This window comes from Puma concolor, chromosome A1 (assembly GCF_028749965.1).
Source record: "Puma concolor isolate L17-30 chromosome A1, mPumCon1.1.hap2, whole genome shotgun sequence".
In the NCBI taxonomy this organism is placed as follows: Eukaryota; Metazoa; Chordata; class Mammalia; order Carnivora; family Felidae; genus Puma; species Puma concolor.
Window position 1 is genome coordinate 51809680 of NC_141667.1, and position 68232 is coordinate 51877911.

The 68232-nt window shown below is 45.6% G+C and overlaps 1 protein-coding gene across 1 annotated transcript; it reads left to right on the forward strand.

Annotated features, from left to right (window-relative positions):
• The first annotated feature begins 7229 nt into the window (after positions 1–7229).
• Positions 7230–59808, forward strand: ADRA1B (adrenoceptor alpha 1B). Its single transcript, XM_025923803.2, has 2 exons — positions 7230–8628; positions 59168–59808. Exons 1-2 carry the CDS (start codon positions 7680–7682, stop codon positions 59773–59775), a joined length of 1557 nt encoding a protein of 518 aa, XP_025779588.2. The 5' UTR covers positions 7230–7679; the 3' UTR covers positions 59776–59808.
• The last annotated feature ends 8424 nt before the right edge of the window (positions 59809–68232 follow it).

Consider the following 68232-nt stretch of genomic DNA (forward strand, 5'->3'; position numbering starts at 1 on the left):
GAGTGAAAGAAGTTACAGTGAGATTGAGTGGGAGAGAGGCTCAGCAAACAAAAGTAAGAAGTAACAGTGTGGAGATCAATTGGAAAAGGGCCCTGTCAGGAGCTCGGCGCTGAGAACGCTCCTATAAGGGATTCAGGAAAAGTGTGGAGTAAAGCAACATGTCCACAGCTCTCAGGAGATCCTCAACAAGGTCTAGGGCCCGAGACGTTAAAGAACCAGTGGTAAGGGGTAGCCCTTTTCTTTATGAAATTTGGCAGGGGAGGTGACGGGGATAAGATTAATACATCTAAAATCACAGAGGACATCAGTAATAATAGCAGATGTTTTTGGTTGTGTTTTTTATGAGCAGGTCCCATCCTAAACTTTACAGACCATAGTTCCTTTAAGTCTCAAACCATCTAATATGTGCATTATCTCAAGAAATAGGAAGCAATATCCCCAGGTCTCAGATGAAAAAAATGGAGGCTGCAAGAGGTTACATGCTTGCCCAAGATCACACTCTTTTCAACTAAAGCCGAGATTCAAGCTCAGAGCCTGTGTCAGGCTGCAGAAACAGTCACACACAAAAAAAAAAAGAAAGAAAAGAGAACAGTCATGGGAATGGAGTAAAATCTCTGGGCTACTAAACCTGGCTCTGTCTTAGTAAATCCCTTCCTCTTTCTGGGACTTCATGCTCCCACGTGTAAAATAACAGTGTTGAAGTAGATCAAGGGCCAGCAAACATTTTCTATAAAGGGTCAGAGAGCAAATATTTTACCTGTTGCAGCTATTCAATTCTGTCATTGTAACATGAAAGTACCCACAGACAAAACATAAGGGAATGAATGTGGCTGTGTTCCAATAAAACTTTATTTACAAAACAGGCAGGCTGGATTTGTTCCACCGGCTGTAGTTTGCTGACCCCCGAACTAGATGATCTTTAGGGTCCTTTTGAATCTGACATTTCAGAAGTTGGTGATCCTAACTTCTGTTGTAGAAGAGCCCAGAGGGGCCAGTGACTTGAAAAGTCAGCGGTAAGGAGCCTATTGCCATAAATTTTGTTTTGTGATATTTTGCGTTAACCTTTGATGGTTTTAACAAATGTGGTTAGAAAGTAAATCCTGGCAGAGGCAATACAGAGGCAGCTTGGGAGAGCGTTAGCGCCAGTAAAACCTCCATCAACTCCCTGCCCTCGGTCTTTGTTGTGGACAATGGCATCAGTCTTGTGGACAGCACAGCACAAACACAGCCGCCACCCACCTTCAAATCAGATTGCAACATAAAGCCTCTTTCTGGAGAAATTCTGGGACCACCACAGATTCCTGGGCAAAAGGATGGGCAAAGCCCAAAGCCATGAAGAGACAGGCAGAGTCGTTTGAGAAAACAGCACACATGCTCCCTCACCTTCAAGTCTGCAGCACCTGTTTACCTTATCCCACCAGAGGAGTTGCTGGGGCATAAGAAAGAAGGGTTCCCTGGTTCCAGAGTCAGCAGGTGGTCACATTCCACCTTCTGGCACCCCCTGTGCCCTCACGCCCCAGCCCCCAACTCAGGGTTCCTGGGCTCTCCTGGAGCACGTGATGTGAATACAGCCCCTGGATATGACTTGGCAACTAACCTTCACCAGCCTGCTGCAAAGGGCTGCTGCTGAGCTCTCTCTACCTTCCCAGGAAATGCTGTGCCATGAGAATTTCTGGGCTAGGGGAACCCACACCAAAGACTGACAAACTGTAATTACCAGAGAGGACAGGTGTGCCCGGGAGGGCCAGGGCAGGAGCTGAAATCTCTCCCTCCTGGGAGCCTCTGACCCGTTGCCTTTGGAGGCAGAGGAAGTGCTTCTGCTACAGCAAGTGTCCCCTGCCCAGAACAAATGGTGCTTCTCATTTCTCCCATCTGGGCCACAGCAGGGGCAAAACTTCTCCTCCAAGTCCTGGAGACCCAAGTCAACCTCACTCCTCCAATTCTTTTTCATTTTTAGCCAGGGCTAAAAACGGGTGCGTTGTATTAACCTGCTAGCCCTGCGGCCTGGGGCGGCTATTCTGAGACTCAATTTCCTCGTCTATTAAATGTCAATAGTAATAGCGTCCACCTCATAATATTATTATCAGGATTAAATCAGATGATGTATAGAAGGCATTTGGGTCACCATGGCTAGAACCTAGAAAGCCCTTAATAATCTTGGCTGATATTACTCTTACTAAGTGCTAGGCACTTTACACCCATTATCACATTTAATCCTCACCTCAGCCCTGTCTGAATTAGGGACTATCATGACCTTCATTTCACAGATGAGGAAACTAGGGCTCAGAGTGATTAAGTGACTTGCCCGAGGACACACAGCTAATAAATTATGGGAACTGGGACATACCCCGGGTCTATCTGATGCTAGAGTTCACTTTATTATCTTGCCCAAGGTCATATTAATAGCTGTTATATGAGGGAAGCAGGGTTAGAATCCAAGTCGGCTCTCAAATCCTCAGCAGACCAAGTGCTGGCCTTGGAGACCAGGAAGCCTGAACTAAGGAGTCCCTCCGCAGAGCCCTCTGCCCTGGAGAGCTCTGCCTTGCCATCCCTTCCCTGACCTCTGCTTTGCTCAGGACCCTGATCACATTCTGTTTTCTGTTGTAATGTCCTTCAGGGCTAACACTGAGCCTTCTGCCACTTTTTCTTTTTCTTTTCTTTTTTTTTTAATCAGTCTGGTGTAGAGAGAAGGATGCAAGCTTTGGAGCCAGACAACAGTGCTTCGAATACCAATGCTGCTTACTCAGTGAATGAACCTCTCTGAACTTCAGTTTCCTGGCTTGAAAAATGGGTACAATTCTTGCCTTGCATTGTTGTGAAGATTTGAGTAAATGCACGTGGAGTGCCTTGCACAGTGCCTGGCACACAGCAGGTACTCTCTGAGGGGTGCTTTACCAAATCATCCTCTCTCACAGCACCTAGCTCAGTGCTAGGTTATCGCTTGCTTGATTTAATTCATCTTTGATTTGCGCACAGCACCTAGCATGGTGCCCTACACAGAGCAGATGTTCCCATACGTGGATGGTTGAGTTGAAAACTACAGAGAGAGGGGTGCCTGGGTGGCTCAGTTGGTTAAGCATTCGACTTTGGCTCAGGACATGATCTCACATCTCGTGGGTTTGAGCCCCACATCTGGCTCTGTGCTGACAGCTTGGAGCCTGAAGCTTGCTTCAGATTCTGTCTCCCTCTCTCTATGCTCCTCCCCTGCTTGCACTTTGTCTCTCTCTCTCAAAAAATAAACAAACATTTAAAATTTAAAAAAAAGAAGAAAAGAAAAGAAAACTGTAGAGAATTAGAGAGGGAGTACCATGTAAAACTGCCTGGTCACAGGTGAGAGGTCTCCTCCCATAGAGCCTCCAAGCTGATCTCAGAACCTTGCATAGCCTTTGTCTCCCCACAGGTCAAACTCAATGGCAGCTTCTCCTAGAGGGCTCACAAAAATGGGAGCTTGCAACATCAGAGGTTTGTAATGTAATCAGATGGATAATGAAAAGGTTCTTCTTCCCCAAGCCTCGAGTGAGTCAGAGCTCTATGCTTGGCTTTGCCCCAGAGAGTACCGAGAAAATGAAATATAGCCTGTATCCTCATGACACCTAAACAAATGGTCAATTCCATGGGTCAGATATCAGCCAGAGGGGTTAAGAGGTATCTCCTGTGAAGGGAGGGGAGGAGCAGCAAGGAAAGGACCATTAGCAAAGGTTACTTAGTGGGGTCCTGGTACATGGCTGCTTTTAAGACTAATACCTACCTACCTGTTTGCATTTGGGTGGGATGTTTGTTTTGACCTCGTGAAAGACACCGGTAAATGACATCATGTCTGAAATATGCACAGATTTTGAACCTTTTGATCTGGCTCAATAATCTCTTCCACATTCTGATACCTGAACCAAGTCATGAGTGGATATCATGTGTGGCTTCCCTTTGGGGCAGAGGAAGGAACACCGTTCTGTGGGCTGGGGAACTAGAGTTTGATAACCAGCTCGGCACATGACTATCTACGGGAGTTTACCGATTCCCTCTGCCTCCTAGACCACCACAATGGGAAGATGGGCAAGGGCAAGTTCTGATAGCTCTTGAAGAGCTAAATCACCTTAAACCTGTGTTTCTCAGATTTTTAGAATCTTCAGATACCCACTTCAGCAAATTTAATTGAAATGGGGGGGGGGGGGAATCTGTTTTCAGGGTTGCCCCTACCACACATTTCTTAATTTCAGGGAACCTCTTGAAACCGTGTATTTTGTGCATGTGAGAATCTCTGCATTTTGGTGGGAGGAGACGATTAAAGCCTTAGATTAAAACCTTGGATAGGTGTGCGTTAACCCCCTGATCCCCAAATACATACATATATGTATTTATATATTTATTATTACATGTTTATAAAATAAAAAAAGAGGTTAAGATGCTACCTCTAGGTTGAGGACTTAAATGTAAATCACCCTGAGCATTCTTCTGGCTCCCCACCCCTGAATATCAGGTTTTAGTAATTATCAAAGGTAGACAGTGGGAAGCCCTAGGTTCAAGCTTCTGGACTAGAGTAAACAATGGCATCAAACTTTACTTTTCAATCTATGGCTGTCACTACTTTGCTCTGCCACATGTCTACTAGCCACATGACCTCAGGAATGCACCAAATCTCTTGGAACCACAGTTTTCTTATCTCTCAATGGACAATGGTTACGCAGTCTCAAAGGATTGTTGTGAAGAATAAACAAAAACAAGTAAATGCTTGGCTCTCAGTAGGAGCTCAATAAATGTGAGTACCCTTATAGTACTAGTCACTCAGGTCTCAAAATTTTCTACTTGGGAGATAGCTCTCTCTACAACAATCAATCCACTCCCTTCCTCAAATGTAAATTGATAGAGTCACTTTGAAAAACAATAGGGAGGTTCCCCCCCAAATTAAAAATAGAACTACCACATGATCCAGCAATTTCACTTCTGGATATATATCCACAGCAAATGAAAATAGGATCTTGGGGTACCTGGGTGGCTCAGGCAGTTAAGCATCCGACTTCAGGTCATGATCTCACAGTTTGTGAGTTTGAGTCCCACGTTGGTGTCTGTGCCAACAGCCCAGAGCCTGCTTCAGATCCTCTGTCTCCCTCTCTCTCTGCCCCTCCTCAGCTCACACTCTCTCTTTCACTCAAAAATAAATAAACATGGAAGAAGAAGAGGAAGAAGAGGAAGAAGAAGAAGAAGAAGAAGGAGAAGGAGAAGGAGAAGGAGAAGGAGAAGGAGAAGGAGAAGGAGAAGGAGAAGGAGAAGAGGAGGAGGAGGAAAATAGGACCTCAAAGAGCTACCTGCACCTCCATGTTCATGCAGCATTATTCACATTAGCCAAGGATGGAAACCATCTAAGTGTCCATCAACTGGTGGATGAATAAAAAATACAGAGTACACATGCACAATGGAATATTATTTCAGTCAAGAGAAAGAAGGAAATCCTGCCATTGCTACAACATGGATGAAACTTGAGGCATTATGCTAAGTGAAGTAAGATAGACAGAGAGAGACAAAAACTATGATATCACTTATATGTGGAATCTAAAAGCCAAACTGATAGAAACAGAGTTGAGTGGTGATTGTCAGGGGTTGGGGATAGCAGAATGGGAAGATGTTGATCAAAGGGTATGAACTTCCAGTTATAAGATGAGTAAGTTCGGGGGATCTAAGGTACACCATGGTAATTATAGCTAATAATGCTATATTATATATTTGAAAGTTGCTATGAAAGTAGATCTTAAATGTCCTCATTGCAAGAAAGAAATGGTATTTATGCAAGAAAGAAAGACATGATGAAGATCTTTGCTAATGCTATGATGATAATCATTTTGCAATATCTAAATACATCAATTCAACACATTGGATACCTTAAACTCACACAATGTTATGTCAATTATTTCGCAATAAATCTAGGGAAATAAATCCACCCCCTACAGTGCTTTCAGGGGAAAAGGGTGACACAGCTGCTAAACGCTCAACTCGCAACAGACCTGTAGAGTTGAGTTCAATTCCTAGCTCCTCTCCATGATGGCTATGTGGACTTGGGCAGAGCTGAACTTCACTGTACCTTGTCCCTTCCACAAAATGGAAATGATGATGAGAACAGCCATTCTTTCTTATGATTATCAGAAAATGCAAAATGTACTTAGCATACTGTCTGGGACATAACAAGTGTCGAAAAAATGTTAACCAACGTAAGGCTCTCTCTCAGCACATTTCTTCTCTCCTAAGCACCATATGCCCACCTTTGGAAGTGTATCCCTATAACTGTCCAACATGGATATCAGACAGAAAAGGAAAAAAATCAATAAATAATCTGGATTTCCCAAGTCCCTTCCTCAGATGTCTGGAGGTCTCTTAATGCTGCCACCACCACCATCACCCTCACCCCCAAATAGCCCATTGGCTTGTTCCTCATTTCTTTCAGGTCTTGACTCCAACATCACTTCAGTGACATCCAGGGAACCCATTTATAATTCCAAATACCTGCCCCCACAACACACACACACACACACACACACACACACACACACACACACCATTCCATTTCCCCTCCTTGCTTTATCTTCTGTTACACTTGTCAACATAGGACACACCTCGCAATTTGCTTACTTATTTGTTTATTGTCTGTCTCCTCCCAGTAGAATGAAGCTCTTAGAGGGCAGGGGTCTTTGTCCACTTGCTTCAATTGCTATGTCCCCAGCGCAGGCAGTGGGTACCCGGTTAACAATTAGTTGAATGAACAAGTGAGTGAGTGAGTGAGTGAGTGAACAAACGAATGAACGAAGAGAAGCCTCTGGGCTTACCAGGGAGGTAAAGGCTGGGGGTTGGTCTCCGATCCCACTCAAGTCCCTCTCACCTGGTGCTTAACCTGGCAATTCTTCTTTCAGGCTCCACACAAGTTGCCTATCCCCCTAAATCTGGGTGCTGATTCCAGACGCCCCCTCCCCCAGGAGCGGTAAGCACCCCACGCCACTTTTGAGACCCAAGGGTGAACAGGAGGGGCAAGAATCCCAGCGGGCCACCTCAGGATGGGGGACGGGGCTCCCCAAGTTCAGGTCACCCTTCCTCCCCCTCCCATCCCTTGGCTCGCGTAGGTCGGTGGGGGAGGGTGGCGGGGAGCGCGGCCGGCCCAGGGCTGCCCAGGGTGGCGGCGTCGGGGCTGCGGGCGCCTTCGCCGGACCCGCATTGCCCCCTAGTGCCGCGCGGAGTCAGGGCGCCGGGCTCCCCCGCCTGATGTCACCGCCGTGCAGTCAGCCCAGAGGCGGCTGGCTGCGAGCAGACCCTCCTCGGCGCTGGCTGCGCTGGGCGCCGCTGCCCGCACACCCGCCGCCGGCCGGGCCGAGCCGAGCCGGGCGCCCCCCTGCCCGCCGCCCCTCCCGCGCCGCTCCCCGCCTGGCCGGCCCGGCGCGCCTGACGTGGACCATTAAACTTGGAGCTGCCGCCTCGGCCCCTCTCTCCTCCGCCTCCCTCTGACAGCCGGGCGAGCGGGCGGCTCGGTGCAGGCAGGAGACGCGCCGCCGGGGCTGGGCTGCCCGGGGGGGAGATGAGTCCTCGCCGGGAGGGCGCCTCTGGGAAGAAGACCGCGGGCGAAGCAAAGTTGCAGGGCAGCTGAGGAGCTCGGCCGCAGCCCTTCCAGCCCCGCTCACCCCAGGCTATGGAGGGCCGACTCTAAAATGAATCCCGATCTGGACACCGGCCACAACACATCAGCACCTGCCCACTGGGGAGAGTTGAAAAATGCCAACTTCACTGGCCCCAACCAGACCTCGAGCAACTCCACACTGCCCCAGCTGGACATCACCAGGGCCATCTCCGTGGGCCTGGTGCTGGGCGCCTTCATCCTCTTTGCCATCGTGGGCAACATCGTGGTCATCCTGTCGGTGGCCTGCAACCGTCACCTGCGGACGCCCACCAACTACTTCATCGTCAACCTGGCCATTGCCGACCTGCTGCTGAGTTTCACCGTGCTGCCCTTCTCGGCGGCCCTGGAAGTGCTCGGCTACTGGGTGCTGGGACGGGTCTTCTGTGACATCTGGGCCGCCGTGGACGTCCTGTGCTGCACGGCCTCCATTCTGAGCCTGTGCGCCATCTCTATCGATCGCTACATTGGGGTGCGCTACTCTCTGCAGTACCCCACGCTGGTCACCCGGAGGAAGGCCATCTTGGCGCTCCTCAGCGTCTGGGTCTTGTCCACAGTCATCTCCATCGGGCCTCTCCTTGGGTGGAAGGAGCCCGCGCCCAATGATGACAAAGAATGTGGGGTCACTGAAGAACCTTTCTACGCCCTCTTCTCCTCCCTGGGCTCCTTCTACATCCCTCTGGCAGTCATTCTGGTCATGTACTGTCGCGTGTACATCGTTGCCAAGAGGACCACCAAGAACCTGGAGGCCGGAGTCATGAAGGAGATGTCCAACTCCAAGGAGCTGACCCTGAGGATCCACTCCAAGAACTTTCATGAGGACACCCTCAGCAGTACCAAGGCCAAGGGCCACAACCCCAGGAGTTCCATAGCTGTCAAACTTTTTAAGTTCTCCAGGGAAAAGAAAGCAGCCAAGACCTTGGGCATTGTGGTCGGTATGTTCATCTTGTGCTGGCTACCCTTCTTCATCGCTCTGCCACTTGGTAAGTTGGGGACTGGCGGACGGGGAACAGGGCGTTTTCAGATCTGGGGTTTACTGACGAGCTTACTGTAAAGTTTTTCGTGGGGTTTGTTTTTTATGCAGCCTGTGTGTGTTTGGAGCCTGGGGAATACTGTTTGTTCTGCAAAGGCTTTGCAGATTGGGTAGCTGGCTAAGAACCAACTCAGGTGTTAGTGGAACACACTAAGTAAGGCGCTAGTCTCTTGAAATAGAACCACAGGAGGAAAATCTGGTATGTGGAATGACTCATTCAACAGCATCGGTTTAATAATTAAAAAGGACACTGGACTTGAACATCACACCAGCGTTATCTCAGTAGTAATGATGTGCGGGCTAAGGCAGCGTCACTAATGCAGCATACAAAATAGTTTGTAGTTACCGCAGACGCGGCATTTGGGAAGCAGGCAGGCGGCTCGTACGCAGAAAGGCAGTTTTCATTCAGCATTTCCAGGGCTCTTGCAGAGACCCACGCTCCCCATGAGCTTTGCAGAGGTTGCGTTCTCCCCCCCTCCCTTTACCGCTTGCTATCACCTCAATGCACTCCCTTCATTATGAGTTAATAAGGGCCTTTTAACAGCTGCACGGCCCCATCCAGCCTTTGAGTTACTAAAGCTTGAGATTTGAAAGAGAAGGAAGACACCCGGAGGGTCACATGTTTTCAGTTTTTACCCAGAAATGTTCTAACTCTGGTGATTCATGGAATACCCAGATTTAAATTAGAGTGGTCCCTCACCTTCAGCTACCAGACACCAAATCCTGCTAGGATGAAACTGAGTTCTTCCTCTCCTATAAAAATATGTCCATCTTCTTTTGTTTAATGGTCTGACTAAGTTGTTCAAAAAGCTTCCTGATTTTTTCCCAAGAAGACAAGGTCTGGTTAGGAGGTAAATCTACAGGAAGGTACTGTGACATGCTGTCCACATGGCTTGGGAAACACTTGTCCCTTCTCTAAGGCACTGACCTGCTTTGGGTTCCTCTCCTGTCCCTGGGAGACACTCCGGAAAATGAATGGAGGGAGGTGATCATTGCAAAGTCATGTGCCATGATATCAGAAGAGGTAACGGCTGCTACGTGCCACAACCATATATATGCCTGCAATCACACCCAGGGCTCAGTTAGAACTGAACATAATCCCTCAAACAACTAAAATTCTGAAGGCACACTGCTTTTAAGAGAAAGGGGCAAATGGAAAGAAAGCAAATTGAGATTAGGAGTTTCCATTTTTCAAAGATGAAGAAAAAAACCTGTTTAACCTACTCTCCATGTTGTCATTTCCAAGGCAGGCTTGCAAGTTAATGCCTTTCAGAACAAATTTTAGTGCATTACGTGGAAAGCGTTTGAAGCTGTACTCCACCCCACCCCCCTCCCAGGAGTGGTCACATCTCACTGCAGAGAAGCTTTTTTTTTTCCCCCAAGGTCTTGGGGTCCTTTTGCAGGCTTGTTGGGTTAAAGTGAGTAATAGTTCACACTGCTTTGGATCATGGTTGTACACGGAAGTGATTTGGTCATGTATTAGCTATGTGACCTTGGGCAAATGAACACTCACCTGTGAGTCTCAGTTTCTCCATCTGCAAAATAGGGCTAATTACTATTTGCTCCATGGGGTTTGCACTAATGCATGGAAAGGACTTAACACAGTGTCTGGTGCACAGCAAAATCTCAGTGAAAGTCAGCTTAGTACTACAAACCAGATCCCAGTCGTCCCTCAGCTACAGCTGTGTTTTCTCTTTCTCTACTCATTTGACCATCCCACACCTGTGACTAAAGGCTCAGAAGAGAACTGAGTCCTTCTCCTTTCTTCTTTCTGCCTCTGCCCCCCAACCTATAGAGACTAGGACCAGAGCATCCTCAGGAAGGAGAAGGCCCCAGCAGGATGCAGGGAATGGATCAAAGGTGCAAACTTTCACTTTAGGGGGCAAGAGAAACAGGTCCAAATAGGTGAAGAGGCTGCCCACATGCTGAAATGGAAAGAGCACTGCCCTGGGGTTCAAGACCAATAGATTTCTAATGTGAGCTTTGCCATCAATCAGCTCTGTTATCCTAGGCTTGTTTTACATCTCTGGGCTTCAGATCTCACTTTCAGGGAACAAGAGGGCTGGACTAAATCAAGGGCTCTCAAACTTTAATAAAGATCACAATCATCTGTGGAACTTGATAAGCATTCAGCTTCTTAGATATAACCCACAGAGAATTTGATTCAGTACATCAGATAGGTCTCGGGAATCCTCATGTTTAACCAGCCCACCAGGTGATTCTGAAGAGGCGGTCCACAGACCAGGCTTTGAGAATCGCTGGCCAGGGGATCAATCAGTTCCCTTCAGGCTCCAGCATCCTAGACACCAAGGTTTAAACTCAACAAAGCTTAGCCCTTCCCCAGACACGTGGTGGTGCAGGATGATGTGACTTCTCTGTGGGTCCTGCTCTTCAAACTCATCCTCGGTTTCATGTCATTCACACTATCCCCACCTGTCCTCCCTTTCTGTTTATGACCTTCTGAGGCCTTAACCCTGGATTCCATGGCTTGCCCTCAGAGCTTGTTTCTCCTCTCCTTGCCATGAAACCTTTCTGCACATCCCTGCCACTATCTCCTGGAGATCTCCTGGTGTGCAGTCCCTAAGCTACTTCACCCACCTCCTCTCCCCTGGCTGCCCAACACTTGGCAGGTAAGAAATATGGACTCCAGGCCTTGGTTGGGATGGACTCTGAAAAGTACTCAAGAGCTTCAAACAGAAAAGGTGCTTTATCAGCATGTTTTTAATAATTTAAGAAGAGCATCCCAGCAACATGAAGATGTGGGTTTCTACTTCCCCTGAGTTCAAATAACACCCAAACAAAATAAGCATGATGTAGAACAATAACTCTTTTGGAATCTGAAGAAGGTTCCAAATTCGAAATTTTCCATGAAATGCTTTTCACTCACAAGGGGAGAAAGCAGATCTAGGGGAAGACAATCATTGGCAAACAGAGAAGTGCAGGTAGGAGTAACTTGCAATTAGCAACAGACTTCCAGGTGCCTGGATGGCATGAGATTTCCATAGCTGTGTTTGTCTTCTCTGTGGGTGAGAAGGGTTGGGATCCCTCCTGGGAAGGAGGGAAAATAGTCATGCCCTCTGCAGGGTCCTGGTCAGGGGCCCCATTTGTTTTCCTTCCTCACTTATTTTTATTTTTGGGAGCAGGACTGGGCTGCCCGCAGGGCTGGGTCTCTCGTCTCCTGTGTAGTTCTCCCCACCTGTAACACCCTCCCTACCTCTTCCCCACCCTTCCCCTGTGGCCTCAGGCCAACTTGGGCCAGGGACCAGCTTTTCCTTACTAGGGAGCAGAGATGGACACCACCAGACAAGGACCTCTTTATTCAGGCCCTGGAATCGGGCCTTGGAGGGACAGGAAATAATTGGAATATAATATAGTAGCATTTCTACGCAGTAGGCCATGTGCAAGATGTCCAAGGAATCTTTGGCTCCCAGGCATTATAATGAAGGCTAGCTCCCACCTACCTAGGGAAGACCTGGCCAGGGTCTTGAGAAGTGGCTGGGCTACTGAGGGATGTGCATTGCCTTGTGGGGATACATTGGGGGGGTGGGGGGTAGGCGAGCAGGAAGTACTGGGCAGCCAACTGGTAGCTGGGCTTAGTGCGTTGTTTAGAAAACACTGGAACCTTGCCTCGCTCCAAATCTTTCTTCCGTCTTTTAAAATGCTGAAAGGCACCAGGAAGCCATTATTGAACTAACTGCTTTCCCCTCCAAATAAATGAAGGTCAATTTCAAAGAAACAGTTGTGTTCTCATAGTACTGGGACCAAATAGGAATCTCTCTGCACTGATTTGTTTCTGTACTCCTCTCATTCAAATTGGGGCTGATGAATTCCTGCCTCCCACAAGAACACTGGGGAGGGTGAGGGTCTCAGAGATGACTCAGGACGGGGCCACCACCACAAATATACACACTAACCCTCCAGCTCTGAGGTTTCAAAACACAGGGATTTGAGTTGCTCACAAAGAAAGCAATTGGTTTAAGTGAGGGAGAAATTTTTACACGCAGGGAATCCTTTCTGGAAAAGGAAAATACATTCGACCATTTATGAAATCATCAATAAAGACTTCCTAATGCATCTACTCTGTGCTACATGGCCCCTGCCTGCAGGATGTTTACCACCTCGTGAGATCTTATTTTTATGAAGCATCTACTATATGCCAGACATTCTGCTAGGCCCTCTACAGACATTATCTCATTAATCCCCGCAGCTACCCTGACAGGGGAGAGTAATTGCTCCCTCTCTACAGATGAATAGGCGGGAGGAGCTCAGAGCTGGAGCTGAGCTCAGAGAGGTTAGCCTTCTTGCCCCAGGTCATATAGCAAGTAAACAATAGAGCCAAGGGGTGAATCCCAGTCTGTCAGGACAGGCACATACCTGTTCCACTGCACCTAGGAGATATCTGGCCTTCTTGCTTCCCAGTCCAAATCTGCTCTCATGGCAAATGTGCTCCAAAACTCCAGAGCTGCCATGTCAAAAGCTGGGTATTATACTTCTGTTACAAAACTCTGCCTTTCTTCCACTCCCCACTCGCCTCTGCAAAAAAGACACCCAGAAAATGTTAGGGAAGGGCATCCACACCCTAGCTCAGGGCTAGACTTGCTCTGTACCTACCGCACCGTGTAGGATGTTGGTCTCCCAACGCTGGACCGTCCATCGCTCCAGCCAGAGGAAAATGTGGGACCTTGCCCTTTATCTGAGAATCTAGCTCTATGTCTTTAGTCATTCATTCGTTTGCTGAATAAGTATATATTTATTGGATGTCTACTGGGTATTGTGCTGGAGGTACAGTGGTGAGCAAAACAGCTATGTTCCATGTTCTCATAGAATTTAGTTCTACAGAGGAACGCAGACCATTTGAAAAACACATGCACACAAATAACACAACACAAATTGCAACAAGTGACTTAAGTAAAGGGATGAGATGCTATTAGAAGTAAATAATAGGAGTCAGCATATCACAGGGGTCCCTGAGTGACATTTAGGTGGAACCTGAAAAGTGTGGAGGAGCTAACTCAGTACAGGCAGCAGATAGAAGAAGAGGGTCCGGGCAGAAGGAAGAGCATGTCCAAGAGTCCTAAGGCAGGAAGTGGTGGGGAAGTAGCAAGCTTAGAGAGTAGGGGGACCAGGTACAAGTCAGGGCTGGAGGTGTGGGCAGAGGGCAGGCCACGCAGGGATTTCAGGCCACATCAAGGACTTTAGATTTTATCTTAAGGCCACTACTGAAGGGTTTGAAGCAGACAAGAGATACCATCTGAGTTATGTCTTGAAAAGATGACTCAGGCCTCCATATGGAGCACAAATGAGAGGTGGGGCAGGTAGGAGGCCACAATCCCAGTGAGAGCTGATGGTAATTTAGACCAGGCTGGGGGCAGTGAAGGTGGAGAGAAATGGACAGATTCAAGGACTTGGGGATGGGTTGTTATGTGATTTAGGAGGCTAGTGAGAACAAGAAGTATGTCTAGAATAACTCTGATGTTTCTGGGTGATGGAGGTTATCATTTGTTGAGATGCCAGCAAAACACCGTCAAGGGGATTCCTCCTAGGATCTTCCTCAGACGCCATTCATCAAGGTTCATAGGACAGCATGCTGGGTGTGATCTGCCAGACACTCTTATGTATTGAATAGACAAAATGTCCCAACCCAAAAGCAGGGAGCTGTGACCAACAGCTAACCAACTATTCATCAGAAACATCTGACGGGGGCTCTTTCCGAAAGCCTAGATTCTTGAGCTCCACCACAGATCTATTGTATCAGAATTTCTCATGATGGGGCAGAGAATTTCAATTTTTAACAAGTTCCCAGGTGATTTCTATGCAGCCAACATAGCACCAGTTCCCCCCAACCCATGCCTGGGAACCCCTGGAATGAACACCCTGTGAAGAGCCAGGAAAATTTGGTTATGCTTCCCCCAGTGCAGTCAGAAGCATCTCCAATCCTGCCCAGTCCCTTGGGCTAGTCCACATGGAGAAAGGCAGAAGGCTGATGAGAAGGAAAGTGAATTCTTTAAACTAGAGCCTCCCTGGAGAAGAGGAAGAGAATGAGCACTGTAGAAGCAGCTCTTCAACGTATTGGGTACACTGCCCAACACTGAATGCTCTGTGTTGTTCATAATTCTCACAAACCCCTCTGCAGAGCAAGCATCATCATCCCTGTGTTTATAGGTTAGGGAACAAGAGTTCAGAGGGGTTTGGTAATTTGCCCAAGGTCACACAGCTAGTAAATGGTAGAGTCTATCAGACTCCACATTTGGCACTCAATAAGCATTTATTATATTATCCCTGTTGTTACTACAGTGCTTCCTGAACATTTGTCTGGGGTCTGGTGCCGAAGGGTATAAAATTTTTACTGGCTCATGACAAGATGAGAAAAAAATTAGAAAAATTATGTGTTTTTCCAAATGTATTCAAAATAAATGACTGTCCTTTTATTCTAAAGACTATGTCCTTTCTATTTTGGGACACTGAAATAGCATTTCTTTGATGGAATGATGGTAGTAAGTAGTAATGATGATGATGATGATGTGTGTGTGTGTGTGTGTGTATGTGTAATGACCTACTTGGCAAAATAACAAGTTGGTAGCCCTATGTCTGTCCCCACCAAAAATTTTTTTGAAATTTTACTGTGAGGGTCCTAAAGTCTTGGAATCACGGAAGATACCACGGTGGTTAGACACAAGACGTATTTGTGGGAGAAATCAAGCAGTAAAGGAGGGAAGGAGGGCAGAAGGGAAGGAGGGGGTAGATAATGAGTTAGCCTCACCTTTGCAGTGGCATTCAAAGGACTGGCAGAAGGGCAGACAGGGGGGAAGAATTATGTGTGAAGGGTCATGCTTATCAGGTAACTACAGGATGGGGGGCCATTTGTGGAGGCACGGAATCCTGCTGGGGCAAAACAGGCCACAGAAATGCCAGCAGGTGCACATGTAGCTGCATTGCCATCACAGCTGGGCCTATTCAGGTCTGTAATGCAGGAAATGCCTTTACCTGAGTGTGTGTGTGGCTCATAAAAATAACTGATGGCAGCTGGGCCCACTGGGAAATTGCTTTCTCTGATATCTCCAGGATGTTTCCACAGTCACTGTGCTCCAGACCATGTCTGATAATAATACTACTAATACATCCCATTTATTGGATCTTGCCATGTGCCACACTCCCTGAGCTACACTGGGCTAGGGGTACTTCTGTGCATTCTCTAATGGATTCCTCTCCAAAGTCTTACAAAGTGAGCACTGCTTTGTCCCCATTTTACAGATAAGGAAACTGAAGGCCAGAGAAGTTGAGTGATTTGCCTCAGGCCACGCAGCTGATGAGGGATGGAACCTGGATTCACAAGGAGGCAATCAGATAATGCTAAGGAGTTATCACAGGGGTACCCTAAGTGTGGAGCTCTGAGCTTTGATTTATGGAACTTCACAAAGGAGTTGGGGAAACCAAAGTCTATTCAGAGAAGGAGGAAAGGAAGCAAGTAGCTGCCTATCATTCAGCAACTGAGAGGCATCGTGTCCTAGAGAGAAAAGTAAAGAAATCTAAAAATAATTGGGTCTTTCCCCTAGCAAGATGTCAAAATTTCTCTTTTATTATGGGTACTTCAGACATTGTGCAGTCTCACAGCTTATGACTGGTAATTTCACATACTTTTTCTTTCTTTCTTTTTTTTTTTTTTTTTGAGAGAAAGAGAGAGCACGAGCTGGGAAGAGGGACAGAGAAAGAATCTTTTTTTTCAATCTTAATTTATTTTTGAGAGAGAAAGACAGAGCACGAGCAGGGGAGGGGCAGAGAGAGAGGAAGACACAGAATCCGAAGCAGGCTCCAGGTTCTGATCTGTCAGCACAGAGCCCGACACAGGGGTCAAACTCATGAAATGCGAGTTCATGACCTGAGCCAAAGTCAGACGCTTAACCGACTGAGCCACCCAGTTGCCCCAGAAAGAGAGAATCTTAAGCAAGCTCCCGACTCAGTGCGGAGCCTGACACAGGACCCAATCCCACAACCCTGAGATCATGACTTGAGCCAAAATCAAGAGTTGGATGCTCAACTGACTGAGCCACCAGACAGCCCAGTAATTTCACATACTTTTTTAAGATTTTTGTCAAATTGGGGAAAACAAAATTTGGAAGATTTTCTTTCATAGTTTAGTTTCTGGCTTGGATATATTTCAGAACGTAATTCGCCTCTGCCACTCACATACATGAGGTCCCACACTGTAGGACTTCTCATATCATGGCTCAGACTCTGGCCCTACCTCTTGATGTCACATATCCAGGTGAGTCAGCATCGTGAACAAGAGAGTATTTCTAGGAGCTGTTTTTCCACCTTGCAGTAAGTGGCTAGTGATGACCAAGCTATCCAGAAAAAAAAGTCTGCAAGCCACATATATTTATTCACTATATACATTCAACCCAAATGAATGGGTTGCTTAGTAGCTCCCCAAAATGCTCATGGCCCCTATACTCCATGGCCTCCCCGTGCAAGGGGAAATATGATAGAGGGAAGTGAAAGCGGAAACAGACAGCAGTCCTAATCAATTGCAGTTAATAGATCTTACTTTTGAAAACTTTACAAAATCGTACAATATAAGGAAAATTCCTGGGGTGTCTCCCAGGGCCTTGAAGAGTCCCATAAAGAGAGGACTCCTGAGGCTAAGCAAGTGCTGTTCATCCACCCCAAGCACCGCAGGCATGGCTCTCCCTAGCAACCTGGTGACTGATCGACTTCTCTCTCCTCTACAAACTGTACACAAGAGTAAGCAGTGACCACATCTTTCCTCTCCGCCTAACACAGGTGCTCACAAACAGGTGCTCACAAAGCTAAGTGAATGAGTAGATAGCAGCACTATGAGTTTAGCAGGAGAATTAGGAGAGTCCTATAACTCAGATAGAATTAGTTGCCATTTCCCAGGCTCAGTCAGCTAAGCGTCCGACTTCGGCTCAGGTCATGATCTCGCAGTCTGTGAGTTCAAGCCCCGCATCGGGCTCTGTGCTGACAGCTCAGAGCCTGGAGCCTGCTTTGGATGCTATGACTCCCTCTCTCTGCCCTTCCCTGCTTGCGCTCTCTCTCTCTCTCTCTCTCTCTCTCAAAAATAAATAAAACATAAAAAAATTTTTTTATAAAAAGAATTAGTTGTCATTTCCCAAAAACACCTTGCATCTTCCTCCTCCTGTGCATTTGCTCAGACTGTTTCCCTCTACTAGAAATGCTCTTCCCATACCCTCTGAATATCCAAATCCTGCCCACCCAAACCCTAGTTCTGTGGACACCTCTCACAGAATCTTTCTTGGTCCCCATGCCTTTCCTGGCAGTGATCTCTCCCTCCCTCCCTCCCTCCCTCCCTCGTTTATGATGCCTGCCACATCTGTCCATGGGGATCAGCACTGATGTGCACATCTTTGGCAGTGCTATCAGGCTACAAACCCCTGGAGGACAGGGTCCAGGTCTGACGCATCTCATCCTCCATACCTAAAGACAGGTACCTAGTAGACTCTGTAAAATAGCAATTGCAGGGGCGTCTGGGTGGCTCAGTCGGTTGGGCGTCCGGCTTTGGCTTAGGTCATGATCTCATGGTCTGTGGGTTCGAGCCCCACGTCAGGCTCTGTGCTGACAGCTTGGAGCCTGGAGCCTGCTTCAGATTCTGTGTCTCCCTCTCTCTCTCTGCCCTACCCCTACTCATGCTCTGTCTCTTTCTGTCTCAAAAATCAAAATAAACATTAAAATTTAAAAAATAAAATAAAATAAAATAAAATAAAATAAAATAAAATAGCGATTGCAGCCATGATTCACACAGTGCTTTCTAGACTTGATCCACCATTTTCCCGTCAGACAGGTGTTAGGGTTTTGCCCATTTTATAAATAAGAAAATGGGCCTAAAGGGGTTAAGTGACTTATCTCATTCCTAGAAACTATTAGAGGCACATTGAAAGGAGATTGTAGTGACTGCTCTTGTAAAACCAAAATACCAATATGGGCCTGGTGCTGGTGTCAATGGGGAAAGATTGGATATGTGAAGGCTAGAGTGGACACAGACAGGAGCTTGAAAATTGGACAGTATCTTCATCCTTTATTAAAAGGTTATTACTCCACCCACCTCAGGGGGAGACCTGTCTATTGCCAATCGGCCCCCAATTCCCCTCACCTTACTAGCCCTTGTCATGTTCCTCTCACTTCTTGGAGAGATATGGTCAGCATCAGTCCCCGCAGAAGTAGGGGAGGAGGAGACGATTCTGGTGACTTTATAGCAGGGCCAGAGTAAGACCTTAGAGAGGCCTGAGGTGATGTGAAATGAATGCTGCTCTCACCTCCATCTGTAATTCTAAATTAAAACACATACGGGGCACCTGGGTAGTTCCATCGGTTAAGCATCCAACTTCAACTCAGGTCATGATCTCACTGCTGGTGAGTTCGAGCCCTGTGTCAGACTCTGTGCTGACAGCTCGCAGCTCGGAACTTGGAACCTGCTTCGGATTCTGTCTCTGTCTCTCTGCCTCTCCCCTGCTTGTGCTCTGTCTCTCTCAAATATAAATAAAAAATAAACATTAAAAAAAAACACACATACATACGTATGTACACACACACATACACACACGCACACAGGGCCCTACAAATAAATGTGAGGCCCACAACATTCTGATGCACGCCATGAAGACTACTTTGATTTCTGGAATAGCAAATTACTTCCCAAAAAAGTGGAGATGTCACAAGTCTGCCAATGCTCTATAGACTCACTGGGTCTGCTTGACGTGTAATGCAGCATTGCTCTATAATAGAATGACCAGACGTCCCCATCCCCATTATGTCTGTTACCAAACCATGATGATGGTTGTTATTATTATCATAACCCCCTCTTATTCTCAAAAGTGTCTTGATTTGAATGATGAAAGTACTTCCCTCTGTGAAGTTCCAGAGGAAGAGTGTGCTTGCCTCCTGGTCACTAAGGAGCCTGAGGTGGGGACAAGAGAGACTCGGCACCCACAGCCTCAGCCATCTGGAGAAAGATGCATAATGACAGTGCAGTGAGCCACAATTTAAGGAGGAAAGACGCAAATTCTCATGTGTGTTTTTTGTGGGGAAACAGGAGTTACTGTAAAGGTTGATTTGCAATTTTTGAATCTTCATCTGGCTGACATACACTAGTGACGGAGGTGGGGTCTGGAACCATGGCTGGCTGACCCTAAAAACTTAGCAAATGAAGGAATGGATCCATCTCACGCAAGACAAATGATGGGATCTGAAGGATGCACATTTCTGGAATGCAGAGACAAGAGAAGGGGTAGGCTGAAATGATAAGATTTGAGGGGCAGGGGGGAAAGTGAGCTGTGTCTGAAGGACTCCTAAGACTGGAATTTCTAAAAGGGAGGGGCATCTTCACTCTATCCATCACCCCCACTCCTGGTGTGACAGAGCGTGGGTCAGCCCAAGGTATAGTCCTCACTGGCAGGCCTGTGTCAGCAGGACGTCTGACCACACCCACCAACAGCCCATCTGAGCCCTACTTGAACACTCAAGCGCCCTTCTGGTGTGAGCACACAAATTGTGCTATAAAGGTTTCACCAATGAACAGTTCGGGCCAAAATGTTCAGAAACAGAATGTTCTAGTACACCCAAGGGGACCATTCCTCACAGAGCCCCATTTAACTTTTTCCAGGGGTATCTGCTCACAGCACCTTGCTCCCCTGAAGCTGGGATGCATTTGGGGCTGGCTTCACATGATTTTTGAAATTCTTCTTTAAGATAGAGTTTCTTGCCAGGCTGACGTGCATTGCTTACAGGCTGAGCTCAGCACCCTGGCTATGCCCCAGAAGGAGGTTAAAATGGGACCAAGGGCAAGCCGGGCTTACTGTCATTCACAGGCATGGGCCCCAGGGCTCACACTACCAGCACAGCCGGGCAGAGTTCCAGGGAGGCAGCTGGTGGGGGGAAGGAAGTTCCACCAACTGGAAGCACAACAACAAAAAAATTACATCTCCAATTTATATATTCAGGCCATAAATTGCCCCCTGGCATCAAGAGAAAGTGGTAGGCCCCTTTCCCTGCTCCCAAGTACACCCTTGCAGTCTCCATTTGTGACTCCTTGTCCGAAGCCCTTCAGAAGTTACCTTAACACAATGATTCTTGGACTTTCTTGCTCTCTGGGCCCCTTTTGGCAATCTGGCGAAGCCCCGTCTCACCATAGACACATAAATAAGACACAGGAATGCAAAGAAAACCAATTATGTTGAAATAGTTATTATAGTGCTGAAAACAAACAAATTTATGATGGAGTAAAAAATGTTCTTCTTTATTAACATATTAAATAAACGAGCTCCAGCAGCAAGTCAAATAAATAACTACTATAATTCTGAAGTAGTGACAAGTGGTTCACGGTATCTGCAAAAAAATGTAATATGATATCACAAATCTGATTTCTATTGGTGACAAATCCTGCTAATTCTCCTATGGTTTGCTGCCCACATTCCTACTGAAGGAAGTGCTAACTTTCAGCCAAAGGTTAGTTTAAAAAAATTTAAAAAGTGACTCTTCCCATCCAAGTTCACAGACACCCCCTTAACCTCAGAATAAGAACTCTGCTACACAATATTATAAAGATGTACTTCAGGACGTTAGGCTCTCTAGACATTTTTCTGTATCAATTTAAATGCACACGGACTATGCCATCATGCTTTATAACTATTTTGCATAACTACTTGCAGCAACTTTTTATTAGCTAATTTCTTTACTAAAAAATAACATATAAACATTTAAATTAGAAAGAAGAAAAAAAAAAAGCAATGAACAAAACTCTTCTGCCCTCGCCAGACCCAGGTGTGACTTTATCCTGGACCCTCAGTCGTTTTCCCAAAAGCAAACACTATTACCCCAGGTTGTGTGTGCTTCCAGAAATACTCTATTTATTTATAAGCAGACATTTGTGTCCGTGTGTGTGTGCATAAATTTGAGTGTATGTGTGTGTGGGATATGTGTTTCTACCCGGTTTACTTTTACAAATGATATCATTTTGTAAAAATTCTCAGATAAGGAAGGTTATGATCTGTACTCAACAGGGTGTCCTGGGCATGTCAGTGTTTTTAGAGTTACTGCTTTCCTTTCATGGCTGCATAGTAACCCATTTAAGGGCACATCCTATTTTACTTACCAGTTCCCCCAGTGATTGACATTTAGGTTATTTTTGGCCTTTTACTACGACAAACACTGTTGCAATGAATATTTTTGCATAAATGTCTGTGCCCACATATTTGGGATAAATTCATAGAAATGGAATCATTGGGGCAAGGAATGTGTGGTATTTTAGGTTTAGCCTGATTATGTTCAATTTTACACAAATAAGGAATTTTAAATATAATAAAATGTACAGAGTTATTAAAACAAATAGGTTAGATCTATGTCTACGAATCTATTATTTAGGAGAGTTATTCATGGCATTTAAATTAAAAAAACTAACTCATAGAATTAACTTGTAATCCCATTTTTAAAAGCCACTAATCTAGTCACCTCCAGGGGTAGAATGAAGGGAGGAAGAGTGGATTATTAATTCTTTTATATACCTCTGTATTATTTCACATGTTACAATGAGGAAATATTCTATTTGTGATTAAGAAAGTGTGATAGAATAGAAATTGAGTTTCAAGAGTTACCATGGGGCTATTTAATTTTTTATGATTTTAAGAGAAAAAGTATCAATGTCCAAAAGGAAAATGTTCTTTGTCATTTTTAATCTAATTTTAGTTTACATATACTTACTATATTTTTTCTTGATAAACATATGTATCCATCCTATTATGTGATCACAGCTCTAGAACACTTAAAAATTACTTGTCCCCTTTCTCTGTTGGATACAGACATGCCTAGTTCCACAGTTCAAAAACATGTTGTCAAGTTGCTTGTTGATTTTTGGTTTTGTATTTTTTTCAAAGTGAGAATGTATCACTCTTCATAGCAAAAAATAATTTAGACACAACAGCAAGATATAAAAAAGAAAGGAAAAGTCGCCCATAATCCTTCTCTCTATATCATGTTTTAATATTTTTCCTATAAAACTTTCCAGAATTTTCCGTATGAGTGTGTGTGTGTGTGTGTGTGTGTGTGTGTGTACACACAGATTTGATCACCTAGTATTTTATTTTTTTATTTTTTTAATTTTTTTTTTCAACGTTTATTTATTTTTGGGACAGAGAGAGACAGAGCATGAACGGGGAAGGGGCAGAGAGAGAGGGAGACACAGAATCGGAAACAGGCTCCAGGCTCTGAGCCATCAGCCCAGAACCAGACGCGGGGCTCGAACTCACGGACCGCGAGATCGTGACCTGGCTGAAGTCGGACGCTTAACGGACTGTGCCACCCAGGCGCCCCGATCACCTAGTATTTTAATCACTAAGCATCAAGTGTTGACTTCTTTCCATTTCAATAAATCTGAATCTTTTCATTTTTTTAATTTATTTGTCACATTTTTTTTAAGCTGCGTTTCATTTCATAATGGTCGGTACCATCATGTACTTAATCAATCCACTTATGACAACTCATTTATGTAAGTAGGTGAGACATGCACAAGGTATCACATTCAGAAGGTGTGGAGTGAAAAGTATGTCCCTCTCACCTCTCTGGCCCACAACCATCCACTACCCATCCCTGGAGGCAGCTATTGTCAATTTCCTGCATAGCAAAATATATTTGTATGTTCTTTTTAATGGAAATCACATACTAAAAACATTATTTGGCACTTTCATTTTTTTCACTAAATAATGTACCTTAGAGATCTTCCCACTTCAATATAAATACAATAACCTCATTCTTTTTAATAACTGCATAGTATTCCATTGTACTTTTTTTTCTTCTAGTAAGTAGTCCTCTACCGAAGGACATGTAGGTTGTTTCAAAATTTTTGATATCACAAACAATGCTATAGTAAATATTCTTGTACACACTTCATCATTTTCTATATCATCTGTAAGATAAACTCCTGGAAGTGGACTATTTGGAGTAAATTTTCAAATTTTTATAAATATTGCCGAGCCATCCTCCGTAGAGCTTGTACCAATTTGCATTTCCATAACTGATATTTGAGAGTGCCCACATATTTGCCAATAGTGTGTTATCAAACTTTCTGATCTTTGCCACCTGGATAGGGGACACTGGGGGAATGAGGCTAAGCAACTTTTTGTGTGTGTAGAATAACCCATCTTCTCTTGATGTACATTTGTTTAGAGTTTTCAGCCATAACAAATATGCTATCCACATTTTTCCTTTAAGATCTTTTTGCACCTGCCTTAAGGATTTCCTTATAATAAAGCCCACTTTCAATGGCTAGATCAAAAGGTAAATTCAGATGAAAGGCCTCAGTCATGTATTACCCTCTAGGAAGGGTGTGGCAATTTGCACTCCCACTAAGTGTGTTTCAGCACAGCTGAAGAAACTGCTTTTTATACTGATAAGTTCTCATTGCCAGTGGAGAAGTTTCAGGCATCTGCATGACAAATCAGCTTCCGCTCAGAGGTGATAAAATGGCTTAAAAGCTTCAAATCCTTCCAATGAATTTGGTGTCAGCTTCCCAAGTTCAGGGCTAGCAAGCTGCCCTCTTGGAATGCAACACCCCATCCATCAGTGGAGCCAGAACAGGCAGTGGCCTTGGAATGTGTGTATTTTACCCAGAATCTGAGAACAAAAAGCAGTCACCCACAGTGTGTAAACGGATTTGATCTTTCACAAGGTTGCCAGGCCCACCACTATCCACATCAGTGGTCCGAGGCTCTGGGGCTCCTGATTTAAATCCATAACAATATAAAAGAAAACATTGCCCCCCCCCCCCCCCACCACCTGGTTCCAGGAAAACACTAGAGTTTGAGGTCATTGGAGGATGAGTTAATAAGGAAGGATTCCTCTGGGCACCCAAACTTGCCCCACTCCACCATGGGGGCGTGTGCAAGTCCAGAGAATGCAGTAGACAGTCTACATTTAGACCAGAGTATGGCAAATGCGCCACATTTTAGTTGCAAAATTCAAATTGGCTCTGGAAGATGCCAGCCTCACAAATTGGAAATTGAATTGAGCGCTGCTCAAGAAGTAAGGAGATGGCCTGTGGAGCAGATTCTGCCGGGAAGGGAGGCTTTTTGCAAGGCAGTCAATGGGCCCTGGTCAGCCAGGGGTGAAATTTAGTGCTGACCTTGAACTGCTGATCTGGAAGGAGAGGCAGGGTTATTTTCAGACTGTACTAAATCTAGAGGTGTTGGAACCAGCATCTAGGACAGGGCAGGGATGGGGCGAACTTTGACCTACTGCCACAGGGCCAGAGATCAAGGAAAGGTGAAGCCAGGTGTCTGGGACCAACCAGTGATTCTCAGAAAGTGCAGAGGCCTGGCACCTTCCCTTCTCTGGGACAGCCTTGTAGCCCTTCGTGACTCCGTTTGAGTGGCAGCTTGTAGTGCTAGAAAGAACAGAGACATTGAAATCAAACAAATACAGGTCTGGAGTCCTGGCTCCACAGCTCATTTCTCCAAGCCTCAATGAATTCATCTGTAAAATGTGACTGAAATCATCTGCTCATAGGATTGTGAGTGAGGAATAAATAAGAAAGGATGAAAGGACTCAGCTAAGTGCCAAACACTGGTAAATATTTCATAAACATCAGCTACTAATGTATGTGAAGCCTCTAATACACTCTCCACTTTGGAGGAGATATTTAATAAGTTCCTGTTGTTCTTATCATGATTATGACTAATTCTACGAAGGAGCTAGTATGCCTTAAGAGAAAACAAAAACAGGATCGGTTCCTTCACGTTAAAAGGTTGGGTGATCCCTCTGTTAAGAGGAAAGGAGTAAAAAACTAAGTAAATAGAGTGCCAAGTGTGATGGTCACGTGGTCAGAAAATATTAGAAGACATTTACATTTCTACTCATGTTTCACTGTTTTTAAAATTGTTTTGATATTTAATTATGAGATATCTCCATCATTCCGAAAAGTACAAAAAATAATCTTTTGTACTCCTCCACCCAGATTTAACAAAAGTTAACATGTTGCTGAATTTGCTACATATCTTTTTTTTCTTCTTTTAAGAAATAAAATATTACAAATACATCGAAAAGCCCCACTTCGGGGCGCCTGGGTGGCGCAGTCGGTTAAGCGTCCGACTTCAACCAGGTAACGATCTCGCGGTCCGTGAGTTCGAGCCCCGCGTCAGGCTCTGGGCTGATGGCTCAGAGCCTGGAGCCTGTTTCCGATTCTGTGTCTCCCTCTCTCTCTGCCCCTCCCCCGTTCATGCTCTGTCTCTCTCTGTCCCAAAAATAAATAAACGTTGAAAAAAAAATTTTTTTTAAAAAAATAAAAGCCCCACTTCTTGTGGCGCCTGGGAGGCTCAGTTGGTTAAGCATCCGACTTCGGTTCAGTTCATGATCTCGCGGTTCTTGAGTTCGAGCCCTGAGTCAGGCTCTGTGCTGACAACTCAGAGCGTGGAACCTGCTTCAGATTCTGTGTTTTCCCTCTCTCTCTGCCCCTCCCTGCTTACTCTCTGTCTCTCTCTTTCTCAAAAATAAATAAACATTAAAATTAAAAGCCCCACTCCTCTTCATGTTCACCTCTCTCCTTCTCAGAGATCTTCCAGGATACATGTATAGGATTAAATAGACTCTCTCCCTTACACTTTTTTAAATGTATACTCTCAGAAGCAAGAAAAGTTTTCAGACTGGGGCTCTGGATTATGTCACTCCTGATTTCAAATTCTGTTCCTGCTCCTTTACTAGCTGTGTGGTCTTTGGCAAATTGCTCGACCTCTCTGCTCCTCCTTTCCACTCTAAAATGGGACAAATAACAGGTCCTTTGCTGGGTCCTTGTGAGGATGAAATAAGATTATTCATTTAAAGCAATTGTTCTTGGGGCGCCTGGGTGGCTCAGTCAGTTAAGTGTCCGACTTCGGCTCAGGTCACGATCTCACGGTTCATGGATTTAAGCCCCGCATCGGGCTCTGTGCTGACAGCTCGGAGCCTAGAGCCTGCTTCGGATTCTGTGTCTACCTCTCTCTGCCCCTCCCCCACTCGCACTCTGTCTCCCTCTGTCTCAAAAATAAAAATAAACATTAAAAAAAAAAAAAAAAACTTAAAGCAATTGTTCTTTACCAAGGATGATTCCCCTCACCACCACCTCCCCCCCTCCCATGGGACTATTTGGCAACGTCAGAAGACATTTTTGACTGTCACAACTGGAGTGTGCTACTGGCATCTAGTGGGAGAGGCCAGGGATACAGCTAAACACCCTATAATGCGCAGGACAGAGAACTCTCTGGCCCAGGATGTCAATACTGCCAAAGTGGAGAAACCCTAATGTAAAGCATGCTGTCACTATTTTATATGGGCTCAAAAAACATTTGTTAACAAGCACAACAAATCGTAATTTTTTATTTATAAGACATTAGGCCAGGAAAAAAAAAAGACATTATGCTGGACACTTTCACATACCTTGTCTCACTGGTATAGTGGGTTGCCCCTTCTTGGTGAAAAGAATGATAGAAGACAAGCGCAATTGTTCCTGCATGTCTGAGAACATCTATCCTATTAAGCCAGTGATAAGCTCCTTAAAAAATGTAAATTTTCAGGCTAATAGATTAGAAGTTGTTACTTAGAGCCTAACCCCTCCTTGCTCTCTGTGAAGAACAAATTGTATCAGCACATTCAGCCACAAAATTGGTTCATTTAAACCACAAATATCCCTTCAACCTAAGCAGGCCCAGAGATTGGCATGGCAAACAATAAATAAGGCATCATAATTAAGCAAACATTTTTGGCCCCTATTTACAAGGACTGGTTCCCAAAGGCTCAAAAAACCACAGAAGCAGAGTGAAAAATGGGCAAGAGCTCTGCTTCTCTGCTTCACCTCAGACTCTGGAGGACTCAGAGTATTATGCCTGTAGCCATCCCAGGGATCGGGGCAACTGTCTGTGTTGGTCAGAGAGCACCAGTTATAAGTGACCTTATCCAGTGGGTTTCCAAATGTGGCCCCCAGCCAGCAGCACCAGCATTGTCCAGGAACTTGTTAGAGATGACATTTCTTGGACCCCACCCCACACCTACTAAATCAGAGACTAGGGTCGCAGCCCAGGTAGGTGAGATGGGGGTCTCCCGAGCCCTGTGGATGATTCTGGTTCATACTCAGGTTTAAGAACCACAAACCTCGTAAGACTGGATGCCCCCCTTCCCTGTGGATCCATTTCCTTTTGTCTGCGGCCCTCCCACTGTATTCACACAGCTCATCAGTTCAAGGAGTGGAGGAGCTGCTACTTACTGGCACTTTCCTTGGGCTGGACGCTTGACACACAGCCTGTAACTTTCGCAACAAGAATATGAGGAAGATACCGGTATCCCTTTTTCCAGATGAGAAAATCACAGCCAAGAGAGTGTAAACAGCTTGCCCAGGTTCATACCTAGAGAAAAGGGCTGGAACCGGACTCTGTGTGTCTGCCTGATGCCAGTCCCATGCTCTTAATGATGCCAGCACACTGCCCACTGATGTCGAAGAGAGACAGAACACAAACACATCAGCCCCACCAGGGCCAAACGTTGAGCCCTGCCAAGTTTTTTTTAGTGCCCCTCAGTCACCTGTCCGGCGGTTTACCTGTTCACAGGTGATACGTGCACCACCTTCCCACCCTCTCCACCCTCCCTCTACCCAACTTAATTTAATCCCCAGTGTCCTGATACTGCGCCCTAGTGGCCAAGACTCCCCACACTGCAACTGTCTCCTAGCCTTTGCCTGACGTCCTAAGACTTCAAATCCCCACTCTCCCTCTTACTAGCTGTGTAACGTTGACACTGACTGAACCTCTCTGTGCTCCTCTTTCTCATCTGTAAATCAGTGATAATAATGCATTAATATCAAGGTTGTTAAAAGGGTTAAAGGGGATAACAAATGTGGAAATATCTAGCCTAGTGCCTGGTGCATGGTAGAAACTAATTAATTCTTGGTTTTCTCCCCCTCCTGCTCTACGGACCAACAACTATCAAGACTGCTCACTCCCAGGATTGATTTTCTTGAGTCCCATTTATTGGCCAATTAGCTAATATTATGAGCTAATCTTCACTAAGATGTTAATTCATAATAATAATGGTTTTCTGTGTTTGTCTCCACAATACCATTGGCATCTCAACCAGGGGCCCTTAGTCTTTGAAATTGTGCAGTTTGGAAGTGATTAATAGTGGAAATATTAGGGAATATGGAAGCCCAGCGGGGAGCCTTTTCCCATCCTTCATATCACTCCCATACAACTCCAGTGAGCAGGAAATCCCAGAGAAATGGGAAATTTGATATCAGAAGGGAAATATGCCTTCGAGTTTACACCTGGCTTTGAAGAAAAAAAAAATCAACCACAGGCATCTGAATATCAGGATAGGTGGGAACCATGTAAAAAAGAAATGAAATCAAAGACTAATGGGTCATTTGCCAACATTTAATACAATTGCTTGGGATCTGGGTAGTTGAATGTAATAAAGCTTCATTAAAAAGTAGTTATAACAACTAATAAGACCCTAATTAAATTAGCTTTAACTGGGCAAGCTGCTTGTGAGGTCCTAATTAGGTTATTTGCTTCCATTGGCCTAGCCTGCAAACAAAAGAAGGTTCTGTTATATCTTTAGTGATGCCTAGAAAGCCAGATCTCTGGCCTCATTCAGGAAATGGTAAGAGGCTCTAAAATCTGGGGGCAGCCAGTCTCTGACTATCAGTTCTCCAAAAATCATGGTGTGTGGCCACAGTGAAATAAATCCCTTAATAGGTCCCACTGCTTTTAGGAGCCAGACAATTTTAAAGATGGAAAGGGCATTTAAACACAGAAATTCCAACAATTTCATTTTACAGAAGAGGAAACTGGGAAGTGATTTGTTCAAGGTTCCCCAGCAAAGAACAATGTCCTGTGTGCCCCCCACCCCAGTCCTCTTCCACCATGGTCTGGAATAGACACAGAACTTGGGCTGCTGGTACAGATTTTCATTGGGGAAAGAAGAGGGAAACAAAAGTGCTGGATTCTCAGAGGCTGCTGTCACTAAAGCGGGGTGTGTGTGTGTGTGTGTGTGTGTGTTGAGAGGGGTTCAATCCCAGGTCAACTGCTGACATGCTTATAGTGTGGGTGGCGCTCTCTCCCAAACTGTCTTTGCGTTGCAGCCCCAATGCTCTCCCTAAAATGCACACTCAGTCATGCCAGGATGCTGCTGAGCTACCCGCAAGGTAACTTCGACAGAAAAGTCTGTCCACAATTGGGCTCCAACCTACCTCATTTCTCAAGACTGAGCTTTGTGCTCAACAAACCAGAATTCCAGCTCTGTGCCTCACTAGCAAATTACCTGGTCTCTCCACTTTCTGCCTATAAAATGGGAATGCCATTTTACTTACCTCGTGAGGTGAATAGGAGAATTAAATGACACTAAAGCAGATAAACCACACGTGACTCATGCTACTACCCCTCCAACCACACAGGAGCAGTCCCCTTTCCCTGAACACGCCTAGCTTACTTTATACCTTCGCACATGCTGTTCCCTCGGCCTGCAACACCCCTCACCCTCTTCTCTGTGTCATAAATTCTTCCAATTCAACTGTCCGGCTCAAACGTCACTTCCCCTTTGCAGACTTCCACTGCTTCCAGGCAGAGGCTACTCCTTTCCTGGGCTCTCTCTGCCCTCACTCCCCCCCTCGGAACCTGGTCAAGCTGGGCTGGAATAGGTGTTTGATGTCCCAGGAGACTTTGACTCACCAAGCACGTGCCTGGCACACAGTCAGAACTCAGTAAGTGAACTCAGGAACTGTGAGGAGGAATGTTGGTTCCAGTATCACTTCTGCTTTTGTCCTCAAAATTGAAATAAAAACAACCTCTGTATATAGACACACACACACACACACACACACACACACACACACACACACCAAGACCAAGATAGTAATGGTAGTTGCTTGTGGTCATTTTCATTTTCTCCTCATGCTTCTCTACGGTGATATATATTCCTCTTGTAGTAAGAAACAAAGCAATAAAGCCAGTTCTTTAAACTGAGTGAGCCGAAAGCATAAAGGAGGTACGTGAAGTGCCAATTTCCCAAACATGTCCCTGAAAAAGTTGGGAGTTACCTGAATTTCAATGTGGTGCGGTTCTAATTTAAGGGATCATAGTCTCCGATTTTATCCTTCGTAATTCTGTGACAGGAACTAGTTTGCTGACCAGAAGGCACATCACTTTCCACATATCTTTAACACAACTATTTTGGGAACTATGAGCTTTTCCAGACAGAAATGGATAAGTACTCTGGTGACCAACACAGGAGCCACTGGCCACCTGGGGCAAATCAAATTTAAATTTGTTAAAATTAAATAAAACTACAAATTCGGTTCCTTGAGCACATCCATAGCCACATGTGTCTGCTGGTTGCTGCATTGGACAGCGCAGATTTGGAACATTTTCATCATTACAGAAACTTCTACTAGACAGCACTGAGTTAGTATGTTTCTCAGCTTGCTGCACACATGGCCGATGAAGTCTCAAGTTAATCAACACATCCATTTGTCCCATGTACATATTCTTTCCTGTTTAAATGTATATATCTGTGGCAAGGTAAAATGATGCAGCAACTTTGGGAAACAGTTTGGCAGGTCCTTACCAAGTGAAGCATAGAGCTGCCTTATGACCTGGCAATCCCACTCCTGGTATATATACCGAAGAGAATAGAAAACATATGCTCAGGGCCCCTGGGTGGCTCAGTCCATTAAGCATCCAACTTGGACTTAGGTCATGATCTAACAGTCCGTGAGTTCGAGCCCTGCATTGGCCTCTGCTCTCAGCACAAAGTCCACTTAAGATCCTCTGTCCCCCTCTCTCTCTGCCCCTCCCCTGCTTGCGCACCTGTGTGTGAGCGCCCCCGCGCACTGTCGCTCACAAATAAACATTAAAAAAACTAAAAAAGAAAACATATGCTCATCCAGAAATCTGTACAGAAATGTTTACGGAAACATTGTTCGTAATAGCCCAAAAGTGGAAAGAAACCGAATGTCTGTCAACTGAAAAATGGATAAACAAATTTCATACATACATACATACATACAATGGAATATTATTCATCACAAAAAAAAAAAAGGAAAGAAGTACTGACTCATGCTACCACATGGATGAACCTTGAAAAGGATATGTGAAGGAAAGAAGCCAAACAAAAAGGTCATGTATTGTATGATTCCATTATATGAAATGTCAGGAACAGACAAATCCACAGAGAGAGAAAAGTAAATTAGTGGTTGCTGGAAGCTGAGGAGAGGAGGCATGGTAGTGATTGCTAGTGGGTACTGGGTTTCTTTTGAGAGTGATTAGAATGTTCTGGAATCAGATAGTGGTGATGGTTGTACACTAAAAACCACTAATTGTACACGTTAAAATGGTGAATTTTATGGTACGTGATATGTCTCAATAAAATTGTTATTTAAAAAAAATACTCTAGGGGCGCCTCTGTGGCTCAGTCAGTTAAGCGTCCAACTTCGGCTTAGGTCATGATCTCGTGGTTCGTGAGTTCAAGCCCCGCATCAGGCTTTCCGCTATCAGTGCAGAGCCTGCTTTGGATCATCTGTCTCCTTCTCTCTCACTGCCCCTCTCCCACTTGTGCAGGTGCTGTCTCTCTCTCTCTCTCTCAAAAATAAATAAAGATTTTTTAAAAATCCCAGATGTTATGTCATAAAAAAAAAATACTCTACTAATTGGAAAACAACCTAAATGTCCATGTATAGACAAGTGAGGAAATTAGCCCGTACATATCTGTACAGTGGACTTAAAATTTTTTTTTTTTTTTCAACGTTTATTTATTTTTGGGACAGAGAGAGACAGAGCATGAATGGGGGAGGGGTAGAGAGAGAGGGAGACATAGAATCGGAAACAGGCTCCAGGCTCTGAGCCATCAGCCCAGAGCCTGACGCGGGGCTCGAACTCACAGACCGCGAGATCGTGACCTGGCTGAAGCCGGACGCTTAACCGACTGCGCCACCCAGGCGCCCCTGTACAGTGGACTTAGATGCAGCAGTTAGAAAGAATGAATTAAATGTGTATACTAATTAAGAACTATCTTCCAAATGAATTGCTCAGAAAAGGGGAAGTGACTTTCAGAGTGTTGCATATAGTATGGAATGTTACCAAAAAATACAAAAATTCCAAGTATTCTATTTTCTGTGAGTATATATGTATGAAAATATATAGACAAAAAACCTGGAAGGTTATGCACCAAAAAGAGAACAATAGCTTCCTCCAAGGGAAGAGCTTGGAATTAGGGGTGGTGGTCAAAATGTATGTTTTTCATTTTTACAAAGAAAAAGCATTCATTTACTATGTGTGTAACTAACAATTTTAAAGCTCTATTGAAACTAAAGTATAAATTAGATCATCTCTGTGGGGGATAAAGAGAAATATAATAAAGGACAAGTTTCAAAGAAATAAGAAACTACCTAAGTATAATCAAACTCTTTGTTAATCGAGGTTTCATATTCTCCCAGGGGAAAACAAACGACTTTTAAACTTTGCCCAGCCCTGAAAAAACTCACACGGGGCTATTTCCTCTGGTTTCCCTGCTGCAAGAGCTCCAGATCTAAAGTCCCTAACTCCCTAGCTCCAACCTGATTAAAAGTTGTTAGTTGGATGACTTCGTCTCTGTCACCTGTTATCATCTCTCACTAACCAGATCTATCTAAGTAATGCCTGGAAATCCTTTCATGCTTCCTGTAGCCTGGGTCTCTGCAGAAATGACTGAGGATGCTGCATGTGACCTACTTAGGGGGATTTTTTTTTTCCCAGGGGTTAGGGAAAAGAAGAAATTTCCTTTTCATTTCATTTTCCCCATTTTTTTCAATCTCTTCTTCCCTAGATCATAAGAAAAAATAAAACAAAATGAAAAAGAACCCAATAGAATACTTTCTCATTTTGCAGCTAAAATTCTGTGGTGGTTTTTCTTCTAATCAGTATATTATTACCTGGGTGGCTGACCTCCTACCACAACTGGCTCTCATTTTCATTCATTCTTTCTCTCTGACCCTTGCACCCCAATTTTATTTTTCTGGGTTCTCTCTTCCTTGCACACTGGTAGCTTTTATCATTCGGTGAGGTTCTTCACCCAAGATTTGCCCATGTATTTACATCAACATCTTCTAGAGACCACTTTAATTTACCTTGGTGAACTTCATAAAGCACACAGGGCCTGTTCCCTCTCAACATTTCGAACAGGGTTTTGGTGGTGGTGGTTTGTTTGTTTGTTGTGACAATACACTTCTAAAGACACCAGTTTCCTTGAGATGCCCCACTTTTTCCAGGGGAGGGCACTGGCAATCTGCTTTCTCTCTAGCCACCATGTCCTGGCCTGAGTGTCATGCCCGTGTTTTCATTTCTTACATATCTGGCCATAGGCAGGGTCCCGCAGGCTGCTCATTCTTTCAGACACAAATTCCATCTGCCCTGTCTCTTGAAGGATGATCAAAGTAGCACAAGGGCTCTATTAATCAGTCCATAATTGTACAACACACAGAGAATCACTCACGGCCAAAGAAACATCAGAATAATGTTGGGAAAGCTGGTCTATCAACATACCATATTACAATTTTGCCAGTGCCCCAATAAAAGATGATTGTTTGCTCACGATAAATAAATCAGAGGCCTCTAGTGAGTATAAGATTCACAAAGCTTTGCAATTAGCACCCAGGGAGCACAGCCACCATTTGTATGACATGCCAAGCACTGTGCTACATGTTTCCCATACATTGTCTCCTATAATCTTTACAACAACCCCAGGAATGGGAGGAGAGGCTTATTAGTAACCTAATTTTACAGATGTGGAGATTGAAGTTCAGAGATTGAGAGGTTTATAAAGATCACACAGCCAGATTCTATCAAATACCTACTCTGTGTCAGGCACTTTTAAGCATTGTAGATATAAATTTTTTTTAATGTTTATTTATTTTTTGAGAGAGAGGGAGACAGAGCATGAGCAGGGGAGCAACAGAGAGAGGGAGACACAGAATCCAAAGCAAGCCCCAGGCTCCAAACTCTCAGCACAGAGCCCAATGTGGGACTCAAACTCACTAACCACGAGATCATGACCTGAGCCCAGTCAGACGTTAAGCAATGTAGCTGTAAAAGTGAACCAGACAAGAAGGTCCCCACCTTCATGAAGCTCCAAAGTACACACTTCAGGGGTGTACGTGGGCAAATAGAACATATATAAATGAACCATATGATATCGAGTCATTGTAAGTACCACGGAATAAAATGAGGGGGTGTGCTAGAGAGGGACAGGGCAGTGACGATCACAAGAAAGCCTGAGAACATTGAGAGGGAGGGCTGCTGAAGGCCGTGGACGGAAAGCTGAGTGACGACAAGGAGCCAGCCCCGCAGGGACCCGGGGCGGGGGGGGGGGGGGGGGGCGCGTTTCAGGCAGAAGGGACAAGAGATGCAGAGGACCTGATGTAAAAATGTGCTTAGCATGGCTGAGCAGAAACAATAGAAGCCAGAATGCTGGGATGAAGAGAGAGAAGAGGAGAGAGGTGACAGGTGACACCTGAAAGAAAGATAGCACGGACATTTCACAAGGCCCTGTAGGTCATGATAAAGAGCTCAGAGTTCTCACTATGTGCAAAAGAAAGTCACGGAAGGGTTTTGGAAAGGGAAATAATATAATCAGGTTTATGTTTTTTAAAGATTTCTGTGGATAAACAGAAAATGCATTGTAGAGGCTCAAGAATGGCTGTGGGGAGCACATGGGGAGGCTGTCGCAGCGGTCAAGGAGAGAGAGGTGAAAGCCGCTTGGGACTGTGCTCTGTTCTTACGTGTAAAAACCTAGACTATCTAGAAACAAGTGTCATCCAGAATTTCTAGACAATTCTCCATCATCCGCAATACATTGACTTGAGACATCTTTAGGCCTCGTGTGCCAAGGGCGTGCCACTTACTTTTCTTTTAATTTTTGTAGCCAAGTGTGATGTGACGTGCACACGGTAAAGACCGGTCAAAAGGGCAACACCCTATCTGCTTTCACAAAGTGACCGCATGCCTGTAAGCAGCACCCAAGACAAGAAAGAAAAGATAATTCACACCCGGAAGCTCCCCGCAAGCCCCCTTCCAGTCAGTCGCTGCCAATCCAAGTGTGTTTTGCCAGAATGACATTTTATACATCAATTTTCTCAGCCTTGCTTAACCAACGACCCCTTTTTCTAAACTGAAAGTCGCATGCCCTCTACAGCTGGAAATTCATATACCATCAGCCAAGATTTGCACCTTGTATTTTGTGTTGTGTGTTATGAAAACAACAGGGTTTCACACACAAAACATTATAGTGTAATATTGAATATGCTTTTTTCGAATTTGATGTAAATTCCCAATCCCACATTCTGTTAATCCTCCTCTTAAGAATCACATAGTTCAAATTCTGGAAAGACTGCAAGTTGCCTTGGGTCGCCTAGGTGGCTCAGTCGGTTAAGCATCGACTTCGGCTCAGGTCATGATCTCATGGTTCATGGGTTTGAGCCCCGCATCGGGCTCTGTGCTGTCAGCTCGGAGCCTGGAGCCTGCTTCGGATTCTGTGTCTCCCTCTCTCTCGGCTTCCCCCCGCCCCCCACACTCTGTCTCTCTCTGTCTCAAAAATAAATAAAAAACATTAATTAAAAAAAATTTTTTTAAAGGACTGCAAGTTGCCTTGTCAAAAAGAACAGTCTGGACATCCAGGAGCACAGACAGTAGACCTAGGATATAGAATGAAGACATGATTTCAGGGCTGTGTTCAGGGGATGAGACACCGACAGAGAACTAATATTTACTGATTTTACTCATTTTGTCTCTGGCACTGAGCGAGGTATTTCAATGTGTTATCTTATTTAACTTTCGCACCCCTTTGAGGACGGGATCATTGTCTCCATTGTATGAATAAGAAAATCAAGGCTTAGAAAAGTAAAACAATTGGCCCAAGTTCTCAGGGCTTGTAAGTGACAAGAGCTGGGCTTGGAACCAGTTCCTTCTGTTCCTGTATTCCACACTCATTTTACTCAACCCCGGCAGCTTCTCTCTTGCTTTTCTGCCTTTGATCTGTACGAAATAAATTGAAAATGCTGGTCTCAACACTCGGTTGCTGCAATAAGCCTCATTTCTTCTAATGATTTCCTTTTTCCATTCCTTTTTAATACATTGACTCTCAAATTAACAGTGAAGCTATTCGTAAATGAAATGGGAACCCTGGCTATTACTTTGCTTCTTTCCAGAAAGCAAGGGCTCTTTAAGCCTGATCAAGTTTAATGCTTGCTGTAAATCCAGGAAAGAAATGAATGAGCATAATGTAAATCGCCCAGCCCAGAGTCTGCCCACGCAAAGGACATGGGAGCCACACAGCGTCACCATATCATCCATTATTGAATAAGGGAGCCAACAATTAACAAAGCGATCTAGATTAACCATGTTAACATCTCTGGGAGAGCGATTCATGTTCTCTGGCTTTCTGGAAGCTCTCCCAAGCTCAAGCTGTCCCTGAGTTCTTAGGCTTTGCGTCATGAAGGGAATTGATCTGATCAATTTACATTGCTGCTGCCTAATTAGTAAGCATGGCCACACTTGCCCATCAGTTTCACAGAGATTAAACTTGGGACCCTGACTGCAGACTAATTTTTGTAGCTGAAAGTCACTGTACCTTTCATCTTCAATCCATACCAAGTTCCCGAGAGTTAATCATAACAGGACTTGAGCCCAGAGCCAGAGGCAGGTTTTCAAAGTCCAGAGAGCTGGGCCTATGGGCTGCTGCACGACAAGGCAGGTTGCTTGGAGAAAGATGCTAGGGTTAGGAACCCCTGCTTTCCTGCTTGCACCAAGGGTCCTCCTTCACAAAGCATGCTCACCCCCACCCTGTCGTTTGAGTTGCCCCTACCTCAAGAAGGAAAGAAGGTACAACTTTCATTTCAGACAGGAAGAAAGGAACCTTCACACATATGGTTCCTCAAGGTCACAGAGTTCCTCAACTCAGATTAGTCATCCTTTTTTTAAAGGTAACTTTTATGGGGGTGCCTGGGTGGCTCAGTCCGTTGAGTGTCTGACTTCAGCTCAGGTCATGATCTCATGGTCTGTGAGTTTGAGACCCGTGTCAGGCTCTGTGCTGACAGCTCAGAGCCTGGAGCCTGCTTCGGATTCTGTGTCTCCTTCTCTCTCTGCCCATCCCCCACTTATGTTCTGTCTCTCTCTGTCTCTCAAAAATAAATAAATAGATGTAAAAAAAAAATTTTTTTTTAAAGGTAACTTTTATTGAGGTTAGTTTTGTCTTTATCACAAGAAGCTATAATGCTCGTTGGAGAAAAGTTAGAAAACATAAAAAAACAAAAAGTCAATAAAAGCCACCCTTCAGGGGCTCCTGGGTGGCTCAGTGGGCTAAGCATCTGACTTAATTTCAGCTCAGGTCATGATCTCACGGTTCGTGGGTTCAAGCCCCACATCAGGCTCGGTGCTGGTGGCATGGAGCCTGCTTCAGATTCTCTCTCCCCTTCTCTCTCTCTCTCTGCTCCCCCCACCCTCTCTCTCTCTCTCTCTCAAAAATAAATAAAAACATTAAACATTTTTTTAAAAAGCCACCCTTCAAACATAATCATTGAAATACGTAATGCAATGAGTACTGGGTGTTGTATGGACACCAATTTGACAATAAATTATATTTAATATTAAAAAAAGAAATATTTAGGGGCGCCTGGGTGGCGCAGTCGGTTAAGCGTCCGACTTCAGCCAGGTCACGATCTCGCGGTCCGTGAGTTCGAGCCCCGCGTCGGGCTCTGGGCTGATGGCTCAGAGCCTGGAGCCTGTTTCCGATTCTGTGTCTCCCTCTCTCTCTGCCCCTCCCCCGTTCATGCTCTGTCTCTCTCTGTCCCAAAAATAAATAAACGTTGAAAAAAAAAAAATTAAAAAAAAAAAAAAGAAATATTTAATGCATATTTACTCAGCCACTTTTCTACAGGATGGCATATTACATACTATTTTGTAACCTCCTTTGTCTTTTCACATATTATGAACATTTTTACAATGATATTCACTATCTTTAATAGTCGAGTTGTATGGGTCATGAAACTAGTCACGTTGGATATTTGGGGTTGTCTCTAATTTTCAGTTATGATAAATAATGTGACAATAAAATCCTGCATCCAAATAATAATCACTGACATTTATTGTGTCTCAGGCATCGTACTAAGGGTTTTATGTGTATTATGATCTAGATGGATACATAACATTACCTCCATTTTACAGATGAGGAAACTGAGGCCTAGAGAGGTTAAGTAACTTGCCGACAGTGACATAGATAATGACCCCAGAGCCAGCCCCCTTACCTTCTAGAATTGTAATTTCAGGGTAACCAAATACATAAAATTACAAGGTCTCTGAGTCCTAGGACCCAATTGCCCTCTGGCAAGCATATCCCAGTTAACACTCCCACCATCGAGGTCTGAATTCCCATCCACTTGCATCATCACCAATGCAGGGCACCATTAATCTTTACTGTTCATTAGAGAAATGAAGCCTAGACTTCCCTCTTCGAAGCATGCATGCCACCTAATTCCTGATTGATTTTCTTTAAATCAATGGTACTTACCCTGTTTTGGGCACATGGAACCCTTTGAGTATCTGACAGAATCTATGAAGCAGCTACACAGAAAATGCCCCTGTGCTCATCAAATAACCACTGATTTTACAAGGATGCGCAGACACAGGTAAGCAGTGCTCTGCTTGCTAGAGGCTTGATGCATCAGCAGCATTGAAACTAAAACTAACCACAGCACGAATAGACCCAGTCAAATGCTGGCTTGGCCAGATTGTTCTTTTTAGCAATTCCACAGAATACAGAACCAGATCAGAAGAGGCGGAAATAAAATGCCCGGGCACTACGATGGTGCATTTGACATGTCGGGGCGGGGGCAGGTAGGGAGGTCAAGACTGTCTCCTGAGGTCATGCTGTTCTCCGCCAAAGCAGCAAGACCTCAGAGCAGGTGGACGGGCCAGCACCGGGCTGCTTTCACCACACACTTCAGCAGCCTCCAAACAATAAAGGAGGGATCATCCTGCCAAATGCGCTTCTTCACACGCTGGTGTTTTTCATGCTCTCCCCTCACATCCTGCCCCTCTGTGGTTTGGGAAGCTTCGTCCCAGATCAGTCAAACCTCCACCAACCCTACCCACCCGCTCCTGTCACAGGCAGTGGATTAGGACAAGAGAGGAGGGGACATGAACGCCCGGGCCTCACCCGTCCATCTGCTGTGAATGCCACTTTGCCAGGCAGATTTTTCTAGGAGCCCTCCTTGGCCTGAGCACATGTTTCTGGAAGTAATGGGACCGTTTTTCACAATGATCCATTGAAGTTCAGTGACATATTCAGACTTGGAAAGGGAACATCCGGTCCCAGCCTGCAGGGAAGGAACTGGACAGAGGAATTAGCACCCTTAAGTGAATTGCCCTTTTGGGTGACCCGGTGGAAAATTTAGCTCCATCTGGATGGACAGGTGGGACTGCCAGACCACAGAGAATGCAGGCAGCTCCTCGAGCTGACACCTGAACTGCCCCAGGATTGCCACCCAGCCACAGCCGGCTTTGGGGTCTCATTTTGCACAAGACCACCACATCTTTGTCAGAAATACGTGACAGAAAAGGGGGCTGTTCTGCCCTTTATGGCCTTGGCTTCATTCCATCTTTTGGTCTCTATTTATTTATTTTTGTCCTCCTATGAAAATGTTGCCCTATTCTCTCCCTTTGGCTCCTAGCGTTGACCCTTCTTTTTAAAAAAAAAAAATTTTTTTTAATGTTTATTTATTTTCGACAGAGAGAAAGACAGAGCATGAGCAGGGGAGGGGCAGAGAGAGAGGGAGACACAGAATCTGAAGCAGGCTCCAGGCTCTGAGCTGTCAGCACAGAGCCCGACGTGGGGCTCAAACTCAGCAGACCGCGAGATCATGACCTGAGCCGATGTCAGATGCTCAACCGACTGAGCCACCCAGGCGCCCCTGGCATTGCTCCTTCTGCAGATGATAGAAGAGTCTATGGTTTAAACACCCCTTTTCCCCCCACCTTCTCAGGTCCCTGGGACTTACTTTTTACAAAGCCAGGAAATGACAGAAGGATGACTTTTCAATTCTAAATAATCACAGTTCCTCCCGGATTTGGCAGAGAAGATGAGTCATCTGAAAACTAGTATATTCACACCCAAACATGGGTCTTCTGTCCCCCACACACACATGCACCCATACCCCACGCTCCCCTGTGGAATCTGCTCCACTTTTTCTTTCAGTCCTTGGATTTTTGGTGGCTTGCCTCACAAAGCCCAAACAGCAGACGAGGGGAAAGCAAGAACTCGTGGGTTGTAATAAAACTCTACTGTCTAATAGCTCTGTGACTCTGAGCAAGTTACTTCTCTTCCAAGCCTCAGTTTCAGCACCTGTAAAATGGGGACAATCACTGTATGTCCCACACTGAATCGTTTGGGTATTGAATGAAATAATGCACATCAGGGGATAGATACAGAGCTTGCGACCTACAAGCTCTCAGTAGGTGGCACCTGCCATTGTCATTGTTGTGGTTAAATTCAGATCACCACCACCTTCTGTGTTTTCTTTGGAACCATTGTAAAGACTGAGTCCGTTTCTAACCATCGTGAGAGTCAGTATGCATTTTCTACCTTCCTTGTGATCAGGACGCTGTGTAGGAAGTCAGGCCTCCTCTCAAAGACTGAATAACCTTAAGTTACAAGCTCTCTAAAACGCACTTGCTCTGTTGCCATTAAAACCTCACTGCACCCTTCCCACAAAGTATATATATATACTCCCCTGTCCTCCCAGCTCCTGTCTCCTCAAAACACGCGAGGAAGGAATCGTTTTGCAGGAAAGTTCTCTGAAAGCAGCGAAGTCAAATAACACCTCCTTCCCAAACTATCACCCACCCACATCTCTCTGTCCCTACGTGTAACCAGCACCTCCTGGTTTTCTTCCAGGCACCTTCACACCGAATGTTCCAGGGAAATAACAAGTCTCCAGTTTATGGGAATCCGCGCTGAGGTAGCAGAAAGATCAGTTGCTCTGGTGTCAGGCCTGGAACTGAATCCTGTCTCCACCGCTCTGTAATCTTGAGCAATTTCCTCAGTCACTCTAAGCCATAGTTTTTTTATCCATAAAATGGGCATAGTAATTGTATTCACCTCATAGGCTTGTGGGGACTGAATAAAATAATCGTTGGAATTGCCTTGCTTCCCCAGTCAGTGCTAATCTCCTGGATTAAATTCTCAACTGGTTCCAGGCACTTGGGAAGTGTTCAGTAAAGACCTGCTACAAAGTGGAGCAAAGCAGGGGCAATAATCTAAAAACCTACATCAAACCCAACGGAGCATTTATTTACATGGGAAGAGATGGAAGACATCGTATTTCTGAAAATCTAGAATTTCTGTGAGGAAAGGAACTGTCTTTGGGAAAATATCTTAATTAGAGCCGAAGGTGGAAAGTGAAACCCATCTCCCCAGTCACCGTCCCCAACTGAACCCTCCCCGCTGAGGCCAGAGCAACCAGAAGAGAGAAGAGTAATGCTCAATGCTCGCCTTAAACAAGAAAGAAAGAAAAGAAAAAGCAAAGAATTTGGAACTCTTGAAGTAACCTGGGAGGAGAGGGGCTGAGACAAGAGGGGCCAAGGAGGGGAGCGGGGAGCCCAGCATTAAGCAGGGCTTCAAATGCTTGGTGTGTTGGTATGGGTGATTTTCGTCTTGTGGGATCATTGCCTTAAGGTGGTATATGCAGAACGGGCTGTCAAAGGGAATGGAGCCCAAGAAGCAGGAGAGGAATGAATGAAGTTAGTCCCCTGTTCCACTCTAGGAACCCAGAGACTTTAGGGGAGGATTTTGGACTTTCCAAGGTTAAGGAAAATGGACACTCAAAATAATCCCCCCTAGCTTTCAAAGGGCAGTAAGACTCCCAGCCGACATCTGGGCTACACAAATATAAACAGCACAGGCAGTAGATATTAAACCCACCCAGTCCTGTCTTCATAGCAATTCGCAGAAGACATTCTCATGTGGCCTCAGTAAACCCAGCCAGCTCTCTGTCCTCCAGGTACTTCTACCTGTAAAGTTTCCTAGCAGTAAGGAGCCTTTGAGCCCTGAGAAAGGGCTGGAATTTCAGGGTCATTGTGTGGTGTGCCCGTGAACCTAGATCAGGAAGCAAGATAAAGTCCCATTTTGCTAAAATCTGGAGTGGCAGGCCTTCAGCAGCAAAGACTAATCATTTTATTATATTAATGAGACCAATGATGTGCCTGGCTCCCACAATACACAACGGCAGGAGAGGGTTCTGACAAGAAGACAGGACAGCCCTACAGACAGTGGAGTAGCATCATCACCCGCTCTGTGATTGAGAAGCTCTGAAGGCCGCAGGACCCTGCAGGGAGGAGAATGTCCCAGACCAGACGGTACAAGTGGAAAGGAGACACAGCGCTATCCATGGGTCCCAGTCCAACCTGACCCTGCAAAACCAGTTTGGAAAGAGGGAAAAGTTTTGATCACCACCAGCCAAAGGACAGAACAGAGAGATGAGTCAGAGAGAGGAAGGCAGGGAAGTCAGCAGACAGCTGCCGAGGGAAGGGATGAAAGGCATCGCACAAGGCCTAATGGCCTGAGTGGCCCACTTCCCCATCTGATTCCCCAAGGCCAGTAATTGTCCCTGCTCTCTCATGGAGCCTTTCATCCCAACACACCAAGCCTCTCCACCAAGCGGCAGGTTCACATGTGCCTCAGAAAGAAGGATCAAGTGTGCATGGCCTGTTTGTTCTGGGCTCAAAGACACTCTGGCTGCAGGTATATATTTGTACCTTCTCCCCCAATTTTCATTCCACTCTAAAACCAAGTGAACACAAAGCTTAGAATCTGAGAAGGAGGAGGTTAGCTAATGCAACCCCCTCATTTCATACTTAAAGAAATGGGAGCCCAGAAAGGTGATGGTCTGGCCTAAAGGTCTGCCAGCTACTTGCCCTCTGTTGGCTCTTTTTCTCCTATAGGCTAAACCTCTCTCTCTCTCTCTCTCTTTCTCTCCCTCCCTCTCTCTCCTCTTTCCCTCTCAATTTCTCTTGCTTTCTCTCTTTCATTACAAAAGCAATGTTTGTTCATTGCAAAAATAATTTAAATACACAGTGAAAGTCTTCCCATAAACCCATCCTTCAGAAATATAACCACTAAGAACAATTTGGTATGTATTCACCCAGATTGTTTTTTCTGTGAGCATGCTAATACACTCTCACAACACACACACACACACACACACACACACACACACACACACACACCGTTTCTTTATTAAAAATCAGATCAGATCATAGAGGTACCTGGCTGGCTCAGTTAATTAAGTGTCTGACTTTGGCTCAGGTCACGATCTCATGGTTTGTGAGTTTGAGCCCGACATCAGACTCTGTGCTGACAGTGCAGAGCCTGCTTGGGATTCTCTCTCTCTCCCTTTCTCTCTGCCCCTCCCCCACTCACTCAAGCTCTCTCTCAAAATAAAATAAAGCAAACTTAAAAAAAAAATCAGACTGGGGTGCCTGGGTGGCTCAGTAGGTTTAGCGTCCAACTTGGGCTCAGGTTATGATCTCACACTTCGTGAGTTCAAGCCCCGCATCCAGCTCTGTGCTGACAGCTCAGAGCCTGGAGCCTGCTTCAGATTCTGCGTCTCCGTCTCTCTCTGCCCATCCCTGGCTTGCGCTCGTTCGTGCTGTCTCTCTCTTTCTCTCTCAAAAATAAACATAATTTTTTTTTTAATTTTTTTTTCCAACTTTTTTTTAATTTATTTTTGGGACAGAGAGAGACAGAGCATGAAGGGGCGAGGGGCAGAGAGAGAGGGAGACACAGAAACGGAAACAGGCTCCAGGCTCTGAGCCATCAGCCCCAGAGCCCGACGCGGGGCTCGAACTCACTGACCGCGAGATCGTGACCTGGCTGAAGTCGGAGGCTTAACCGACTGCGCCACCCAGGCGCCCCAAACATAATTTTTTTTAATTTTATTTAAAAAATCAGACCACAGTAGACACTGTCTCCTGAAATTTGATTTTTTTTTCTAGTTAATTCTGTCATGGATATCATTCCTTATAGACGTAGCTTATCATTTTAACAATGTATGATTTTTCATTGTGTGATGATACATGGCTTATTCCCCAACCCCTATCGTTAGAAATTTAGATAATTTCCAATCTGGGGGAACTTTACCACAGTTCTTTATACTTTTATTTTTCCTCCCTTTTAAGAGTTCTTCCGTAGGATAAATTCCTGGACGTTGGAGTACTTAGTTCAAAAGCTGTGCTCATTTTAGTTTTATTAGATAATGCCAGTTTTCCACCCCAAGTCTACACTCTCACCCAGAATATACGAGAATGTCTGCTTTCCCACACCTTTGCCAAATTGAGCATAAGCAATATCTTAAATTTATTCCAAACTAATAGACCTGAAATATTTTGCTGCTGTTTAATTTACATTATTTATTTTGTGAAGGAGTTTTACTATGTTTTCGTTAATTCACTGGCTGTCTGCTGTACTTATTCTTGTTATTTGCTTATCTGTAACGATTTGCTTTGTTCTCTATTGAGTTGTTTTTTTCATGATTGATTTGAAAGAGAGGGTTAGAAATATTATTCCTTTTACTGCTATTTGAATTACAAATATTTCTCTCAGTTCTTCCCTTAGCTTTGTTCTCAAAGTTTGCAACCTTATAGAAATGTCTAGGCAGAGTCATCAATCCTTTTCTTTGCAGATCCTGGATTTCTGTCATCCTTAAAAAGTTCTTTCTTATTTCAAAATAATAAAAATATTTACTTGCATCTTCTAATATTTTAATAATTTTTATACTTAAAATCTTGGATCTAGCCGGGTTTATTTTGATGTAAGGATCTAGCTTTATTTGTCTCTAACTAGCTAGCCTGGTATCCCAATACTGCCTATATAAGCATCTCTTCTTTCCCATAAACATTGAAATGGCATTTAAAATTCTCATGGACACTTGGCTCCTTTTCCAAACTATATCATTGCATTGATCCATCTGCCTTTTCTTGCACTTCCTGCCCTAGGATTTCTTAAATTACTGTGGTTTTATGATAGGTTTTAATATCTGTAGGAGTGGGTTTACCCATCATCCCAATACCATCGTTCTTTATTTATTTCAAGTGACCTGGCTATTTTTGCATGGTTATTCTTACACATTCCATATGCTTCTATATATTTGGATCATTTAATACCCCCCCAAAACAAAGAAGCAAACAAAAAACCATCCTGTTGGCATTTTAATGAAGTTGTCTTCAATTTACAGATTAATTTGGGGAGAACTGAAGTTATCATCAAAAGAGATTTCCTGTACTAAAGCAAGCTATGTCTCCCCATTTATACATGTCTCCTTTTTATGCCCCCTTATAAAGCTTTATGGCTTCCTTCATATAGATCCCCTAACACTCAGTTTCTAAAAGTGCTCTTCAGGGAAATTGCTCTTTCCAGCAAGGTCAAAGCATGGATCACATTCAGTCTGGCATCAAAGATGGCTTCTTAAGTGCTGTGGAAACCACACCACCCCATCTGCGCTCAACTCCGGGCCTAAACCAGGAGGTAGCTTCCCTTCTGGAAGATGTAATGTGCCAATCAATTAATCAGTGGGTAAGCCCTGTACTAGAAGTATAGGACACAGACCCCATCTTCAAGGAGCTTTGGCTCTGCCTAAGGAGACAAGAGGCACATCCCTTAAGAATGGCATTCTGTACTAACCTATGTGTTGCAGACTCTGTTCTAATGGGAAGTAAACAGGAGGCCTGGAGCAGTCAGGGAAGATTCCAGGAAGGAGATGGGAACTCAACTGGGTATTGGCATGTGGTTACCATTTAAATAAAGAAAAGGAAGGAAGCAAGGTATAAGCAAGGGAATCACCCTATAATCACTTACTCAGCACTTGCTATGAATCTGAAACTGGCCTAACCATATGAAGAGGAGATTATGTGCCCAACAAATGTCTTTACACATTCACTATAAGCAAGCTCAGCGTTAGGTGCTAGAAAAACCAAGATGAGAAGGATTGACCCTCGCCTCAAGAATCTTGTAAATAAGGGAGACAGACTCTCAGCTAAGTCCAACAACTGTTATGATAGAAATCTGTGGAGTGAAAAGCAAACACTCTTAATCTAGTGATTGTGCACCTCCTGGGTACTCATGGATGGGATTCAGTGGGCCTGTGAGCCCCTCAAATTATATGGTGCTAAGTTACCTGCGTAACCAGCATCGGCAGGTGACAAACCACCTGGGTAGAGTGACACAAAACTCTTGGTTTCTAGATCCTGGAGTCTTAATGGCTAAATAAAATATACATAAAGACACCGTTACAATAACAAGTAAACAATTCTAGACTTCCCCCACCCCAGAAGTATACGCGTCCTAAGAGTCCAGAGGCAATACTGTCTTGTGGAAACAGCCCAGCTTTGGGACCAGGCAGATTTGGGTTTGAATCCCAGCTCTACCATTTAATGGCCGTGGTGACACTGGGTGTGTTCTGTACCCTCAGAGACTTGATTTCCACATCTGTAATTGAGAATGGAAAATTAGAGAACCCACCTCTCCCTCCCACCTATTGTGAGGGTGAAATGAGGCAAGGTGTACAGGTCTCCTGGATCTTAGCAGGTCTTCAGGGACTGCTCGTTCCCTCCGCTTGCTTTCACACTTCTAAGGAAGCCATGCAGTGGGAGGCTGTGGTTGTGTGTCAGAGGATTCTGAGGGAGGTTTGGAAAGGATGGAGAGGAGAGGGGGACAGTGAAAGGCATCTCAGACCAGTGGACAGTGTGAATAAGGGGAAAGAAGCCAGAGAAGTGAAGTCATGTTGTGAAGATTCAGTCCATTGCAGCCCACTTGAGAAGGTCTTAAATTCCAGCCTAAGCAGTTTGAACTTTATCCTGTAAACCATAGGAGTCGCTGGAAGGTTTGGGGCAAGACTGTCAACTCCATGGTGAGGTGGCTCTCAGCCCAGCCTCTGCTCATCCATAAATCCCAAGATACCTAGGAAAACAATTTTAAAAATAAAATTGTAACAGGAGCTAAGGCAACGCTTTCCACCTCGGGATCTTGTCAAAAGCGGATTCTGACTCACTGGCTCACCGAGGTTCTGCATTTCTAACATGAACCCAGGTGATATGGATGCTGTTTATCCATAAACCTCATTTTGAGTAGCCAGGGCTAACACATTTCAGTTTTCCTGTAACACATGTTGGCTGAGTGCCTGTCATGTGTCAGGCACAGTTCTAGGCCTTGGGGGAAAAGAAAAAATCAGACATGAACTCTCTTTTCTAGAAGCTCACAGTCTAATCAGAGGAGACGAGTAATTCAAGGTAGGAAGTGATAAATGCCATATTTTAGGTTCAGGGAAAGTGCTTTGACAAATCGGCAAAGAGAGAGATTGTTCCCAGTTGAGGGAGAAATTGCCTGGTGCTTAAGGAACTGAATAGAAGCTTCTTTTTTTTATTATTATTAAACAATTTGAGTAAGAACCCAGACTTCAAAGTTGGATTTTAATCATTACCAGACACATGATTTTGTTAATCTCTTAAACCTCAGTTGCTTCATCTGTAAAATAAATGAGATACGGTAACAGCAGGGCCGCTGGAGGATTGCACCAAGTGTTTGTAAACATAGTACCTAATAACTGGTTCTTAGGTTACTGTAAATGGGGGCTCTGGTGACTATCATTGTTCTCATCATTTGCTTTAAAACTTAACATGTCTAGTGGCCCCGAAGATATCGTTTTTGTTGGACAATTTCATGAACTCATTCCAGGGTTAAGTGTCCAGTGAAAATGGAAAAACCTCATAGGGAATTTCCACATCCAAGGAAACCTCCTTTATAAAATTGGTGCTGAAAGAATTAGCAACTATTTCAAATGTTTCAAGTTTTTATTGAGCCAAACTGTTTCAGCTGGGGAGACGCAGCTTGGCCATAGGTGCAGCTAAAAGCTCCTAAAAAGAGCCATGTTGAAAAGGAGTTCCACTCTATTTACAAGCTGATCAAAATGGTTTTACCACCCACTGGCTCCCCTGAGGTCATCCGCTTGTCTGATGCTCACTGTGAAATAAGTCAAATCAAACCTCTAATCCTCAAGTTTCAGAATGTCAGTGCCCTGGGGGATGTTACAAGCCACCTGGCCCCTGGTAGACCCGATACATGCTACATTATGTCCCCATGCCCTGGGGCAGTCTCCGAGGCTGCCGGTTGGTCATTCCTCCAACCACTGTTTAATGATGCCTACGGATGTAGGAATACATACAAAATTAAAAGGGCCCCTTTTCTGCTCTGCAGTAAGGGAATAAGGGCAGGGCATCCACAGGTATACCAGGAACTAACAGAGGAGGCTGCTGGGCTCAACAACAAAAGATGTCATTTCATACTCCTTTCTTCCTATTACCTGTGGGGGGGCCTTGGGCAAGTGCCTCCTCCACCTGGACCTCCAGTTCTTCATCTGCAAAGTAGGGATAATCCCACTTTGCTCATAGGCTATTACAGGAATTAAATGAAATAGAGCAAGCAAAGTTGGCTGACACGTAATAAGGACCCAATAAACACAGTGTCTTTTGGTTTACTTCTTATTTTTAAAATAATATTCACTGGCTTTTTCCCAATTGCAAAAGTAATTCATGTTTATGGAGAAAATTTTTGGAAAACACCAAAAAACACACAGAGGGAAAATTCACCCGTGAGTCTACCAACAAAGGGTAAACACTGTTGAGGTCTCCTTCCCTGTATAGCCTTCAGTCCTTTATCCACATCCACATGCATCTTTTGTTTCCCCATTTGCTGTACTGGTGGTGACTGACAGCTTCTGTGAGAGGCAGCCTGGGTTCAAATTCTAATTCTATCACCCACTAGCTCTGAGACATCCAGCAATTTACCTTCCGTTCTCCTGAGCTGAGCGTAGTAATCACGGCCTCCAGGCGGGGCGCATGCAGGTTGGCCACCGTCACCTGGGAGTGCTGCAGACTACCCTGTAGAATGGCGCCCCCTAGCGCTGCGCCCGGCACAGTCATGCCGAGCTGCCTTCGGAACAGAGCCGGTTGAAGGCAAGGGAAGGTCAAAGCATTTACCCAGCGATTGGCGCAGTTAAGAGCTTGTCAAACGGTAGATAACTCTTCAACAAACGCACCCCGTGGTTTTGAAGACTGGAGGTTCCCAGAGGGTTGAGAACTTGTGTTCACTGTTCAGTTTTGTTGAATGGCACTTTAAGGACCACTGGGACCACATCCAGGCAAGAAATGCTTCTCCCTGAGCTGACCCCGCTCAGCCTTAGCTTTTGATCCTTACACTTCACAACCCCTCTACGTGGCCCTTGTAGCGTGGCTGGGCCCACTGCACCGTCTGCTTACCGCTCTGCCCCTCCCCCTCGGGTTCCAGCTCCTACCCTCCCCACCTGGGTGGAAGTGTTCAGAAGTGTTGTCCCATTGGATCTGCTTAAAAGGCCTCAGTGGGAGGCCACCAAGAGGCTTTAGAGTAGAGCCGCAGGGTTTCCCAGGGCGGCTCTTAGACTGCTGCTCAAATTAACTATGGATTTGAGTTGGTGTGCAAGACAGCTTGGCAGAACAGCTAGAGATGGCCCAGGAAACTCTGAATCACATACTCATTCAGTCCATCATGGAGCAAATTTTAGTTAGCACCTACCATGTGCCCGGCGCTGGGTTCTCCCATGAGAAAGTTGTTCCTTCAATCCTTTAGATTCCTCAAAGGGGAATTCCTCTCAGTTTAGCAAGTAGTTAATACCCCACAACCCCCGCCAACCTCCCTTTTTGAAAAAGAGAGCATGCCTCAGGCCCACCACTGTCTGGAGCGACCCAGAGATACTAATATCATTTTCTTTTCATCTTCTGTTCCCCTACCATGACATTTTCTTTGTAACAGATTTGAAAATAATGATAAAAAGCTTCCTAAGAAAGTTTAAGTTGAGACACCAAAAGTGAGTTGATCTAGAGAAAAGCATTAACCAGCCGGTGGTCCAGGCAATCGAGTAACTGATGCTTGGGAGCCCTAGACTTGGGATGGTGAGCCTTAACCTTTTCATGGCTGCTGACGCCTTCAAGCCCATGATGACAGCTATGGGTCCTCCCCCAGAACAATGTGTACAATTTCCGGATGTTCGAGAACCACGTGGCGCCCACCCTTGGGCCTGCATTGGAAAGAGCAGTAGGGTGGGCGGTCCCACATCAGCACGTAGATCCTGTCCTCTCCGTCACCCTCCCCATCTTTGCATGCTGGTACTGGCAGGAACCACAGCATCGGCATTGGCAATGGCAGTTGTGTTTGAAGCAGTCGGAACAGCTGTACTTACTGGGTACTCTCAACACGCCAGGCACTTGCCAAGCCTAAGTTCATCTCCTCCGCACAGAAAAGAACTATCACCATCCCCGTTTTCCAGGAAACTGGGCCTCGCCGAGCTCAAGGAGCTCAGCTGGGAAGCCAGAGTCAGCCCCTGAACCCACATCTACCTACGTCTGCACCGGTCCTTAACGCCTGACCTCCACGGCCTCCACAAATGTTTGTTGAATCAAATGAATGACACTTGAGCAGGTCCTGGCAGTCGTTCTGCTCGTCACCAGCTGAGTGACCTTGAACAAGTCACTCACCCTCTCTGAGCCTCCGCGAAGGAAGGTTTCCTGGCCCTGTCAGGCCGTGATCATGATGGTAAGATGCAGGGCAAGGCACACCACACCATTTCATGAGCAAGAGAAGGGGAGCCAGGCTCGGAGGCACGTCCCACAAGCTGGTGGCCACGTCGTAGAGACTGGCACCACCCTGACCTGAAGCAGAAAGAGCAGGCTTCCAGGAAGCCACATCTCCTGTTGATATTCCCTTTCCCTCTCCTCATGGCTTTTTTGGCCCCCCAGGTCTGTTTGGATATCCCGGTCCTGATCCTTTTTTAAGCCAAGGAGGCTCAGCGCCTTCCCTATTACAACTTCTTGGCTGTAACAGGGCCCGCCTGGGTAGCAAACAAGACCCCTCAGCCCTGTAGCTTCTGTGCAGCTGGGGGGAGGGGAGGAGGGAGCAGCAGAAATATGCTTGGAATCGGAGAGACCGCAGTCCAGTCCTTGACCCACACTGCCCCTCGGTGGTAAGTCCAGAGAAGAGGGCACATCCCAGCAAGTCTGAGCAGGGCTTCCGACCCCAGCTTCAAGAAGACTCTGAATTTTAAGGCTGGAGAGAACCCAAATGAAACCACTCCCCAAAAGGAGGGAAACTGAGGTTCAGAAAAGGAAAGCAGCCTACTCAGAATGAAATATCTAGTTACCAAACACTGGTCCCACACATAAACTTTCTGTAATTAGATTTCCAGTCCAATCAGAGATTGACAGGAATAAGAATTATTTGGTTAATTAGCATTAATGCAAAGTTGACTGGGTGGCAGGTTCCTGGTACCCTGAGTGCTAAAAAGGACTTGACATGTTTTATCTTCTTAGTTCTCAAAATAACCCAGAGGCATGGCACTATTATTAGCCCCATTTTACTGATGAGAAAACTGAGGCTTAGGGACAGTGTGAAACTTGCCCAAGGTCACATGGCTGCTGGGGAGACAGCCTGGATTCTATTCTAAGGAGTCCAATTCTAATAAGGAGAGGGACTCTGTCAGAAGCCACTGAAGGTTTGCTCAGGGTGGGCATGCGATCTACGGTCTTCACGGGGCCAAAATAAAACAGAATGCAAAGGAAACAAGAGGGCAAAGTCATTATTCAGCTTTCAGACAAGCAAAGATTAAAACCTGACCAAACCCAGAGTTGCAGAGATGTAAAGAAACTATCACAATCATATACAGCCAACAGGAAGGTAAGTTGGTACAATTAGTTCAGAAGGCAATCTGGCTAGCTTTCAGCACTTAAATGTGGCACTGAGTCAGTGATTCCTCGTGTAGGAGTTTATCCCACAGAAACACTCAAACATGGAAAAAGCAAAATGCATGAGGCTTTTCATTACTACAGTCTGTAACAGACAAAACTTGGAAATCACTACTTGACTATCATTAGAAAAGAGTTAAGCCTGGAGAAAGTTAAGCTACTATACATCCAGATGGTAGGATATAATGTCCCGACATGGGGAAATGTCTTAAATATTTTCTAAGTGAAGAAAGAAATTGGGGGAAAGATATGTGTATAACTCCCATTAAAAAAAAAAAAACAATTGGATAAAAATAAAAAATAAAACTGTGAGCTCTGGTCCCCTCTACCTGAATGGAGAAGAATTTTCACTTTATAATATGTGGATTTTTTTTTTTTTTTGGTAATGTAATTTTTAAAAAATCAGCATGGATCACTTTTTCATTTTACGTAAGTGAGGTTTTTCTAATAGACTATTTTTAGAGCAGTTTTAGGTTCACACCCAAATTGACAACAAGGTATTGAGATTTCCCATACACCTCCTGCCCCCCCACATGCACAGGCTCTGCAATTATCAACATCCCCTACCAGAAGGGTACATGCGTTACAATGGATGAGCTTACAGTGGCACAACATTTTCACCGAAAGTCCATAGTTTACATTAGGGTTCACTCTTGGTGTTATACATTCTATGGATTTGGACAAATGTATAATGACATGTATCCACCATCATAATGTCATACAGAATAGTTTCACTGCCTTAAAAAACCTCTGTGCTCCCTCTTTTTTTTTTTTTTCTTTGTAATAAAAATACACAAATCTGGAGAGGAAAAGAAAAGAAATGAAGAGGTGGTTCTTGCCCAGAAGGAATTTTTTTTAAGATTATTTATTTATTTTCAGAGGGCGGGGGAGGGAGGGGCAGAGATAGAAGGAGAGAGAGAATCCAAGCAGGCTTGGTGCTATCAGCCTGGGGCCCAGTGCGGAGCTCGATCTTACAAACCCTGAGATCATGACCTGAGCTGAAATCAAGAGTCAAATGCTTAGCCTATTGAGCCACTCGGGTGCCCCTTGGCAGAAGGAATTTAAAGTCTGGGTGTGGGTGAGGACTCAGTCAGCCCTGGAATGGCTTAACAACATTAACAGGCAAACCATAACAGAATAAGATGTGATTGTATACCTTCTGTGGGGTACAGAATAAAGAAGTCAATCTGAGTTGGGTGAGGTTCATCAGGGAAGAGTTCTTGGAGGAGGCTCATGCCTGTGCCAGGATATAAAGTATTTTTGGAAAATGACCACTATGTATTATTTTCAAGGTGCCAGACCCTATGTCTAGTATTTTACAGGGATATTTTCATGTATTCAGAATATGGAACAGATACTGTCCCCAATTTATGGATGAGAATATTGAGTCTAAGAGGGCCAATTAACTTTTCTAATGTCAAACAGCCAGTACACACAAAAAAAGGGGTTCAAAACCAGGTCTGTGTGATCCCAAGCCCTGTGCTCAACCCACAGAATCACACTGCCTAAATCAGCAGAAGGGTTATGAAAGGCAGCCAAAGAATGGAAGGCAAAGAATGATCTTCTTCTCAGAGGAACAAGTGGTTCAGGGAGTCCAAACTCACAATGTGGCTGTAAATAAATGCAGTGAAAAAAGTCAGCAGCATCCCCTTACTTTTGGCTGAACACTTCTCAGAGCCATAGTCCTTGAAGAGTACTTTGTAAGAAAATAAAGGCAGAGATCCAGCCCATCATTGTCCTTGATACAAGGCTTCCAATACGATGGAGGTAAAGAAGCACCAGACAGAAATGCCACTTGGGTGTAGGGGGACAGAGTGACATTTATGCCTCTATCATAATGCCATGTGTGTTGTGTTGCAATGACCTGTTAACACATCTCTCTTCCCACATGCCTGTGGGCTGCCATGGGGCAGAGACCACACCCCAATTCATCTCTGTAGCCCCCTCACCTTGGCCTCATGCCAACATCAGCAGGAGCTCAGTATTTGTGGAATGAGTGAATGAACAAACAAATGAAAGGTGTATACACATGTAAATAGCAGGCACTATCATATGTTGATGTCCTGATGTATAAAATAGGACCAACAATAGTACCTTCATCAAGGGATTATTGTGATAATTAAATGGGCTAATGGTATAAAGAGTTTAGCGCAAGGCCTATACAGAGCACACACACAATGCAAACAGTGGGTCTGAGGAATATTAGCCATTAGCCTTACTGTTGTTCCGCATATCCTTTAAAACAGCCAGTCCCTAAGGATGTGTCCCCATTAAGCCATTTATTGCCTGTTTTACTATCATCTTCAATGGGGCTCGCAAGCAAAGCTATGAGTATGTTTTCAGCACGCGTTCTCTCCAGCTCTTCATCATCCTTACCTTTGCCACAACTGTCTATGCGTCCGCAGCCTCTATCCCGGGCCCTAAATGTCCTCATTAAGACCGCGTGCCTACATGAAAAGATGCTCAACGTCACTCCTCATCAGGGAAATACAAATCAAAACCACACTCAGATATCACCTCATGCCAGTCAGAGTGGCTAAAATGAACAAATCAGGAGATTATAGATGCTGGCGAGGATGTGGAGAAACAGGAACCCTCTTGCACTGTTGGTGGGAATGCAAACTGCTGCAGCCGCTCTGGAAAACAGTGTGGAGGTTCCTCAAAAGATTAAAAATACATCTACCCTATGACCCAGTAATAGCACTGCTAGGAATTTACCCAACGGATACAGGAATGCTGATGCATAGGGGCACTTGTACCCCAATGTTTATAGCAGCACTTTCAACAATAGCCAAACTATGGAAAGAGCCTAAATGTCCATCAACTGATGAATAGATAAAGAAATTGTGGTTTATATACACAATGGAGTACTACGTGGCAATGAGAAAGAATGAAATATGGCCTTTTGTAGCAACGTGGATGGAAGTGGAGAGTGTTATGCTAAGTGAAATAAGTCATACAGGGAAAAAACAGATACCATATGTTTTCACTCCTATGTGGATCCTGAGAAACTTAACAGAAGACCATGGCAGGGAGGGGAAGAAAAAAAAAAAAGGTTAGAGAGGGAGGAAGCCAAAACATAAGAGACTCTTAAAAACTGAGAACAAACTGAGGGTTGATGGGGGGTGGGAGGGAGGGGAGGGTGGGTGATGGGTATTGAGGAAGGCACCTTTTGGGATGAGCACTGGGTGTTGTATGGAAACCAATTTGACAATAAATTTCATATTTAAAAAAAAAAGACCACATGCCTACACGTACACACGCTCATCAGCATTTATCCTCTAGGGTAATGCGCAAGGCTTCCAAGCTTTTCTAGGTCTCCCTCTCTCCAAAATCTATTCTCCAGTTTCCCACGTTGTCAAGACCAGTGCCTATCCCCTTCAGACTCAGTGACAGAAACAAGGCCTTCCCCGGGGACAGAGACAGCTCATTCCATGATGGATACTAGCTGTTCACACGCCATGTATTTGGATTTCAGCTGGGGTCTTCCATACAGTGTCTTAGTCCAAAGGAGTATGTGGGATGGTGGGGTGAAAATCTAATGGTGCTGGCCTTGTCACATATCAGATCACGAGGTGGCGCCCTCTTCTGCCTCATCTGAAGCGAACGCAGAATGTAGCCCACTCCCACATTTCCCCCTGAGTTGGGAAAAGAATCAGTGTAGTGGGGTGCCTGGCTGGCTCAGTCAGTAGAGCACGCGGCTCTTGATCTCAGGGTCATGAGTTTGAGCCCACGTTGGGTATGGAGATTACATCAATAAATAAACTTTTAAAAAAAGAAGAATCAGTGTACCTTGTACATATAATTAGCACTTACATCAAAGACAGCTGGGTAGATTAGTCGGTTGAGCATCCGGACTCTTGATTTCGGGGCTCAGATAACAATCTCATGGATTGAGGACCAAGTCAGCCTCTGTGCTGACAGTGCAGAGACTGGGATTGCCTCTCTCTCTCTCTCTCTCTCTCTCCCTCTCCCCCCCCCCCCCCCCGCTCTCTCTTTGTCTCTCTCTCTCTCTAAAAATAAATAAATAAACTTTTTAGGGGCACCTGGGTAGCTCAGCCAGTTAAGCATCTGACTCTTGATTTCTGCTCAGGTCATAATCTCATGGTTTCGGGAGTTCAAGCCCCTCATCGGGCTCTGCACTGACAGTGTGGAGCCTCCTTGGGATTCTCTCTCCCTCTCTGCCCCTCGTGCTATCTCTGTCTCTCTCAAAATAAACAAATAAACTTTAAAAAATAGAGTACTTACACCTGGATACAGATAACCCTCTTTCTAAATGTAAACCTTTGCCTGGCTTAGCCCTGCACCAGGAGCCCAGCCATCTCCCCACCCTTGCCCACCACCACTACCATCCTTGGCTTGCTAAGCAGAAAACTAGGAGGCTCCCTATAACAATAGGCAAACCTCAAAGAATCAAAAAGGAGAAGTGCTACAAGGGGGAAGCTCAAGTGTAGCCCAAAATCAAAGGATTTCTATCCTGTGGCTTCTATGCCACTGCCCCTTGGCACTTTCGGCCACTCTCTGGGACTCAGTGTTTCCATCTGCAAAAGAGGAGCTTGGATTTGTGATTGCTAAGACACGCCCCACCCCCATTCAGATATTCTAGGAGTGTGTGCTCTTCATTCGCCAAATGGAATCAAAGTTGATCCAGAAGACCAGGCCCTTGGGAAGCTCACAGTTTAAACAGAGGAGATAGGACAGGAATATGAAAGTCACTGTACCACCAACTTAGTGGCAGGGTTAGGGAACATAGTTTGAAATAACAAAATGTCCTGTAAAGTATAATTGCATATATGAAAACATTTAAAGATACATATACAACAGAGAAAAAAATCTGAAGGTATGTGCACCAAATGTAATTTCTCTGCATTGCAGGGTTATGTGTGCTTTTACAATATTCTTTCTTTTTTTCTTTTTTCTTTTTGTATTTTCTCATTTTTCCACCAAGGGTATTATTAATCACCTTTAAAAAAACATATTTTGTACTCAAACAGACTTAGTTTGAATCCCAACTATACTGTGTAACATGCTGTGTAACCTGGGGCAAGTCATTTACCCTCTCCAAGTCTTAGCTGCCTTGCATTTAAAATGGAAATTGTTTTTAACTTAATATGCCGTAAAATGTTTTTGGACCTCAAATTCGAGGGATGAGTTAATCATGTTTCTCCATCATAGCACCTCATTGTAAGGCCTCTCTTATTTCATTGATTTATTTCCTTTTATTCCCATTTCCCTCTGCCTACCCCCTTAGGCAACCATTTTGTGTTTGACATTTTTTGAAAGTGTTTTTGCAAAATGCGTGTGGTGGTTTGGTGTGTTACTTAAATAGTATTATGCTGTAAATCTCAATTCTGTTTCCTACTTTGTTCCTAAAGAGCGATGTTTTTAAGCCTTTGCACATTGCTATATGGACATGCCATTTTTAGGGCCTTATCTACCTGCTGCATAATCTCTGTGCTGGGCTTCTACCCCAGGCTACCTTTCCATAATTCTCAGTGAGGAACACCTATGTTCTCTCCAGCTGTCTATCACCATAAGCAACACTGCTCTCAGCATTCTTATAGGTGTCCCCTTGTGGACCTGTGTGAAAAGTCTTTGAGATCTATACCTTGCAGCAGAACTGCCAGGTTAAGAGGTATGTGTATATACTTGATGAGACCAAGTGGTGCCAGAATCTTCTCCAGTATAGCTTCACAGCCTGTGCTCCCCACCAGCCAGGCAGAAGGCTCCCCATGTCCCCACACCCCTGCCCACACTTGGCACTCTCTAGTTCCCTGATTTTTGCCACCCTAACAGATACCTTATATCTCTTTGTGGTTTTCATTACTATTCATCCTACTCCCTAATATTTTGAGTACCCTGGCATACGTTAGCCCTCAGGTTTCCCCGCTTTGTAAATTGCCTGTTCACTTGCTTAGCCCACATTTCTACTGGGAATGCTCTTTTTCCTGTTGGTTTGCAGGAGTTCCTTATATATTCTAAATACCGAGATGGCTTGACTGTCTTAGACATTATAAATACCTTCTCCCACCCTTGCCTTGCAGTTCATCTTTCTGAAGTGTTAAGTCATTTTCCTTTCAGCCCTAGATCAAAAAGATCGTTCCTTTACTTTGTCTTTTGAAGTTTTACCTTTCACATTTAGGTCTTTAACACCTCTCGTATTTGCCATGGAAATCAATCGGCGTCAGCTTCAATGCTTCTTGTAGGGCAAAACAATATAGTTAAAGCGCCGAGCACAATACCCCAAGAGCTGTGCAGTTGCGTGTGGTGATTATTATCCCTGGAATACAAAGTGGTAAGCGCTGCCCTGGGATATCTAGAGAAATGGGAGGTTGGGTGCTGGTCAGCTAAACCAGGAAAGATTTTAGGGAGTTTCGGTGCTGGTTAGCTCAACCAACCCCCAAAAAGAATGTCGGATTCGCTCACTTGGAGAAGGGAGAGGCGAGCGCTCCAGGTAGCGAAAGGTGGCCTGGGCAAAGCCCTGGCAGCGGGAGCGCTTCCCGGGCGCCGCGTTTAGGCGGAGCCCTCGGAGGAGAGGACCTGACTACTCACAAACTGCTGTCTGTCTTTCTGCCCGTGCCCACCCCACCCCTTCCCCTGCAGGCTCCCTGTTCTCCACCCTGAAGCCCCCCGACGCCGTGTTCAAGGTGGTGTTCTGGCTGGGCTACTTCAACAGCTGCCTCAACCCCATCATCTACCCGTGCTCCAGCAAGGAGTTCAAGCGCGCCTTCGTGCGCATCCTCGGGTGCCAGTGCCGCGGCCGCCGCCGCCGCCGCCGCCGCCGTCGCCTGGGCGGCTGCGCCTACACCTACCGGCCGTGGACGCGCGGCGGCTCGCTGGAGCGCTCGCAGTCGCGCAAGGACTCGCTGGACGACAGCGGCAGCTGCCTGAGCGGCAGCCAGCGGACCCTGCCCTCGGCCTCGCCGAGCCCCGGCTACCTGGGCCGCGGCGCGCCGCCGCCCGTCGAGCTGTGCGCCTTCCCCGAGTGGAAGGCGCCCGGCGCGCTCCTGAGCCTGCCGGCGCCCGAGCCCCCCGGCCGCCGCGGCCGCCACGATTCGGGCCCGCTCTTCACCTTCAAGCTCCTGTCGGAGCCCGAGAGCCCCGGGACCGACGGCGGCGCCAGCAACGGCGGCTGCGAGGCGGCGACCGACGTGGCTAACGGGCAGCCGGGCTTCAAAACCAACATGCCCCTGGCGCCCGGGCAGTTCTAGAGCCCCCGGGGGGGTTGGTGGGGAGGAAACCATCGTGGGGGGAGGGCGGGCGGAGGGGGGGAGGGGCGTCGGCGCCCGGAGGCGCGGGCCCCGGGGGAACCGGGGGGAGGGGGGCGGGGAGAGGGGCAGCTGCTTTTCTGGCAGGGGCATGGGTGCCAGGTACAGCGCGGAGAGCTGGGCCGAGCATGCTGAGAGCCTGGGGGACCCGACGCCGGCCGGGATTTCCGTCTCTCTCTCTGTATATATCCAAACGAGTCCCTCTGTACATGTATTTAATCGTGGGTACACGTGCGTGTGTCTGTGCGGTGTCCGTGTGGTCTGCATGTGTGCGTGCGTGGGGCCGCCCGTCTGCGGGGGCAGAGCGAGTGTGCGCCCGGGAGGCAGCGGGGGCGTCGTTTGTCTCCGTGACTTCGTACCTCTCAAGCCCCTCCTTGTACTTCACAGAATGATGGCACTTGGGCGGGGTTGCAAACAAATCGGACATTAAAGGTCATTTCTCCTGTGCGCCTTTGAGTAGTTTGTGATCCGGGCGGTAGGCAGGATCTGGAGTCTCCTCTTCCTTCCCCTTCAGGTTTGTCCCCGTCAGTCCCACCGGTCCTGTGGACAATAGTTGTTCTGGAGCCCCTCGGCCCCGGTGCGGCCTTTGCCATTACCGCCCTCCAGGGCTAAACAGATCTGACCCTGTGGCTGAAAGTGAGCCCGCGGATTTGTCCCATAAATCCTGCTTGCCTGTTTTTGACCCTTAGCGGTATCTAATCCTCCTGCTGTGGGCAACACTGGGCAAGATCTAGCCTGGTCCCAGGGACCCCAATCTTAGCCGGGACTCTGTGGCCAGGACAGTTGGTGGGCCTGTCACTTGAGAGGGAATGGGACCCCAGGCAGAGAAAAGGGCTGGTTCCTTTCACCTTCTCCCCACATCCCTCTTAGGCCAAACACTCCATTGTTTACCTGTGTCCATGGAACCGGTAAAGAAACCCAGACTGAAGAATTTTCTGGATAAGATATGGATCTATGTGACCAAGCAACACACATGAGCACAAGAACCCTCATAAGCTCTGCTGGGGAGCCTGCCTGAGAAAGAAGCACTGAGGAAAGTCACACAGAGAGGTGGGAGCCTGGGAGCCGGTAACCTCCGTTCTAGCCATTCTACTGATTTACTGTATGACCTGGAGAAAGTCACATTGCCTTTCTGGATCTCGGTTTCCCATCTCTGTAGTGATGGGATTGATTTTTAACATCTTTCCTGCCTCTGAAAGCCTCCAGTTTGCTAACAACAACAACAATAAATAAAGGATAGGGAACAAAACAGAGAGCATTTTCTTCCCTGAAATTCAAAAAAAGCATGACAGGAACACACCTGCCTGAGTCCTTTCTTTTCCCACTTTGTTTTCTCTATGCTGAACTTCATATTTTTTCAAATGGCAGGAGCCTTCTCCAACAATGTTAGCACATCAATCATTTCTTCTATAGGCGATTGAAACAGAAAAGGCTTAGTGAAAAAGGAGCAAGCGGTAGTTCATGTAACTGAAAAGTGTAGGGGTATCAGGCATGGCTGCATCCAGGAGTTTAAACAAGATTGTCAACTTGTTCACAGGTTCTGATGCTTTTATTTAGCTTTCAACTTTTAGCTCTGCTTATCTCTCCCTGTTTCTGAAAATAGCTTTCTCACACCATTGTTACAACTTAAACCCCCGCAAAAGGAGAAATATCTCCCACTAATTCTGACACGAAAGAAAGAAAGAAAGAAAGAAAGAAAGAGTCCTGAGAGGCTAGGTATTCTGTGTCAGAGACCCCTTTGAGACTCTGTACAGTCTCAAGGAGAAAGCTGTACATTCTCCTTCCATAAAAAAAATTATCTATAAATATAGATATATAATATTTTTACACAGTTTCAAGTGACTCATCCCTGTTTAAGATCCCATGAACCAAGCATGATGCCCTAGATCCACAGGTTATTTGAGCAAAATTGGAGTTTAGAATTCTGTAGGCTAATCCCTCATCTTTACAGATAGGGATACTGAGGTAAATAACTTGACTATGTGACACTAAACTAGGACCAGGACCCCAATCTGCTGCCTCTGTGTCCATACCTTTTATACTCCCTTGTGTTGCCATGTTGGGGTTGAGTACGTCCTCTAACAGACAGCAGATTTTTTCTTGTCTCAATACCGATAAAAGAGTCCTAGAAAAAGAAGAGCCTGGACCCAATTTCCAGGGAAGAAGAAACAGTTTGGAGCAGTCCTCTGAAAACATTTTGTTAGCAACACAGATCTTCCAAACAGGCTTTACACAGAATCCTGACATAACTGAGGCCCAGAGTGAAGAAGGAAAGGGACAGCAGAACCTCAGCCCCTTGAGTGCCCTCCTCCTGAGCCCCTCCCTCTGGCCTGCACCAAGCACTCCAAGGCTCCACAGAATGAGGCTTGGGAATCACTGGTCTAGCGCAAGCGAGTGGGACTCGAAGTCAGTAGGACCTAGGTTCAGCTCTTGACTCTGTGTGACCTTGAGCAATTCACCCTGCCTCTTTTGGTCTGTTTCCCCATCTACCAAATGGCCGTGCTCATCACAGCCTACCAGGAAGCACAAAGGATTCAGTGAGATAACTGTGGTGTAAACCCCAAACTGTGACTCACTGGGCAGGTGCAAGTTATCATTTGGACCACAGATACCTAAAGCCACAAGCACCAAAGGCATTTCCTGAGCTGCTTGGTTCTGATGACCTCACACATCACCAGTGTTTGGAGGCCACCCAGGTGACACAGGGACCTTCTTCCAGAAGAAAGGCTGACCAAGCAGTGGCTTACATCCTCATAGGGTGCTGGGCTCCAGATCTGACCCCAGCCAGAGTCTGCTTTATGCTACCTCTTCAGGTCACCTCACTGTGGTCAGGCCCAGAGAAGGTCCGGAGTTCAAGAGCCCTTATGGAAGAAAACAGGTCCTCTTTACTTGGACCTCCCAACTGGCAGCAAAGCAGCCCTGCTTAATCCTCTCCAGCCACCCAAACATTACTAGGTCATTGTCACCACTGAGACATGCACGGGAATGCATCTGCCAACCTAAGTAAAGAGGCAAGTGGCTTGGCAAGATGGGGTAAGAGTTAATCCTCCAGATCTACGTTCAAAGCCCACCTCTGCCATTTAGTAGCTATGTGACCTTGGGCAGCTCACGTCACGGGTGTAAACCTCAGTTTCCTTAACTCTAAAATAAGGATAATAATAGTACTTACCTCAGAGGGACATTAGGCAGATCGAATGAGATCATGAGTATAAATCAACACTATGTCAGTCACTTGGAAACATCCAATGAACTGTAGCTACTCTTAGCAGAGGTATTAACTATTCAATACCTCGATGTATGACATTTAGAAAACCTGAATTCATGAACAAAGAAAACAAATTCAGTGTTATTCATCAGAGTCCAGTGTTTTAGGACTCAGGGTCCACCTTGAAGAAGAAAGACACAAGTTTATAATGGAGCAAAAGAATTTTGTATGCTACAGCAGGAAGAGACATGTTACTCAAAGAGGAGAACAGCCCAAGTTTGAAAGGAAAAATGAAATTCAATAAAAGTTATAGAACATTCCAGGGTGACAGAGCCAGAATGGGTGCACGAGAGAAGGCCGGATGTCTTAGGGATTGTGCATCCTGTGATGGGAGGTGGGGTGGGAACAGTGGGTGGCTGGGGGCACACAGAGCTGTGTTCAAGGCTCAGCTCTACTACCTGAACCAGGTACCTTGGCCTCCCTGAGGCCAACCGTCTTGTGTGTAAATTGAGAATATGGTTAGCACGCACCCCACAAGTTGGGGATAAAACAAAACAAAAGAGCTTGGCTCAGAGTAGTCACTATTTTTAGTGCCTGTGTGTGACCTTATATATCCCCATTCCAGCAGCTTCCCCTTTTCCTGCACCAGCAGCTCCTTTAAGAATCTGATGAAGGAGTGCCTGGGTGCCTCAGTCGGTTAAGCGTTCGACTTTCGGTTTTGGCTCAGGTCATGATCTCACAATTCATGGGTTCTGGCCCGCATTGGGCTCTGCAGTGACAGTGCAGAGTCTGCTTGGGATTCTCTCTCTCTCCCTCTCTTTGTCTCTCTCTCTCTCTTTCTCAAAATAAATAAATAAACTTAAAAAAAAAGAATCTGATGAAAACTTGGGGCACCTGGGTGGCTCAGTCAGTTAAGCATCGGGCTCTTGATTTTGGCTCAGGTCATGATCTCACAGTTCATGAGTTCAAACCTCGCGTCGGGCTCTATGCCAACAGTGGGGAGCCTGCTTGGGATTCTCTTGCGTGTGTGCTTTCTCTCTTTCTGCTCTTCCCCTACTTGCATGCTCCCTCTCTGTTTCTCAAAATAAAAAAGCAAATAAACTTAAAAAAAAAAAAGAATCTGATGAAAACCAGAGAAGAGTGTACCAGTCCAAGTTTCACCTACCATTCATGCCCCAAATCTCCCAATGGACACATGGAACCCAGATTATAAACTTCTCAACAGATTCAACTTCCCCAATGTACAGCAGTGGTCGAATCCGGAGACAGGTACACACAGAGATGAATGTCTTCTCTCTCGGGGAGTAAACCCAGATGACAGGTGGGCAGGCCACCCACCAGGCAGTCCCATTTGAGTGTGTAACAGGAGTCAGGGATCCAGCACCTTCCTCACTTGGTGAGACCCTGAGTGTCAGGTTCCACTTTCCATCTGGAGCTTAGCGGTGATGGTTAGGTTCTTGGAAGGGGTTTGGATGGCACTTGGGCAAAGCATTGAGCATCACTCCTCCAGATGAAGAACTGACCTTATCCTGGCTGCTGTCAGGATATTTATATTCTATTTCTTGGCGACAAGAAATAGAACAGCAACCACTCCTCACCTCAGATTCAGGGTCAACTTCTTCCTGGCCCTGGAAGCAGACATGGAGGCCTCTAGCCACCCTACCTCCTCTCAGCAGGTCCCTTCAGGACCCTCTCCATTCTACCTCACCAGCCCAGGGAGACTTTATTTAGTCTGGCTGAGGGTGCGGGGAGTATATGGAGGGAGGGCTGCATCAATGTGGAAGAACTTGCATCCTTCTGCAGTTTTCCCATCTTCTACCTGGCCCTGCCTTCTGAATACTAAAAGCCAAGAATTTGACACTGTTTTCTTTGGCTTTCCCTAGAAAACCTTCCCCTAGGTGGCAATGGGCAGCTTACTCCTAGCTGGCTTGGCTAGAGTCAGAGTCTCAGTTTGCAAGTTAATTTGCTGAAGTATGGGTGTTGGGACGTGAGACAGGGCACAGGGGTGCAACTGCTCCCCTTTTGTCTCCTTCTCCCCCTGCACCTTTCCCCATTCTTCCCTCCCCTGAAGCCAGGCTGCCTCTGCCATTCCTCAAGTTGGGGGAGCCCACCTCCCCACTCAGGGCTTCTGCACTTCTGGTCCTCTGCCTAAAGTCCCGTCCTCCCTCACCTCCCTCACATCTGTGCTCAAGTGTCACTTCTCATTGGCCATCTGATTTCTCTGACCGTCCTATTAGAAACCGACCTTCCCGCTGCCAATGCCTCCCAGCACACCGTGTAGCCCCTCCCACTGTATTTTTCTCTATAGCACTTGCCACTACTTAGCATGTTATATATTTCATCGGTTTACATGTTTGTTTGTCTCCTCACACACACACTAGAAATGCATACTCCACAGGGGTGGAGGTTTTTGTCAACTTGTTCACCATTGCAGTCTCAGCCTCTAAAGTGGTGCCTGACACACAGTAGGTGCTCAAATATTTTTGAATGAATGAGTATATATATCCCTAGCATGAGTATGGATGTCTATAATAGGAGTAGAACAGGGAACTAGGGGAGCTCATGGCAGGGACCCCTACCTGATGATGGAGGAAGGGGCACTTCTGATCCCTTCCTGCAGGAAGGTCCCCTGCAGAAAGTGGCAGCTGAAGAGTGTCATGGGCCCCCACCGCCCAACACCCAATGTGCTTCCATTGTTAGTGTTCTCACACGCCCCTCAGTGGAGATGAGAACCTGAAGGCCGGGCCCCACGTCCCCACTTCTTTCTAGGCCTCTGTCCTCAGACTGCTGCTCAGGAACACTGAACCAGAGACGAGCTGGCCAAGCCCTGCCAGTCTGTGCCTCCAGCTTTTGTTTTCCCCCAATGCACAGTCCTCAGGGACAAGCTGCTTTGGGAGACAACTTTATCAGGACTAGTAAGACAAACAGCTTTGGTTCTTGCTAATGGCCTCATTCAGAGAAGTGGCATCTTTATAAGAGGACTGCTTGGGAGAAGAGGAAAGCACTAAAATCTGGTGACTGTCCTCCCGTGTCATGTCAACCACTACAGTCAGAAGCATATTATGTCTCCATCAAGTGTCACCTGAGCCAGCAACCACGTACACCTGTCGCCTCCACATGCTCCTGCCTCCTGCGCATTATGCTCTCACTTATTTGTTCTTCCATTTACTCCACAAATGATCATTGAGCACCTACACAAAGAGGAAGAAAACCCAGCTCTGCCCTCATGAAAACTTCAGGCTGGAAGAGGAAACTGGACTCAAAATGATGTATACGTCGCGTAGAAAGAGGTCCCTGTGACACAAGAGTTAAGTGTAAGGACCACAGAGCCAGACAGAACCAGGTGAGGACTTTTATTCCCCCATTTATTAGTTTTGTCTACTTGGGCAAATCACCTACTGTCTCTGAGGGGCAGTTTTCACGATCTGTAAAATCGGAGAATCCTACCTGTCTTCGAGGGGTGTTGTGAAAATCAGTTTCAATAGGCCATGTGGTATGTTTAGTACAGTGCCTGGTAGAGCGTGATTGGTCAATAAATGGCAACTGTGATTACTAATACGCCATGGAGCCATGGAAATAAAGGGTTCAGGAATTTGAGGGAGAAAGGGTTCACAGCCACATGCGCAGAATCAGAAACGCTTCATGGAGGAAGCGGCATCTGAGCTGGGTCTGAAAACGTGGCTAAGTAGAGATGAGCAAGAAGCAGGAGCAGAGGAACCCATCTGCTGTTCTGTGAGGAAGCTGAGGCCACATGTAGATGTTTCTGCCAACTGAGGGCCCAGCCAACAGCCAGCCTCAACCACCAGACTGTAAGTGATTCTTGAGTGAGAGCCACTCGACTGAGCCCCATCAACCCCCAGAATTGTGACAGATAATAATAACCCACTGCTTCTGTTTTCCACCACAAGTTTCTTACACAACAACAGATGACTAGAAAGGAAAGAAGGTCTCTCAGATTTCCACTTAGGCCATCTGACCCTGGAACCCCTGCTCATAACCATTACCCCTAGCATCTAACCAGTGCCCAAAACATGTTCGTGTTCTCTTGACACAGCTAATGAAATGCTGAGCCAGATTTCAGATCTGGCACCTCCTGATCTTGACTTGCCAAGGAGACAGAGGATGATAGGTAAGACTAGGATATTAGGTCAGGAAGGGATGTGCTTTGTGGTTTGATTCTTTTTCCCCAGCTTTATTGAGATACAATTAACAAATAAAAATTGTATGTATTTAAGGTGGACAACTTGATGTTTGGATACATGTATGCATTGTGAAATGAGATTACCCCACTTAAGCTAATTAACATACCCATCACCTCATGTAGTTTACCTTTTATGTAGATGTGTCAAGAACACTTAAGACCTACTCTCAGCAAATTTCAAGTATATGATGCAGTATTAGTAACTATAGTTACCATGCTCTATGTTAGATCTCCAGAACTTACTCATCCTGCATATCTGGAACTTCGTACCCTTTGGCCAACTTCACCCTTTTCCCCCTACCGCCCCACCCCCCACCCCCCACCCCCCCCACCCCCCCGCCGGCAACCACCCTTCTACTCTCCATTTTTATGACTCCAACTTTTGAGATTCCACATACAAGTGAGATCATACAGTATTTGTCTTTCTGTGTCTGGCTTATTTCACTTGGCACGATGTCCTCCAGTTTCATCCATATTGTTTCAAATGGCAGGATTTCTCTCTTTTTTAAGGCTAAATAATATTCTTCTGCATACATCTACCTGGTTTTATTTTTTCCCCAACTAAATTAGGGGAGGTAGATATGTGCTCCCCAACCTCAAGGACCTCCAAAGTTTATTTACTATTGTATTAGTTTTCTAGGGCTGCCATAACAAAGTACAGAAATTTCTTTCCCATAGTCCCGGAGGCTAGAAATGTAAGATCAAGGTGTCAGCAGGGTTGATTTTCTCTGAGGCCTCTCTTCTTGGCTTGTAGATGGACGTCCTCTCCCTGTGTCCTCCCATGGTCCTTCCTCCATGTAGGTCTATGTCCAAATGTCCTCTTCTTATGAGGACACCAGCCATATTGGGTTAGAGCCCACCCTAACAATCTCATTTACATTATTTAACCTCTTTAAAGACCGTATGTCCAAATATAGTCACATTCTGAAGTACTGGAAGTTAGGACTTCAACATGAGTTTGGAGTGGGAGGGATACAATTCAGCTCACAACAAG

Bases quoted from the DNA above. Each gene is read 5' to 3' on its own strand.
- ADRA1B (XM_025923803.2), top strand. From the start codon at position 7,680: ATGAATCCCGATCTGGACACCGGCCACAACACATCAGCACCTGCCCAC. The intron at 8,629-59,167 runs GTAAGTTGGGGA...CTTCCCCTGCAG, and splicing joins CTTCATCGCTCTGCCACTTG to GCTCCCTGTTCTCCACCCTG.